Here is a 70,997-nt window from a genome sequence, read left to right as displayed (position 1 = left end):
ATAAAAATATTTTAAAACAAAATAGAGAAAATGCATGGAATGTCACAAAAATCCTTCTTTTCCTTCAGGGTTACAACTTGCCATGTCTACCTATCATAGTTTTTTATATTTTAGTGATTGAGTTTTAACGGAGTTAATTGAGTTCTTATTTTTTAAAACTTGAATTAATTAAAAATTTTAAATTATTAAATTTCAAATAAACCCACCAAACTAAGCTAGATTTTAAAATAATGCTATCTACAAAGGCACATCAACGAAATGAGCATAATGGTAACTCTAACGTCAAAAATATTATATCCCAATATAAAAAAATATTCATGATATTTAATAATTTTATTATTATCTTCTCTTACATTAACGTTAATGAACCTTTTTTTTTTATACCAGAATTGCACATATTATCATTCCTTAGTCATGAAGAGAGAGAGATTCCTTAGTCATTAATCCATATATATATATATATGTGTGTGTGTGTGTGAGTTACAATATTTTTTAAACATGTACATGGTATTAGAAAATAATATAAATTATATTTTAAAATCTTACATAATAATTTAAATTATTGGGTTGAGATGGTTTCTTAACATGGTATCAGAGCCTTGATAACCAAGTGGTCACGAGTTCGAATCTCACCATCCCTATTTATTTAATAAAAATTAAATACGAGGTAATATGTGTCTGTGCAAGTTTCAATCTCAAAGAAGCTTTCACTTGAGGGGGTGTGTTAGAGAATAATATAAATTATATCTTGGAAAACCTTACTTAACAGTTTAAGCTATTGGGTTGAGATAATTCCTTAAAACATGGAAATATTTTTTTAAAAAATAAGATATTTTTTTATTAAAATAATATTTTTCATTATGGTGATTATCATAATTAAATCAGGATTGCATATATTTATGTATCTTGACAAAAAATAATTATATCTTTATCTTTATCTTTATCTATAGTTTATTTTAATGTGAAATCCAATATAATTATAACTAGAATCACCTTCCATTTTTAAGTATTAAGCAATAAATCAAACACTTATTTGATACTTTTAATTACTCTAATTTAATAAAAAGGTAGAAAAGTAAGAGGTCGCCACCGTTATAAAGAGGATCTTCCCCTTTTATTTGTAGGTTTTCTAGTATGAAAAAATTATAACTTTTCCCATCCTTCTTTATTCTTCTTGTTTTTTTTTTTTTTTGCATACAAAAATATGGATATTAATATAAGAAGATCTCACATCCATATATATAAAATTTAGAATGCTCATGGAAGTGATAGGACTTGACCGTCGAACTATATACCATAGATAAGTTTCCTTTCCTCTACCCTAACTCCAACGATCATCTAACAACCATATTAGAAAGCAATTTTTAATAATAAATGAAAACACAGTATCAGAATTTAAAGAACTTTATCCATATAAATATAAAGCACTCCCAAACAAAAAATTATTTTAACAATATGTCTGGAATCCTCTAAATTAAATTCAATTTAGGTGTTTTAATGAAATCTCATGTTTGTAATCTTTTTAGTGTTAGGAATTAAATTTTAAATAAAATTTAATCTCTAAAAATACTATAAAAATAAATTAAAGATCAAGCTCTTAGATTTATAATTTCAAAGATGAGAAATTTAATGTTAAAATTAACTTTTCTAAAATACTTATTTATCTTTTTTTTTTTTGAAACATTTAAAGAAATAAGATGATGGTGAAGAGAGTAATATAGAAAAAAAAAAAATGAATTGAATTTCATCTCATTCAAATATGAGATTTTAATTTATTTATTAATTGAATTTAAATCAAACATTATAATTAAATTTAATTAATATTTCCAACATTACCTTAAAAGTTCATGTAGTCAATCCTAAACCCTAACTCTTAAAAAACGTAATTTAAAGCCTAAAACTAGGCACCACCAAAGAGCATCTGGTCCTAATACGGTCCTGATACCACCTAAAGGCCAAAAATGCAATACCACCTTCACCCAAAACTTCAGGCTTTCATCCATAGAAAAAAAAAAAAAAAAAAAAGAGTTGGTTCTAAAACGTCGTCAAAACTTAATATTAACGAGATCGAACTCAACAAATATAAATCCAAATATCACCAAATCTATTTTAAAAAAAAAATTAAACTGGTTTTTAATGTAATCATAGTCTATTATATATATATAAACCCATGCCACATGTTAGATGCTAGCAAAATGAAGTTAATAGAATTGGAAGAGGATGAACTGATTGAGAATCTTTTTTTTTTTTTTTTTTTCTCTATACTCACTCTGCCACATGTAAGCAAAATGAGTTGATGCAAGTCTTTGTCTGGAACTTACATGTGATATATGACAAGCAAAGCTCTCCTCTTCCTGAATCAAACAGCTTAGTCCTAAATCAATCAACTAATAAACGTATCGTAGTAGTTGGTATGATGTTTTTTAAAAAATCATATTTTAATTTAAAATATATTAAAATAATATATTTTTCTAATTTTATTTTTAATTTTAGCTTATAAAACCATAAAAATATTTTAAAAAATATTAATTTAATTTTTTTTTATATAAAATACAATTTAAAAAAACAGTTTGAAAAATAAAACCTACAAACGATATCAAATAAGCATTAACAATCTCAACTAATATTAATAAACTCGATTAAATTCAGCTGGTCAATTTAATGATTTGTTAATTTAAAACTAGTTTCAAATTAAAATACATGAAAGTTAATATAATTAAATCTAATTAGCTCAACAACTTAATTCATGATCTAATTAATATGTCAAAATATAATATATTTTTTTTAAAACAAGATCATTTTACTTTTTATAAATAATCTTGAAACAACATTAATTAATTTGAATGGACACGAGTTAATAGATTTGAAGTCTAAATAACCATTTTAATGTTGTTGTTGTTTTTTTTTTTTTTTTTTTATGATAGTTCTGGTGGGCATCACTACTTAGATAGATCAAAATTATTGAGAGGAGGATGTAATTTATCGAAAGATGTTCATGTCTGCTTGTGTCCAACTACAACCTAAATTAATTTTAAATCCACGCGGCATGCCAGCTTTCTCGCCCATGGATCTTCCGTGATTACGCATTATGCCGAGACCTTGCGGGTCCCATGCTCCTCCCTCTTGCTCATTGTTCTTGTTATTTTTCTTTTCGTATTATTGGATTATTTTTAAAGAAAATTGCAAAAATTACGACATGACACTTTATTGCTGCCATTTGTGACATGGAAAAATAAATACATTTCTTCCATTTATATTTTACTAAATATATGTATGCCTAGAATCTGTCAATTTTATTTTAAAAAAAACAATTGAAAAAATTATGCACCCAAACAAATAATTGTAATAAGACTCTATATAAACAAACAAACGTGGAAAGTAATAAATTATGAATTATGATCTTATAAAATATTAAATAATTTATTAAAAATTAAAAGAGTGAGTGCCCCCATTAATTTGTATGATTTATTTATATATATAGCATTGATTTCAAAACACAACCAACTCTTGTTAAAATAGATTCAAGATAAGTAATTAAATAATTAAATAACCTTAAACATCCAATTTTTATTTCTATAATAACCTGTAAAAGAAATTTAATGAGGTTAATAAATTATAACTTAATTATTCATCGATAATTGTTTTATTCATTCAAAATAACACAACTGAAAATTCTCAATTTAAATAATAATATTATTAAATAATCAAAACTACTTTAATATCTATTTAAAATTCATACAATCTTTTTTTCGTTCTATCCATTTTTTGAATTCAAAATCTTAGTGGATCATGATCTAAACTAAAGCTCTTGTAATTATAATTTATACTTAACCACTTCTAAAAATTATTTAATTAACACTTAACATTTTAATAACACTCACAACTCAATCATTTTTATTTATTTATTGTAGTTTGGAAAAATAAATGATACACACACACAGGATATTCCGAGAAAAAGGAAAAGGATGGACCGGTGGAGCGGAGAGAAGAAGCGGCTGGCTGTTCTCTCACTTAAAGCGTGTGAAAGTTTCTATAGATAGAAATTAGAGCAAGCCATCTCAGAGAAAAGACTGTGTCTTGGTGACAGAGAGAGAGGGAGAGGGAGCGAGAGAGAGAGCTTTCTTCTCAGACTCGGTAGAATTACTCTTATAGAAGGAAACAAGAACCCTCGAAGCCAAGAGATGAAATAAATGAAGGAAGAATGAAACAGAGCAGTCTGTTCGGTCACTCAAGGGAACTAACGTCGGCCCTCGTTTGATATTCTCCGTCCCATGGCGAAAACAGGGGTCTTTGAATCCGATCCGATGGTGATGACGAAGGCGATGGAGTTAAAGAAAGAACTGCAGAAGCTAGTGAGGAACATTGTGGATGATGAGGATTACCGGACGGAATTAATTGATCAAGCAAGAGAGACTCTTTTTGCTTTGAAGGAACTGAAGGTGAAGAGGAGATCGTCGTCGTTGAAGCTGCGTGAAACAGTTTTGTGCCCTGAAGAGTTTAAGTGCCCTTTATCCAAGGAATTGATGAGAGATCCTGTGGTTTTGGCTACAGGCCAGGTTAGTGTTTCTTTTAAAGGAATTTTGAGTTTCACTCTGTTTGGTTCCCAAGAAAACTAAAAAAATAAACAGATTTTTGTGTGCGTCTGTGTTGTTTTTTCAGCTCTTGGTGAGCTGGGAAACGTTGTAATTACCTGTATTTTTTCTACTTTAATTTGAGTAAATGGTGATGGGATTTTAGTCTTTTAAAATAAATAACATGGTTTCAAAATCTCGAATCACTTCTTTGTTTTTCTGTTTTAATTATGGATTAATTATAATGAGTACTTTTCTGGATTCCCATTTGTGAATTTGGGTAGAAAATTTTGATTCTTGTCACTTGACCCTAATAGTACACTATCTTCAATTCTTGATCAGTTTAGGCAGCTCTTTGACTGCACATAGCGGTCAGAAAGAAAGGAGGTAACGTAATTAGCAGGAGTTTCTCTCTCTCTCTCTTATTTTCTCAGAAACCAAACACTGGTATATTGTTCTGGTGTATGCGTGTGAGTTGTAAATATACAGTGTTTAGGTGGTTTATAGTTTTTGGTAAAATATTCATTACCGGAGTTCGAAATCTGTTGTGGGGTTGGTGGGATCAAAGTACTGTGGATGAGATGAGTTCATTTTCTGCTAGTCCTTCATATCAGCTTCTTATTGGATGTTAATTTGTTCTGCTTTCGATGCTTGTGCTTTTCAGACGTATGATAGACCCTTCATCCAGAAATGGCTGAAAGCAGGCAATCGGACGTGCCCTCTAACGCAACAAGTACTGTCACACACAATTCTTACTCCTAATCTGTTGATTAGGGAAATGATATCGCAGTGGTGTAAGAGTCGGGGGTTAAAATTGCCAGACCTTGCTCAACATGCTAACGAGGAAGGAACGACAGAAGCAGATCGCGACCATTTTCTGTCTTTGCTTGAAAAAATGTCTCTAACACTTCCTGAACAAAAAGATGCAGCAAGGGAGCTGAGGCTGTTGACAAAGAGGATGCCTTCATTCCGGGCGCTATTTAGCGAGTCACTTGAGGCCATTCCTCAATTGCTCAGACCACTCTCTGAGGGCAAGTCTGGAAGTTCGATGTACCCTGATCTCCAAGAAGATATCATCACCACCCTGTTGAACCTTTCGATCCACGACAATAACAAGAAGCTTGTTGCTGAAACCCCCATGGTAATTCCTCTTCTTATGGAAGCATTAAGGTCTGGAAGTATTGAGACGAGGACCAATGCAGCTGCTGCCCTTTTCACACTCTCTGCTCTAGATTCCAACAAGACACTGATCGGCAAATCAGGTGCCCTGAAACCACTTATTGACCTTTTAGAGGAGGGACATCCTTCAGCTATGAAAGATGTTGCTTCTGCAATTTTTAACCTGTGTATTATCCATGAGAACAAGGCGAGAGCTGTGAGAGATGGTGCATTAAAGGTGATTCTGACAAAGATTATGAATGGTATCCATGTTGATGAATTATTGGCTATCCTCGCCGTGCTTGCTAGTCATCAAAAGGTGGTCGAGGAACTGGGAGACTCCGGAGCTGTTCCTTGCCTGCTTCGCATTATCAGGGAGAGCACCTGCGACCGCAACAAGGAAAATTGCATTGCCATTCTCCATACCATCTGCTTGAACGACCGAACCAAGTGGAAAGTAATGAGGGACGAGGAGAGTACCTACGGAACAATTTCTAAACTGGCTCGACATGGCACTTCAAGGGCCAAGAGGAAAGCTAATGGCATCCTCGAGAGACTGAATAGGGCTGTCAACCTGACTCATACAGCATAATGAATCCCTCTCAGATTCAAACGTGTAAATTCTACATCTGTTTTCAGCACTTTGGTTGTCGAGGCAGCTCCCGCACGCGTCATTCTCAATCATCTTTCTGTAAATTCTCTTCATCGGTATTTCTATTTCAGGCTTTCTCAGTCATTGTGAATAAACACTAAACTTCCCATAATTTTTTTCAATTTTGTTTGGTGCTATAGTTTCTTCATATGTGCCTTGGCTCTAGGTATTCTGGATGGTACTGGTACCATTTAGACTTTTCATATGTGTGTTTAGTGTTGTGGTGGGGTGTGTACATAAAATAACCCACCAATCTTGCATTCCCTTGAATCTCTACTAGTTATTACTCCTTTCCCAGTTTCTGCACAAATACTACAGGATCTTTGTTTAGTGTTGTCTGGCCTGGAGAAGGACACAAAGGTTAGGGATGATATGTACACGCGCGTGAATGGACGGTCCGGGCTCCATAAAAAGGGCTGGAGGGCAACGGGAATAATGCGCCATATTGAATGGAGCTGTGATTTCTGGTAATGTGGTCCATCAAGGTGGTGCCTGCCCTTTTCTGGAAGTAGGTCAATGGAACCAACCCCTATCCTCTCTTCTGCAATATAAATAATACTTGCCAGAAGGCGACAACTAGTGATTAAGCAGGCAGATCCCACGGTGGTGCATCTCCATTCTCTACTCAATGCGTGACCCTTTTTTAACTAGATAATAACAACACACATTTGCCGGCACAGGTACAACATGTTCCATAAATGGGCAATTCACACGAGCAGTTGAAAGATCCTGTCATTAAATTCAAAAGGAGATGATGGCAGTACTGTTTGAGTCTTCATAGGTTCAGTTTCGGGGCCTGTTTGGTTATTCGCTTGTACGAAAGTGTTTTTCAAAGTATATTTAAGTTCAAAAAACCCATAAATGAATTGTTCTCAAGCAGTTTGGATGGTTTTAATATGATAATATCAAAATCATAAAAAAATCATCTGAAAATTTAATCTTAAGATGTTATTAGTCAAGGGGCTTCTATGTGGAGGGGTTCCACCTCTCTCTCTCCATGGTTTTCTACTGTTTTTTTGCCCAGCAGACGAACCCTTAAACAAAGAAATTTGCTTTAGACATTTTCAAGAGCGGAGATGGCAGTGCCATTGTAACCGGCGGGGATCTTAGCTTCCAATCTCATGTTGCCAATCGCCATGAGAAGAACTACCAGAAAAGAGGCAAAATAGAAGAAAAACCTGATGCTCAAGAAATCAGTGAAGGAGCGAAATCGTTCGTGCCAGCAGCCAGCAGGAGAGGAGCTGGCAGTAATTTCCCACATCAAACAAGTTCAATCATACTTCTGGGTTTGCCATGTGGCTCTGAAACTGGATTGCTTGACAAATCCACAACCATCCAAGGAGCAAGGTTGGGATGCAATTATTTATTTTGTTTCCCACTTCTTTCAACCAAGAAGAACATAAATATAACATTTGTCTACACGTAAAGATTAATAAAAAAAATTTATCATTAACTTGCTGAGAAAATATCTTGAATTATTGGGTTATTGAATTACCATGTAATGATTGTATTTATTAAAACTATATCATTTTATTCATCTTTTCAAATTTAAATTGGAATTCATTGGATTATAAATCAACCTAACAGTTAGCTGAGAAAATATCTTGAATTATTGGGTTATTAAATTAACACTGATGATTATATTTATTAAAACTATATTATTTCATTATTTTTTTTAAATTGGAATCGGAATTAATCAGGTTATAGATCAACCTAACATAATCTGGTTCGCTAAATTCTAAAAAGTTAATATCTTTTCGTGTTTAATTTGAAATTTTATTTCAATCATGCTATATAATTGTGATTTCTCGGACACCCAATGTGTAATATTATTAGAGTGTGTGAATCATTGCTTGATGTGAATTATTTATTGCTGAATGATTGGTCTATGTGCTGGCTATTTTGGAAGTGAGACGAGGACGAAGGTCTATTCTTTCATCCATACATGAAAGAGATTGGATCAGATCAACAATAATGAGTGGTGGGAAATTAGAACTTTTCTTTGGAATAAGAAAGGGGAAAATTCCCTGAAAGAAAAGCCAACGCCATTGTTCAATCCTATTGTACATTAGGAGGTAGCTGCCGTTGGAAAGTATTTTAAAAATAATTTGATTTTTTTTATTTTTTTATTTTAAATTAATATATTTGTAATATTTTCAGATTATTTTTATTTACTGGAGTCAAAAATAATTTTTTTAAAAATAAAAAAAAATATTATTTTAAAATGTTTTGGAATGAAAAACACTTTAAAAAAAACCAACTATTGCCCCACTCTCAAACACTTTGTCTGAAAATATATTTAAATGAAATTTTTTTAATTTTTTTTTAATATCATAGTATTAAGAGAGCGTTTGGAAACGCAGACTGTTTTTAAAAAGTTCAATTTTTTTTATTTAAAATTAATTTTTTATATATTTTGGATCATTTTGATGCGTTGATTTTAAAAATTATTTTTTAAAAAATAAAAAAAATATTATTTTGATGTATTTTAAAAATAAAAAATACTTTGAAAAGTAACTGCAAGAATACTCATACTCATAAATAAAGAGAGCATAAAATTATACAAATGAAACACTAAAATTTAATGTTTTCTTAATTTAAAAACATTATTAAAAAACATATAAAAAACAAAAACAAAAATCATAATAAACACCTCAAAAGGACAAAGGACACCATCACTAAAGACTCCTTGCTAAAATGATTCAGGCGATTGCTTCTTTCTCATTAAAAAACAAGTACAAATAAGTAAAATGTTTTTATTTATGCGATTCAAATACATAAAATAAATTATTTATATTATTTCCTAATGGATTCATGGATATGGTCATATCCAGGAATTGTTTTATGAATTCGAGGTTCTGTTTTCATGGAATGTCAAGAAACCTTCATTCGAGGATATTGTCTCGTTGAATCCTCCAAGCACACGATCCAATCCGATGGATTTTATAAAATAATTCAGATTTCATCTCTTTTCATATATATTAATTTTAACTGAATTAGTGAGCACTAAATTTACTTTTTAAAAATTATTAATTCAAATTTTATAAACCTTTTAAAATCATTAAAAACTTATATATTTATTAACTTTAAAATCTATAAAATTAGTTAGGATATATAAATTAACCTAAACATCTATATTATTAAAAAAAAAAAAAAAGAGAAAAAAGAATAGCTTAATAGTTGTCCCAAAGACTTTTCAACTCTGAAAAGATGGTACCCAAAATATCACTAGCTGCATGAAGGTGTTATTAATCAATAAAGTGATTTTCACCAGCGGAGTGAAAGGTCAAAAGAGGGAACTGCGAACAGTGTATTTTGAATGATTGTCCCTTTGAAATGGTTACCATTGGTGAAAACATGAATTAGTCAAACCAAAGTATTCCAAAAGCAACATCTAATTTTCGTTTTAAAAAAAATATTTTTTAATTAAAAGTATATTAAAATATTTTTTTTATTTTTAATATTACCCCATTAAAAAACTATTTAAAATATATAATTTGATATTTTTCATATAAAAAACACTGTAAAAAAAATAAACTGAAACGTATTATTAAACAAAATCAAATAATTCTTTTACTTAAATTTAGTGGTTTTTAGTTTAGATTATTAAATTTATATTCAAAAAATATTTTTTTTTAATATATAGTTGGTGCGAGAGGGGTATTTTTAAAAGTGTTTAAATAAAAAATTGTTATGATTGATATAGAAATTTTATTGAAAGCATTCTTTATTATGAAATTAAAAAAAAAAAAAAAGGTGTTCTTGGACACCAGTTTTTGTAACATTTAGCTATGATATTATTGTACTATCAGTTGCTTTCCATGGCGGGGTTGTAATATCAAAAAGAGGAGCTTTCGATGAGATGCTAAATTGCCATCAATGGCATTACCGACACGCTCAAATTATGGCTTTGATAAGCTCATCGGCTATTTCCATGCCAAAAAAAAATAATGATGAAAAGGAAATAACCAGATGGGTCTCACATGATTGACGTTTTTTCTATTTCTTTTTTTCTTTTCTTTTTATTGCTCATATATAAATGAAGCCTTTAATATTTTTTAAAACATGAGCACTTATGGTTGATGGGTTGTAGCTAAAAGACTTACATCTTGTTTGTTTTTTATTTTAAATATGTTTTTTTAAAAAATTAATTTTTATTTTAAATTAATATTTTTTTTGTGTTTTTAAATCATTTTAATGTGTTAATGTCAAAAATTATTTTTAAAATATATATATATATATATATATATATTATTTTGATATATTTTTGAAGTGAAAAACAATTTAAAAAACAATCATAACTATATTCTCAAACACATTCTAAACTTAAATCAAATTGGTTTAAAACTCATATAGTGAATTAAGCAAGTTAATCTTAATTAATCTAAGCTTTTTTTAATTTTTAAAAAGATTTAAATTCACATCATTTAAAAAAAATCCATGTTTTTTCACCGGATATATCCAACTGGACCATGGATCGACAAATTTCTAAGTAAATCTGCGAAGCTCATTCTTGTAACAATGGATGTAATCTATTAGTATAAAGCTCTGTTTAGTAATGAGATTATAATATAGTTAGTTCTTTCTATAGCTCCAGACAAGAAGACAGCGAGGTTCTAACAGTGCAAGAAACAAATTGTTTCTTTTTCAACAATAAACATCATGAAAAGGGAGGAATCGACTGAAAAACCTAGATTGATTTCAATTTATGTTGTCTGGAGAGAGCGAATTAATTCCAGATGAGAGAGAGTGTGATTTTTTGTTTTTGCAAGTTTCATATATTATATATAAAGGTATATATTTTCATCATCATTTCATTCGAGTTGAAATTTGTGATTTACAGATATATAAAATATAATTTCTAAAAAAATGAAAGCATAACAAAAATCAAGTGATTTCTAAAATACATTTTGAAAAATGAAAACATCAATAATTAATAATTTTTAAGTGTTTCTAAATGTTTTGATATGAAATATCAAAACTATTAAAAAAATATCATTTAAACTGATTTTTTTGTTCTTGTTGAAAACTAGTTTTAAAAAACACCAACGATATCATATTAGAAACACACACTAACTCAACCACAATTATTATCTAGTTTCAATTCAGTTTAGCTGGGATCAAAGCAATATAAACAAAGCTCAAAATGAGAAATAAAATACATAAAAGGGTTATAATCGATTGCAATCGATAATATTTTTTTTTTTTTTAATTCACATGCAACGTAGAAAATATATTTAACAATCACGAGCCTGTCAATAAAAGACACCAACTAGAAAATAAAATTTTGCTTGAAATGACCCCATGGATAGATCTATATGTGCCAAAACATAAAAATTCTTTCGGTTATGTTCTATTTCAAACAAGTGCATAACAACCATAATTATTATTTCATAAAAATGCATGATCTACAAACATCTCTAGTTGATAAAGTCCTGAAAAATTTCAAATTAAACTCACACTTTCTATGACTCCCTCCTAGGTCTTGAGTAACTTGCAAAACAAGTCTTTTATAAAAATAAAGGATACTCGAATGTTTAAGTTAGTAAATATAAAAAAAATAAAGTGTGTGTGAGGAGATAATGTGTCGAGTAGGAAGAGTAATATATGTTATAGGATTGAGAAAACATGTCTTTCTTAATTAGTGACTTGTATTATTTATAGATACTAAAAAGAATATACGTTCAAATAATGCGGAATATTTGCTTTGTTAGAAAGTTGAGTCACTAATTAGTGTCATGCTTGCTATTGACGGGTAGATTAATGCTTAAGAATAAGTCATTGGTGATAAGAGTAGCAAGCCAGAAAATTTAATACAAAGTCAAACTTATGAATAGCCGTTAATAAAAATAATGACATGTTCAAGCTTAGAAATAACTTTTGGTGAAAACATTGAATAATGATAGTTTAAAAGAGATTATTATTTACAAGAGAGGGTGTTCATTATAGATAATCAATAGGGGTCGATTGGGCTTTGCCAAGGATGGTGAGTGATCGATTGAGCCAAGGTTGGAGAGGGCTATGAAAAAAAGGTTAGGTTGAGCTTGAGAGGGTTTAATTGAGCCAATGAAAAGAGGTTTGGTTATATTAAAGGGGGAGAGGGTTTGGTTGGGCTAGGTTTTCTATCCTCTTTTCTTTTCCCTTTCCTCCCCATCTAGCCTCGAGCCTTGGTTCGGCTAGTTCTAGTCCATCTCTACTACTTTCTCCTTTCTTTTCTCTTTTCTCCCCCTTCTTTCTACCTTCTCTTCTCTCAATTGGAACTACTTCCAGCCACGCTCTTTTTTTTTTTCCTCACCTCATCACCTATTAAAATATACTAAAAAGGGCTTTGTTTTTTTATTTTGGTCCTCACATTTGTGAATATTTTTATTATTATTATTATTTTAAAAAAAATTCAATTTCATCCTCCAACTTTGGTTTTTGGATATTGGACTTCATAATTTATTTCAATTTATTTTATACGTAGTTTTCCAACTTTACTTGGATCATAAGTTTTACAAGTTAACTATGTTGACTCGAGTTGGGTTCCTAACCGAGTTAGTGTCAAGACATCAATAAAAAAGATTCCATTAATAAATAACACGTGACGATGACGATTAAAGATATACGATAAGAAATAGTTTAAGTCTTGCAACATTTTGCTGCTAGGTTATCCTATCAAGCATATGTGAGCTTATTTAATGATATTGATTATTTTAAAACTTAGTTAATAATAAGAAAATACATTATAGACAAGAATATGCTCGTCAGTTTAGGCAAATAAATTAATTAATTAACAACTTTTTAATCTTCCTTTGCGAGTCAACATGATGTTGATGGTCGTCGTTTCTTCATTAAAAAGGAAAGAAAACCCAAAGCAACAACTTTAGCACAAGTAGCAGTAAAATGCCACCACCCAAAAAAGCTCCATCCACTCACATGGGAATAATTTTACACGGTTTCTCGCTATCCCCAAATTTTACAACTTCCTGCAAAAACTTGTTCTAAAACTCCAATCATCATGATTTAAAAGAAAAAACAAAATCAAGATTTTTATTTTTCTTTTATTATATTATTGTTGCTGTGCAGCTTTATGCTCTTTTTCCACGGTTAAATCTAACGATCTACTAACCTAATATCTATTCATAAATTTGTTTTAATTTATTTCTATAGAGTTTTTTAATCTTAAGATATAAATTGTGAATTTTACAGATTAATTGTGTTATTTCAGGTTTTTTTAATTAGTTAAATTTTTTATTTTATCCTTTAATATTAAATTAATTAGTAATTGAGTTTCATAAAAAAAAAATTATCTATTTTTATAGATTTATCTACGGTCTCATAACTCATGTTTGACAAGTTAGCTAAAGTTAACTCGATTTTTTTTTTTAGTTGAATTTTGTCTTCATTTTATCCTTCAATATTAGATTAATTGAAAATTAAACTTGATAAATTTCTTTATTTGTTTTCTAATGGGTTATCAAGGTCTCATAATTTAGATAACAGAATTAACATGTTAACCCGAATTGATCAAAATCAATTTAATATGTTGTCGTTTTAATATTTTTAAAAAATATCTTGATTTTTTTTAAAATCAAATTACATTTTTATCAATTATTCAAGTTATTTTTAAATATATCAAATTAATCAAGTTACATCAAATCAATCTTTTTATATATATATATATATATATATATCGAAAACCACATTAACAACATTTATATATTCTTTTAATTTTTTAAAAAAAATTATACAACCCACAGCATAACACCAACAATGATCTACTTAATTACTAGTTTTGTTTGGATGATCCCTGCTGATTCCAAATACAACAAAATGTAGTCATGTTATTTCACAAAATTCAGAATATATTAGTTGAAAGAAAAACAGTCACCAAACTGGACCCGTACTCGTGTTTGTGATTCGAGTATGAGTGGTAAGAAACTTGATAATCTGTGGGGAAAGAGTCTAAATGGTCCCTGACATTTGTGCCAAATAAGAACAGAAACGAGGGAGGCAAAGTCAATCTGCAACCATTTTATAGCAGTTCTCCATTTCTATTGGGAAGAAACATCAAATTCCTCAGGTAGATTCAGTTGATTTTGTACAGGCAGTCACCATGACATAAAATGTACAATTTAAAAGGTTAAAGGGAGCTCATGTAATTTAAGACATGGCTTCACACTTTGAGGAACTTGCAAAAACTACATAGCTAGCATGATTGACGATGCACACAAAAGATATCATCTATAGTTTAAGATAGTAAACCCCACCATTAATCCACCAGGCATTGAGCGCAGGCATCAGCGTCTACTAGTTTTCCCCAAACAATCAATTTGATTCAGTCTTGTATGCCCAACCATGTTTGTCCAAGTATGCATGGACCGCCTCCTTTATAGCTAAGTTTGGAACCAGCTGAGATGGTTCAAGAGGTTCTCGTGTGATTGGATCAAAATTTCCCACCTGTGTATAATTAAGTCACCAATCAATGCAAATGAAAAGCATCTCAATTTGAACAAGCAATATCAAAAACACAAATCACCTTCTCAAGATGGTCAAGGAGCACTGCTCTTTCATATGAAACCCCACTTGGAGTAATGACAGGATCACGGAGAATATCAAGGGTGATTTTACAACATAAATAATCTGGCACCTAGAATTTTCAAATTAATCCAACAACATTATAAATCAGCAGTTGGTAATTTTAAGAGAGAAGGAAAAAAAAAAGATGTAAATTAAACAAATCCAAAGACACCTCAGATGGCGTGTCATCTTCTGCAGCTTTCTGGAATACTTGTCCTAGAAGCTCCAATTGTTGCAGATGGGAAACAATTGAAACAATTGGGTCATCCAGGAATCCTTCTGTCTCAGAATTATCAAGGAAATGTTTTTCTTTAAGAGCCTCCTCACAAGCTTCTCTGAGACAAACCAGGGAAATTAGCATGAGAAGGTAGGAAATAGGACAATTTATACTTCTCTTAGCACATATGAGCAAAAGATCTGCAATAATGGTACAGCCTAAACTCACAGGAATTACATACTTCAAGCTTTGTAGTTCCCATGAACGCTGCGTAGATTCTTCCTCCCACTCCAAGTATTTTGCCTTTGCTAGCTCCTCCCAGATCTCCTCCACCATGTAACCATTCGGGTTGGCACCCCTACCAAGATCCAATGCCTGATAAAAATAAAATGCTAATTTAAGATTTACTGCTAAGATTAATAGCCTGCACATTTTCTTTGTATCCAACAGCAACTAAAATTCAACATGTATTAGGATCCTATTTGCAACAGAGGCTATAGAAACTAATATGCTCAAAGTCACTCATAAAATTTGTACCATGAATGATTCATCTTATTTTGTGTTGTCCCTACTTTGAACATTTAGGTTTAACCTACTTAGAGTGAAAGATACTCCTAATGCAAAGCTCACCAGACACCCAAAGACAATATATATATATATATATATATATATATATATATATATGGAAAAGCATGAGCCAGGGTGGATTTTCTTTGTAAAATTAAAAGCTAGAACTTATCCAACAAGTCTTCATTAGACTATGTTTTGCCCACTATAACCATGATTATGAGGCCCTTAACATTGATTAATAACACCATCAACCACACATACACAATTTTAGCTCCGGCGGCTAACATGTGTAGACAAGACTAAATCCCCAGCCAATCAAAGCATAACAACACCAGGTAGGCCATATCAATCCAGATTACCAAGATCAGGACAATAATTTGACACTATTGGAATCATGATATAAAAGCAATGTTCAGCTGCAGCTGTACACATTTCTAGCCATGCTTAAAAGGTAGATGGTTTTCTTATGTGCTACAAAGAAATGCATCCAGTTGACCTGCACAAAATAATCTTGCCTTCGATGTTAGAAATATACATGTAAACCATCTTGATATATGGACATGCATTGTCGTACAAGAACATCCCAGTTGCAATACTAATCTTGAATATATGAAATGCTAACATATACAGCTGATGTGTGCAGAGGAGAAGACATGCACTTCATACTTTACAAACCCCTACCTTCCTATTCTCTTTATAGGTAGCAATCTCATAACATCTGTTGGACATACCCATACTTAATTGATGTTTTTATGCCAGATTATTATGTGTAATCAATAGGCTGAAGCTAAAACAAATAAAAATGACAAGTAAAAAATCTATAAAGAGCAATAACAAGAGGCTCAAAGCTAAAAAATATGAGGTGTAAATGCTCATTTATCAGCCTTATGCTAGCAGGTAAAACCAAATGGCCAAATGCAATCATGCAAAAGCAGAGAAAATGACAAGTTTAAGAGGAACAGCAACATGAAAAACTGTGACTCCAACACATTTCTTTCCCTTGGCTTATTTAGAGGGGTTTTCTTTTCTCTTGATCCTCCGCAAAGAAACAGGCTATTAACAAGATTGCAGCACTAGCTATGGTAGTCCAATCACATGATGTTCCGGAGGAGGGAATTTGGAGATATCTACAACTTTTAGAGCTTTTCTGCATGAAGTGGTTGCTCCCAGCACTCAAACCTGCAACTGTGGGGTTACAAGCCCAAGACTTTGAATGGCCCTTACCAAGACCAACACAACTACTTGATAGACAGTTTGTGACCCTACAGCTTTTATTCAAAATTCCAACTTGATAAATTTCACAGGAATAACTAGAAGAAATAGGCTCTTATGATCGACAATCTATCATGGTAAACCACAAAAAACTAGAACCATGCATTCCCTACATTTCAACCTTTTGTCACTGAAGCTTGATTATCTACAGTTGTTATATTTACAACCTCGTAATAGTTTATGTTATGGACATTTGATCAGTGGATTCTACCAGAAACGAAGTTTTGATGGATTAAGAAGCCTAAATGGCTACACAAGGAACTAAGAAAAGGCACAAAGAGCTATGCCACTTTATAGACTATTATTCAACAATAATAAAGTCAAAAAAAGGCCATGCTGAAGACACAATCAGATAGAGACATTCTCAAATATGTACTGAAAGTTCAAAGGAAACGATTGAATAGCAGATCTAAATAAGAAGCCTCAAGGCCCATTCAAAAAGCTTAATTTCAGAAAACAGCCAACAGAAAGAAGATTAAACGAGTAGCTTACAAGCAACTAATGCAGGTCTTATTCAATGGATTCACAACAAAAGACTCAAGTAAAAAAGTGAAAAATAACCTATCATGTAACTCAAAAACTTCTTCAACCTACGAGTCCAAATGCTAAAAGCAGAAAAAACATCTACCAGTAACTTGTGTTGATATGAAAAACATTTCAAGAAAGAACTCGAGATAAGAAAACCAATTCTTACTTTCTCCAACTCCTTGACTCCTTCAGAGTACTCTTGCTTCTGAAGTAAAGCAAGTCCCAACATATAGTGAGCCTGTAAAGCAGCAAGCAAGGGTGAATTTTGCACGACCACCCACACTACATGGAAGTAAAAAAAAAAAAAAAGCAACCGCTTTCTTCTAAATTCAAAAGACAAACAAACATTCACCTCAGAACCATTATCTACTTTCTTAAAACAAAAATCAAGATTCCAAAAAAAATAAAATCACAACCCACATTTCCTTTCAAGATTTTAACACCATTCATCAGAATTTCAATCACTTTCCCATTTTCCGACTCATAAGATACTTCTCTATCCATCATCAACAAAAACAAGTACAACATCCACAAACTCGTGACGCGTCCAACACATAACCCACTCACTTCCATCAAACCATTCTTATTCTATCTTTTTCTATACAAGTCAATTGCGATTATGACATTAATAAAATCAAATAAAACACCATTACCTTGACAGAGTAATGATCAAGCTGAATGGCCTTGCGAGAATCCTCTTCTACTCTAGTCCAATCACTTAACCACAAAACTTAGTCAAATTAATAATTTATACCAATAATATTACAGAAATTCGACCAAAAAAGGAAAAAAAATGATTTACATACTTGCGTCTTCGATGGCATAAAGCACGATTAGTCCAATAAACAGGAACTTTAGGGCACAGCGTAATCGCCTTTTCAACAAAAAAAAGAAAAGAAAATTAAATCAGCAAACAAAAAAAAGAAAAGAAAATCACATAATTATATATTGAAAATACCGCAGTGTAAGCATCGATGGCGGCTTGAAATCGGTCTTTACTAAAGCATTTATTCCCTTCTAGCCTCAACTTCTCTGCTTGTTTCTCTTCGTCACTCAATGCGGATACTCCCGGTCCCATCCTCCCTCCCTCTATCTATCTCTTGATTTATTCTCTAATTTTTCTCTTTAATTACTGTATTAATAAAAACTAGTATCTATCTTTTTTCCTTTTTCTGAATTTATTGTATGGGAGCTGTAAAAATCTTGCGAAATGGAGGAGGCGACGACGCAAGCTAAACGGTACGCCTGGAGGTTGGAGGAGGAGCAGAGGGAAAGTGATCGTGGAGAGAGGCGTCGCGGGTGGGGGTTTTAGTTTTGGGGAGGATTACGGGTGGGTTTGATGTATTATTGTTTTGTTATCAATTGAGCTCTAAAGTTTCTTATTTAAACATTTTTACCTCCATTTTATCATTTTTTGCTCGTAAAAAACGCTCCTGAAGGTGGACTCCAAACAAGAATTTAATCATGGGTAAAGTGTATTCCAAAATAAATATTAAAAAAAGTAACACAATTATATTATTTTAAATAAAAAAAATTTAAAAACAAAATCAATAAGTGAAAAATAGGTTTTAATTGAGTTAACTAGGTTAGTGAATTAATTTAAATTTTTAATCAAATTAACTAAACTTTTTTTAAAACCAAGATTGATTCAAGTTTTAGAGTAGTCGGTTCCAATCAAATTAGCGTCGGACATAAAAAAAGATTTTTTAATAATAAAAATATTTGACAATAAAAAATATAGGATAAGAAATACTTTAAATCTTGCAACTTTTTTTTGTTAGGTTATCCTATCTCTGAGCTTTCGATTATATTTTAAGTGAATTAATGAATTTAAGAGATTTAAAACCTAGTTAATAATAAGATAATACATTAGAGACAAGAATATGCTCGTCAGTTTAGGCGAATAAATTAATAAATTAACGACCTTTTGATTTTCCTTTGCGAGTCAACGTGATGTTGATGGTCGTCGTTTCTTCATTAAAAAGGAAAGAAAACCCAAAGCGACAACCTTAGCACAAGTAGTAGTAAAATGCCACCACCCAAAAAAGCTTCATCCACTCACATGGAAATAATTTTACACGGTATGTCGCCATCCCCAAAATTAACTACTCCCTGCAAAACTTGTTCTAAGACTCCAATCATCATGATTTAAAAGAAAAAATAAAATCAAGATTTTTATTTTTTCTTTTATTATTATTATAGTTGTGTAGCTTTATGCTCTTTTTTTCTACGTTAAATTTCATATTATTTTTAATCTAAATTAACCCATCCAATTGATAAAGTTATTTGACCCATATTTTTTAAAAAATTAATTTTCTGTTAAAAATTAAAAATTTTTTTATATATATTTGAATTTTTTTAATACGCAAATGCTAAAAATAATTTTTTAAAAAATAAAAAAAAATATTATTTTAATATATTTTATTATAAAAAATATTTAAAAAATAATCATAATTATTATATTTTCTAACAATCTAGATAAACAGTCTAGATAGAAAAATATAATATGGAATTCATGCATGTAGAAAGTTTGATATTTCAAAAGAAACCATTAAAAAGCAGACTGACCAAAGGGCAAAAGTTTTCTTTTGTTCTAAAGGGCCAAATACGTGGGTTGATGGTTTTCAATGAAAAGACTTGATTTCAAATTTAATACAGTTAAAAGAGGACGTTTGGGATTACAATTAACTGTACTTTTCTAAATTTTTTATTTTTTAAAATAAAAACTTTAAATTAATATTTTTATTATTATTTTAATATATTTTCAAATAAAAAAAAAACTTTAAAAAACATTCTCTCAGCAGGCAACTAATTTCAAAGACGGGAAGAGGTGCCAGCATATGACAAGCCATTGCTAAATGGTAAAAGTGACAAAACAACTGCTTAAGTTCCACAAAACTGTGTTGAGAAATGACAGCAGCCATCAGTTATTCCAACCTGTGCTCTATCTATTCTTGAAAAACTGTACCCTTTCTGGTCACTTTCCAAGCGCAAACATGAAATTAGCCTCATTGTTCTTGGCTATGGAATCAGATTGTTCCAGTGAACAAAGCAACCCGTTGCATCTCATTCAAGGTGCCTAACCAGACGAATGTATTGGTACCGTATACTCTTACGATACAGACTCGCGATGTTTGCAGACAATGTATCAGAAGATCTTTAACCGTTGCTGATCAGGAGAGACTAGATTCTTGAATCTTTTCCGTCTTCAGGAGAGATGCTTGATAGCTGCTCTCGAACACGATTGACAAGTTTAGATGCTTCCTGGTCAAAATTCAGGGGACGCCTTCGCAAACTCTGTGAAAAGTCATTGGTCCAATGTTTCTCTCAGGATGCTGCTGTGTTGTTCCACAATACAATCAAGCAAAAAAACACACGATGCATACCTCAGTGGTCCATAAGCAATCACGTGCCTTGCGGGGGATTATGTGGATGTGCGTCTGAAAATTCAATGTTGATAAAGAGGAATCAGGAGTGAATACTTACGGCTTATAAGATGATGAGAGCATCTATTCTCTATACAAATAAATAGCAACGAAAGTGTTGTTTTTGGTTCAGCAAGAAACACTAACACTGGTCACATCAGCAATCCATCGTTATTACATCAAGCTTTTATTTTTCCATACTTACATGAAAAATGACTTGGCCTGCAGCAGCACCGTTATTTACCAACAAGTTGAAAGAATCTGTATGATATCAACATTCCAAGAACAGAAGTTCAGATGGAGCACAAATTCGATAGAAAACTAGGTTTAAAAATGGTCCAAAAACTTGTAAATACAGTGAGAAAGCAGATGAACTCATGCTTCCCTAGTCATGCCAGATGCGGCATTCATTTCTTAAGAAATTCACCCCGGCCCCCCCTAAAAAAAGGTGCAAACAAGTGCCTTCAATCCTATAAAATAAATATCAACATGCGAAATCAAAAACATTTAAGAAAAGAAAAGATATGCTATCACTTGAATTTCAACTCATTTATGTTCGTGGCTAGATGTCAATCAGCAATCCCACTTCTCAGGGGAAGGACCAGGATTTGCTTTGGGGGGGAGATGGCACCCCAAAGTTTTGAAAATTTTCAATTTGACACTCGAAATTTTTTTGAAATCCCAGTTCCATCTGAGCCACTACTCAGGCTACTCAGAAAACAGTAGTTCTTTGTTGGGTCAAGGTTAGTTGGGAGTTTGGTATGCAGACGTAAACCTAGCTCTAAATGAGAAATCATCAGCCTAACTCCACTGTAATTTTATACATGCTCCCCAACATCGTTGACAATTAAGGCATGTTATGAAGGAAGGAAAGAATATGGATAAACAGAGATGCTGGGGGAAAAGGATGTTTGTTAATCACTACAACAGTAAAGAAATGTTGGATACATACCAGAACCGTTTGCTTTCATGATTGCATTACCAATTGAAGGCACCTTTGAACACATTGCTGCTACCACCTGCAGACCCAATGTATTAGAAAATACATCCATGATTTTTCTTTCACGGAGAAAAAAAGGAACACTCTGAACTTTGATGTTACATGACTAGCTTTAACACTTCACGAAAACATGAAGTATCATGCAAGGGTATGTATGCCAGGCCAGACTGGTGGAAAAATCAAATTTTGATCCGGGTCAGATGGATCCAACTTGAACATTGATACAGGGCTTCCTTTGTCCCCAATATGAAATCACATGACTTCCACATACACCAGGCAAAAAAAAAAGGCATAGGGCACCAGCTCAACTGCAAGAAAATTGATTGATTGGGATTCAGAACTGGACTTGCCGGCTAGCTTACATTGCAACCCCAGCAATGCTCACTTCTTAATTCATAGGAAGACAGTTGTATATCTTTTCAGAAACACCGTCCATTAAAAAAGTAAAAGTAAAGCACTACCAGCATGACACTGCAGCTTCAAGGTCAGAACTACTCTCCATTACTCTCTTTTTCTATAATCAAATTTTCAGTCAGCCTTCTAAGACCAGGTAACCACCCCTCCCTGGCTCCCTCTATCCCCCTCTCTCACTGCTCAAACAAGAAACTTTCAGTGCAGTCATTGACCTTGTCATCTTCTGAGCACCAAACATGTCTGCATCTTTGATGCAGAGTCCAACCCAGGTTTCATAACACTATGCAATTCATGCTAACATGGTAACTATTGGGTGGGGGGGGACACGTGATATGGTTGTAATCTCAACAAAAATAAAGAAAAGTTTGCTCATGTGACTTGGGTGGAATCATGTAGGTACAGAAATAACACAAGGAGCTGAAAAAAGGTTTCAACCCTCAGAGATCAAACTCCACATATCTACAAAAGATAGGCCTCCTTGTCTGAGCTTGGTGTTGATAGCTAAAGGCGGTAAAAGCACAATAACTATTGAAGGACTCAGGCAGTCAAGTCAGCCCTGGCATGGCTCCAGTTGAATACAAGCCAATTTTAGCAAATTACATTTCTAACACCTCAATTTTAGCCTCGCAGACCAATAAAACAGCTCACTTGCACCTTTATTGGCAGCTGATCAAGCATAGATTCAGCTTTGTTGGGAGTTTCTCTTACGTTTAACCCAGTAATAACATCCCTTGCATATACTATGTGTACTTAGTTGGGGAGCAATTTTGAATAACTTAGGAGGGATTAGCATCAAGTGAGAGTTACTTACAGAAGGAGGAGTGGCTTCCAGGCAAGAAAAATGAGATTTTGGGATAATAAGAGAGTGCCTGGAAAAAAAAAATTGCAGCTTCATATCATTTCATCATTCAACCACAGACAAAATTACACCAAAAAAAATCAAAATTTTGGAATCCTGAAAGTATTTGGAGACCATGAAATCATTACAATGATAACATATGAGACAATCTTTGGTTAAGGAGGAAGAGTTAAACTTTGTTGATTTCTATACATAGAACACACACTGGTAGTTTTATCAGACTACTCTTTCCAGGACAACCTTGGTGCCTACTTGATCAAACTCTCTCACTTTCACTTACACGAAAATTACCCCCCTTTTTTTCCCTTTTTCATCCTAAGAAATTCCAGTAATTTAATAAAGCTTACACAGTGATGAGAATTCAATCCATTCCAAGAGGTTTTCTACTATTGTGAATGTGAAAAGTTAAGGACATGGCAGTGCTTTAGGAACATGATAACTCACCCGGGACTCAATGGACTAGAATCCAAAATACACAGGCATGTCTCATCTTCATAAAGCTGTAAAATTCAGATGGGCAGCAGGAAGGAGCAAAATTTCAGAGCTAAAATATAAGAAAGTCATTGATTTGCACAAATAACCACGCTAATAGCAAAGTTTGCAGGCATCTGGAGCTTAAACACTAGGAAGCACAAAGATTTACCTTAAACGCAGGGGATTCACCGCGAACAATCCTGCAGAAAACGCAGTCTAGTTGGTGATTCCTCGTGTCGCCAGCAGCATCATTAATGGAGGCAGAAGAAGTGATGGAAGAAGATAAACGTGAAGTCGGAGAGGGAGAGTCAGGGAGGAGATGGGAGCGGATAATGGAGAGCCTACTTCGTGACTCCATTCACGCGAAATTAGTTGCTTTAACGAGAATCGCCTGTGTCGCCATAAAATACTTGTGTCGTGAAAATTGAAGGGGTTTGAAAGGATTGGAAGTGCAGAGGCAGAAGGATTTTGACAGGACAAGACAGGTCAGTTGGGAGTGTTTCGATCGTAGGAGGTTACAGAGATGGCGTTGGCTTTGCTTATCCACGTTCTTTGATTTTGTACGGGACTTGTGGACTGTCTGGTTCTGGGGCTATTATTTTGTTCCCCTCGACCCTCCCTGCCTTATCGCTTTGGTTGTTCATCGTTGTCTTCAACAGTGAGTGTTCGTTTCGTTTTGTTTTACTTTTGATTAGTTTTGTTTTAATTTATTATTGTTTTAATGGTTATTTTTAAAATATTAAAATAATATTTTTAACATCAATATATCAAAAAATATTTTAAAAAATTAAATTTTAATATAAAATAAGTTTAAATTCACTCTTAAATATTCCTTTTGAGGTTACATTTTAAAAAAATATATAAAAATTAAATTTTATATTATAATAAGGATTTTAATAGAGAATTTTAAATGAGATTTATCTAAAATTATAATGTATATTAATTAACTAAATAATTTTAAATTTATAATTAAAGCAGAACATAGACTACACCATACCACGCCCATAAAAATAGAGCTTGAATAAATTAATCAAATTAATTGAATAGAATATTTTTTTGAATTTTTTTAATGATTTTACTTAGAAAGTGTAGAAAACAATTTGGTTGGATATTAATTTTAAAAACCAAAACTGAAAAAATTAAATTATACCAAATCAAACCAAAACAAAAAAAAAATTTATAAATTAAGGGTTCCTTATAACAAACCCTATGAATAATAACCCAACTAAAAAACCCATAAATTAAATTTAGCTTATTCAATCTTTAAAAAATATAAAATCAAATGAATAATGAGTTTGGTTTGGTTATTTGATTTAGAAACTGTTTTCCAAACGTGTTCCCAGCGTTTAACAAAAATTTATATGTTTGGATTATTTTAATATGGCAATGTTAAAAATAACTTAAAAAATTTTTATTTTAATATAATTTTAAATAAAAAATATTTTAAAAATAAATCGTTATTGATAATATCAACTGTAGTTTTGAAACCTAACCCAACTCGACGAGCTAACCCGGGACTCAACCGACCAGGGGCTGGAACCGGTTTGGATTGAAGAAAAAATAAGGGAAGAAAAAACCTGGTGTGACACGACGGGTTGACCCGATTTACAATCCGTTATCTTTTTTACTAAAACGATGTCGTTTTGATATTTTTTTTAAATGATTTTGGCGACCTGGTGACTCAGTCAAAACCCAGAACCCTGGCCTTGGATCACGCAGGGTCTAAAAACTATGGTATCAACTATTATTTTAATTTACTTTCAATTTTTTTTAAAAAAAATGTTTTGATTATATTATTTGTTTTGTCTAAATCATAGTTTTTTAGACCCGGTCTAGTGGCTGACCCGATTCAAGGCTCGACTTTCCGGTTTTGACCCAGTCATCGGGTTTTGACCGGGTTATTGGGTCGCCCGAGTTAATTTTTTTAAAAAAATCAATACGACGTCGTTTTAATAAAAAAAAACAAAAATCAACAAGTTACAACTGGATTTTTGACCGAATCTACGACATCGTTTTAATAAAAAAAAACAAAAATCAACAAGTTACAACTGAATTTTTGACCGAATCTTGCCGGTCACTAAATCACACCAAATTTTTTTTTATTTTATTTTTTTCTCAACCTAACCCAATTTCAGATTCAAATCAATCCACAGCCCAGTTTCAAAACAATGAATAAAATGCAGCTGTCTCGGTTTCACCAACCAAAAAAAATTCTTTTGTGCTTTCTATCAATTAACCTCCTAACATTTCTAGCAATCTAAATTTTCTCTCTTTTGTTTATATTTGTCCATAAGGCTAAGAGAAACAGGGGCCTCGTGAATATTTGTCCATTATCAACTCATTCCTAGGCAACCACATCTTTGTTCACATAAATATCTTCAATAAGGACACGCCAAGGTAAGCAACTGGTCATACACAGTAAAAATTTCTCCTCCTCTGGTTTTTTTTTTTTTTTTAATAATAACCGGTGGATGTGTGGATGTCGAGTGGCATGTTCCTCTTGCGAGGCCATTCCTTCTCTCTTATCCTACAAGGGAGGCTCGCTGCCCTAATACTGCCCCTCCAAAGTCTTCCTTGTTATCGTGTGTTTAGTAATATGTTGCATGGTAATACATTAAAGTAATATGTTGCATGGTATTTTTATTAATGTATTTTTAAAATAAAATAATTCAAAAAATGTTTTTAAGAAAAAATTAAATTGCATTACTAAATAGAGCATTTGTATTATTGTACGAGAATTTATAGATATAATTGGGTTAGGTTTGGACCTGTAATTATATCAAACTCAACTTTTTATATTTTACAAATTATAAACTCAATTTATTAAAAAAAAAAAATTACTCGAGCTGGTTGGATATATCAAACTAGACTATTTTTTTAAGATTATTTTAGATATTTATATGTTAAGCTTGTATTGTTAATTTTCATATAGAGCTTTATTAAAATTGAAATTTAAACTCAATAAATTAACCTAAAACCTATTATAAAACATAACAAACAATATAGACTTAATAAATCAACTCAATTAATTAACTAAAATAAAAAAATCAATGCAAGAATAAAGACAGAATCCTAGCTTGATCCAGCATCTATCAAACCTAATAAATGTCTACTATCTATTTATTGCATGCTTTGATATCCAAGTGATTTCATATTTAGACAACAAAGTATCCATGGAAAATAATAATATTTTATATACGCAACTAAGAGGGATTGATAGTTTCAGGATTGTAAATTGGCAACATTGAATATTAAGAATATAATCCCCCCCCTACTGTATGAATATTTATTCATTTAGAGAGCACTTTTTTTCCTCTATTAAATTACTTCTTTATATAAAAAAAATTATATAATGTATATGATAAATTAAGTTATATTTGTAATTTAATATGTAGAAATTTACTAAGAAATGAAGCTTTTAATAATCAAAGAAAATTGATGATTGTAATTAAACTAGTATATACTATCGTATAATATTTTGTATGAAACACATACCAGTCACTTCAACGTCTTGTTTTCTGTTTTTTCTTTTTTTTAGAAAAATTATTTATATTTATCCATCCGTCTCCTCGGGTATGCAGCTGTTCCACCATTCCTTGCACAGGTTGATGTATTGAGGGTAGGGGGGAGTAAAAAAATTGATTAAGTTGAAAAAACTAATAAAAAAAATTGAATTATAGAAAAAAATAATTCAATGATTAAATTTTTTTAAAAATTAACCGGTTTGGTTTGTTTTTTGATTTTATAAGTCTAAAACCTAAAAAACCAAATCAAACTTAAAATCGGAAAAAAACAAAGCTATGCTTGAAAAAATTGAGCCAAACAGTTGAACTATTTTTTATTTTAAAAAATTATACTGAAATTGATTGATTTGATTTGATTTTTTTTTATAAAAAAAATTAATTTAGTTGTTTTTGTTTTATAAAAATTAAATCGAAGAGAAAATAATGATACTTAATTGATGCCCCCACGGACCTCTATGACCATTAATGAGAGAACAGAGAAGCTTCGCCTATGTTGCTTACTTTTTGACCTTTTGACTTGTATATATATATATATATATATATATATATATATATATATATATATTAAAGAACTCTAAAACGCGTGGGGAAAGTACTGTAGCTTTCCCCACGGTTTTCCCTGCCATCGTCTCTGCATTATTGTTGGATGTTTTCGCTTTCCCACGAAATATATTATCACTGTATCAGTTTTAAAAAAACGACATCATGATGGTTGAAAAATTAGGCTGCCCGTTTTTTTTTTTCCCTGTAATCGGGTCTTCTTTTCCTTGAATACTGAATTGTCTGCCATCTTATCACCTTTAAAATAATTAAAAGGCTTGGAGAATGTCAAGTCGCTTTCAGGTTTTTCAATCTTCTTAGTGGTGTATTAAATAAATGTGGCGTTGGCATCATTATACATACATGCTTGCCTTTCCGTTTTCATTGTTTCCTGTTCCATTTTAGTTCGCATTTTTGTTATTTGAGTATATTGTTACGTCTCCTTCTCCCCAGCCAAAAGCCACACTAGCAATCAACATCCACCGTTGTTTTTCTGCCTTCTCCAGTGGCTGAAGTGGATCACCAGCAGCTCCATCGTGGATCACCATCCTTACGACAGACCAGCAACAACAGCAAGCACCTCCCGCAGGCTAGGTAGCTTCTTCTCTTCTTGCTTTTCCACGTAAATCATGCATCTCTCAGCTCCCACCTCTCTTATAATATTTGAACACATTGTCACCTCTACTCTTCCCCAGCCAAAAGCCACACTAGCAATCAACATCCACCGTTGTTTTTCTGCCTTCTCCAGTAGCTGCAGTGGATCACCAGCAGCTCCACCGACGACCACCAACAGCTCCACCGTGGACCACCATCCTCACGACAGACCAACAACAACAGCAAGCACCTCCCCCAGGCCAGGTTGCTTCTTCTCTTCTTGCTTTTTCACGCAAATCATGCATGAATACTGTAAAAAAAAAACCCTGCAGAATACATGAGTAATTAATTACCTGTTGCTTGCAATCTGCTTTGCCAAAGGAAATAGCCATTTGGTTAATTATTAATTTATAATTATTATTAGGAATTGGTTACATATATTTGGTGCTCCATTTCTCCCTTTTGCAATCCGGCTCAATCTAAGATCATTTAATTCCACTGATTAGTCTCCAAGGGGATTTTCATAAGCTCTGCCGATGTAAAAAGTCTGCTTGGAGTTGTGTTTTTATATTTCGTTAGGCATAAAGTGTCTTTCCGTTTGTGTCTGATTCTGCAGTTTGGTTGTGCATCGTTTGTGGCTCTTTTCATCGTTTGTGTCTTCTTTCTGGTTTTGGCACATAACTGTTATGCTCATAAACTATCACATATTAGAATTAATCCTAAAAAAAAAAATGTCAACTCCAGAGGGAACAAACTTCAAATTCTTCTTCAGTAATAAACTTTTAAAAATCTGTTCTCAAACTCGGTTCCTTCTCCTCCTTCGCAAATCGTCGCCTTCGTCTACCAATCAAAATTATTAATAAATAATTAAAAAAAAACTCTTTGAAAGAAGATGAACTTACCTTGACAGTGATGTTGTCTTTGCGAGTTTTCAAAGCGGTCCTTCAAGAAAGAACCATCTCTAGCTTGCACGAATGGAAGCTTGAAAGGTTACTCCTCTCATGGAAATGAGTAGGATACTGTCTAAATGGCCTTTCTTGAAGGAAAGAATTAAACATGGGTTTGATAACCACAAAGTTGAATGCTACCACCATGGTGTGAGAACAGAAACGAAGAGTACCGCTGCAGTTGATTGCCACTTAATTTGGTTGAGACTTGAGAGGAAGAAGAAGAAGAAGAGAAGTGACTCAAATACATAAAGGAGGGGGGAGCTTTATGTTAAGGCAGCTGTGTAATATCGGGGCGCACGCATACTATACGAACTCTACCTAATCTTATATTCCCGCATGCACGATTCTCTCTTTAATGTACAGTAGTGACACGGCACGTTTCCACAGGAAAAGGAGAGAGAGAGAGATGGACAGTGGAGGGTTTTTTTGGAGGCAAAGCATGGTGCCCTAAAGCTGAGGCTGTTTTCTAGGCCTTAACCACCACGAGGAATCTTTATATGGAGAAGCGTTCGAAAATTTTGGCTCTCCACCCCCCAGTTTTTGTTTCCATCTATTGTGTCAAAAAGGACTCTAAATTCTTGGCACTGCCTTTCCAATTGTTGTGTTCTGGCAAGTAGCTAGGGCTTCTTTTAAGAATTTGTGATGATGCTTGCCTTTATTAATAATTAAGTACGTACTAATTGCTTGCCTTTATTAATAATAAGAGAAATTCAACATATTAAAACGAAATTAAATTTTAGTGGAAATTTTACTTCTTTTGATGCAGGATTGGGACGAGATAGTGGGCTGTCTCCCATCATGTATTATTTATATTTCCCATCGAGCAATAAGCCAAAACAGTATTATCTTGATAACAGCCCCACAAATAGTCCCAACATTAGCATTGGCCAGGACACACAAAGCAATAAATTTAGATTGCCCCATCCCTGGTCTCCTTGCCAAGTTGCTATAAATTACACCAAGCACTTATTTTTTTATCACAAGAAACTTTCCGCTTTCTACCAAACAACAACTCATAAAGTTTAATCTTCCAAAGGCAAGCTACAAAAAACATAAAGCAGGGCGTTCATAATTTAGAAAAATAGAGCTCGGTAAGAAACAAAATTTAAGATTATAGAAATTTAGATTTTAACACCCGCAAAAAATTTGAAAGAAAAAATAGACTAACAAAAATTACAAAGATTATAGCCCTTATTCTTTGCAGCTTAAAAATTAATTTTTTTAATATTTAAATTGTTTTGATGCATGAATATTAAAAATAATTTTAAAAAAAAAAAATTATTTTATTTAAATGTATTTTCAAGAAAAAAATATATTTTCAAAAAACAATATTTACTTACACTTTCAAACACTCACTTTAATTATGTGAAATATAAATATATTTATTTATTGACATAAAAAAAAATTACAAAGATTATAGCCCTTATTCTTTGCAGCTTAAAAATTAATTTCTTTAATATTTTAAAATTGTTTTGATGCGTTAATATTAAAAATAATTTTAAAAAAATAAAAAATCTATATTATTTTAATGTATTTTCAAGATAAAATATATTTGAAAAAAAAATATTTACTACACTTTCAAACACTCACTTTAATTATGTGAAATGTAAATATATTTATTTATTGAGATAAATATAAAAAAAAAATTATATAAAAATAATTCTAAAGTAGATTTTTAAATTTTCAAAAGCAAAAGATACATGGAGTTCATTCTATCTACATTTCTACATTGTTTTCATTTTGCTTTTCTCAAGTACATCCAAACTCCATATACTGAGAGATAAAAAAGCTAGAAAATTATTATTATTTTGAATATATTAAATCGATGTAAAAAATTAAACTCTTAAAATTATTTTTAAAAATATATTTAATTTAATATACTATTTCAGAAGAATTGAATTTTGATATAGTCAAGCAATGTAAATGCAATTGAAATGTATAAAACTTATATACCTAAGAATAATATGCATAAATTAAATAAATGTAATGATATATTAAGATTGGTATTTACATAAATTAATTAATGGTTAACTATAACATAAACCAAGAAAATGAAAATAATTTGTTTTTTTAAAAAACATTTAATTCCTTAGAGTGTTACAACATTCATTGAAAATATCAAAAATTAATGTATGTGACATAAAAAAATATGGTTAACTATTATGTACTAAAACATACATGGTATTCTTTTAAATAAAGCTTTTCAAGATTTTAATTATATAGTTCTTGGATTTATTTTCCATATTTTTATTTTTATTTTTTATCATTAAAGAAAATATTTAGTTTGTTTTAGCATTTCAAAAGTGTTTCTAAAAAAATTTAAAAAATTGTATTTTTTTCATTTAAAATTGATATTTTTTAATTATTTTTGATATACTAATTTCAAAAAAACAATTTTGAAAAAAATAATATATTTAATATATTTTAAAAAATAATCATAAATATTATCTCGGGACATAAATCGTAAAAATTTTTCTGCCATGTATGATTTTTGTTTTTGGGTATTAAACAGAAGAATAAAACGTGAGATTTTTTGGGTTATTTTTTCATTTTTTATTTAATTTCCTGCTTCATCTCTCTCACTCTCTCTAAGTGTATGGTAAATGCATTTGTGGTTTATTTTGTGTTCCCAGGCTCTGATTTTTTGGGGTTTATATTTTCTCTGACAGAAGCAGAGAGGCGAGGTAAAGGCAAAACTTTGGAATTTATCAGGTATTTGGGCCATTATTTTTAACTTTTCTAATTTTTATTTATTATTGCACGACTCTCGCATTGTTTGGTTTCCGAGAAAGCTGAGGAAATGACAAAGAGAGGACCGAAATTAATTTGTTTTATTGCTCTTTGGTTTTGAGTTAGTCGTAACTCAGAAAGAACAAAGAAATTATCATTTTGTTCTATTTTAGCTCTTTTTTATTTTATGATCCTTACTTCTCTGTGCTATGTTTTTCCATATAAGTTTGTTTCAATTGACAAAAATGCAACACCTTTTCTTTGTACGTAGTTTTTTTAATGCTTTTCACTCCTAATCCTTTAATTTAACAATAGAAGTGAAATGAGCCCGTCCAGTGCTGGGATTTTTATAAACTATCCCTGTGTTTTGTATACTTGCATGTGTTTTTGGGCCAATGAGTTGAGTCCTCCTTAACGAGTCCCTTTTGCTTGCAACATTTACAAAATAATTTTCTTTCCAAGTTGCTCATTTTAATAGGAAAAGCTGCAGTCTTCTTTATCTGTAGTGCATGAAATATTATTTTAAATGCTTTAACTATTTACAAAAGTTTGCATCGGGGAAAGTGTTGTGCTTTCCCCCACGAAATAATTTTTCTTTCCAAGTGGCTCATTTGAATAGGAAAAGTTGCAGTCTTTTTTATCTGTAGTACATGAAATATTATTGCAGTCTTCTTTATTTGTAGTGCATGAAATATTATTTTAAATATTTTAAATGCTTTAACTATTTACAAAAGTGTGCATCATATAAATGCTTTGCAAATGTGCAGTGTTTGGTTTTTGTTTTCTTTCCGTTCAGTCTTTTTTTCTTATTGTAGTGCATGAAATATTATTTTAAATATTTTAAATGCTTTAACTATTTATTCAAAGCAGATTTAAGAATATTTAACTTACAAAAGCGGCATCATCATGTTTCGACATCATCATGTTTCTGTATTAAATGCTTTGAAAATTTACACTGTTTTTCTTTACTTTTTTTGCAACTGAGTCTTTTCTTCGTGGGGAAGAATTTTACTTGCAGAGGTGAGACCATGATAGTGCCTTAAATCCTTTGACAATTTTATGCTATCTTTCCTTTTTCTTGCGCTCTTCGTTGCCTTCAATTGTGGTTTTGTTTTCCAGCAATTTCTCTAATTAGTGTGTGTTCATTATTTCTCTTTTAATTATTATGGTTTTTATGGCTTCTTAATCTTATTTTATTGTAGCTCACAGGATGATGGTCTCTTTCCAGTTGCTTTGAAGGGTTTGCTTCTTCCATTTCATTCAAGAGAACACTCGGTTTCAACAGCTTTTTGTTTGACTCCTGTCAGAATTTGCAGGTTATTTCATTGCTCTGTTTTTTTTTTTTTTTTTTAAGCTGCTCTTTTTAATGTTGTGTTTTTTTTTTTTTTATGTGCATGGGTTGTTCATTCAGTTATTTGTTGATCGAAATTGCCTGCTTATTTCATTGCTCTTTGATTTTCTTTTCATTCGGTGTTTTTAAAGTTAGTATTTTTTCTTCTTCTTCCTGGTTTTATTGGATTCTTCAGATATTTTGTAAGGTTGTCTTTTTTTCATTGCATCTTAAATTATTTTAATATATTAATATTAAAAATATTTATTTTTAATACATTTTATAAAAAATCTCAACCATACTATACATTTTCCATCAATTATTTTATTAACGAACTAATTTTTGATCAAATTAATAAGATTTAATTTCATAAGAAGTCAAAAGAATTTGGAAAGGGAAGCGAGCCGTCTTCCAACTTTTTCCTTTTTGATTTTTGATTTTATTTTTTTAATTTTTAAACTAATAGAGGGTAGGGTGGTAGCCTAACTACAAGCCGTAATGAAAAGTCAATCAGCTGCCTACAGGCAATGTTTATATATTTTAGAATTGTTTTGATGTTATAATATTTTCATGTAAAAATAAAAAAATTATTAGTTTAATATATTTTCATGTAAAAAAACATGAAAAAAATATCTTTTATAATCTTAGACATTGTAACAATACCATAATCGTAATAAATAATAGAGATCGAAATATTAAATAAAATCATCTCATAAAAAAGTATTATTTTGGTTTAATATCTTAAAAGGGTATTATTTTTTTCATAATTTTTTATCAAGTAAATAACACATGAGGGGTTGATCTCAAACCATACTATACACTTAGTGCAAGCAACTATATGAAATTAATAAGAAGTCAAAAGAATTTGGAAAGGGAAGCGAGCTGTCTTCCATCTTTTTTCTTTTTTGATTTTTGATTTTTGATTTTATTTCTTTTAGTTTTAAACTAATAGAGGGTAGGGTGGTAGCCTAATTACAGCCGTAATGAAAAAGGCAATCAGCTGCCTACACGCAATGTTTATATATTTTAGAATTGTTTTGATGTTATAATATTTTCATGTAAAAATAAAAAATTATTAGTTTAATATATTTTCATGTAAAAAAACATTATGCAGACTCATCAAAGGAACAATTTTGTGAAGATGATGATGCTCCTAAACAAGAACTTTCAAAGAAGCAACGCCTCTCCATTTCATCAATTGAAAAGGTTTATATCTATTTTTGAATTGCCTTCCCTTCTTTATGAACTCATATACTCAACAACAATTAAATCTTTATTTCTCATTTCTAATTTATCGTCAAGAATATTTGATATTTATTGCTTTATAAAAAAAATTTAACTTACGGTTGCACTTATCTTTTGCTGTAGGAAAAAAACTAGCATTCAGTTAATCAATGCTTTCTTATCAAACATCGCAAGCTAATTCGACGTCTTAATCATCTGCTTTGTTAATACAACCTCCCGCTCATTGACGTCCACTTCTCTATCTATATGTATGAAGCATAAAATATGTAACTGTAGATACTTTTGTTATACTTGGATTTAACTATCTTTACTTAACTTTTGCAACTTGCTTTATGAATGTCATGTCTTTTGATATGTATGAATGTCATATGTTTTGCTATATAAACATTTCTAATTAATTTATAAATAATTATAATAATAATTAAAATTAAAATTCACTTTAAACACCCGCAACATCGCGCGGGTACGGGAAAGCACTGCAGTTTCTCCACGTCTTTTGATTATGCTTATATATATAATAATAATAATAATTATTATTATATATAATTATTATTATTATTATTATATTATAATATATATTATTTTTCATTTTCATTTTTTCTGTATTTGTTTAGGTTTTTTATGCCTTTATAGGTCTTTTTTGACTTCTTTCTTAGTTTTTTTTCTTTTTAATTTTTTTTTTTAATTTAGTTTGTTTAATTGATCCCGATTTTGACGGGTTAACCTGGTTTGACGAGTTTAACTAGATATTCTTTTAATGAATTTTTTTTGTTTAATTTAGTTTGTTAATGTGAAAAAAAAATTAGTTATCATACTTTCATTACACGGATCTCAATTTTTTTATATATTAAGCTGGTTGAGAACTTAGCTTTGTAGCTTTTTTTTTTAAAAAAAAAACATTATGGATTACGGGATAACCTGGTTTAAAGGGTTAACCTAATTAATTCAATTTCTTTTTCTTTTTCTTTTTTCCTTTCTGTTGATTTTTTTATTTGTTTTTTAATTAATCTATTTAATTATCACACTTTTATGACACGACCTTATAGCCAGATCCACATCCAATATTCTTGGGTCCGGTGTTACAGTCAGGCTCACTTAAACTTGAGTCATGCAAGTTTAATTTTATTATTAATATTATAAATATTACTCTTAGATCAGGCGTTGCAGCCAAACCCTAAATTCTTGAGTATAACTTTGCAGAAAAACCCAAGTTTTTTTTTAATTAGTTTATTTAATTATTACATTTTATAACACGACCTTATAGCCAAGCCCACATCCAAAATTCTTGAGTCTGGTGTTGCAATTAGGCTCACTTAAACTTGGGTCATGCAAGTTTAATTTTATTATTAATATTATAAATATTACTTTTAGATCAGGCGTTGCAGCCAAACCCAAGATTTTTAAATTTTTTTATTATATATTTTTATACAAAAAAAAAAGACCCGCGGCATAGCGCGGGTACCAAGGCTAGTATATATATATAAAACATCAAAGGCTAAGCTCGAATTTAAGTTTTGATCTTGATAATTATTTAGGTCAAGTCGAGCCAAGGCTAGTCTAAGTTCAACCTAACCTTGTCTATGGACCAGTCTATTTAGGCATTTCCATGTATAAATAAAAATAAAAGGAAAATTTTAAATTCTATATGTTTTTTTAGGATCTTACAATCTAATAATTTTTTCAGTGATAACCTAAATCTCAACTTAAGTGATTATTGTAATTAAAACTATATCAACTATATATTAATGAAATTTGGTTATCCTGATTAAACCCTCTCAATTTGATTTATTTCCTGCCAAGTCAATAAAAAATTGGCTTCTTTTATTTTTTTTACTTTATTAAAATGAGAAAAAATAATCCATGAGTTAAGCTAATGTTTTGTAGTTGGATTCAAAATTACTGATTCTTAGTTCAGTCATGGTTTAGGTCTGAGTCGCTAGTGTATTTGATACTATAGTGTGCTTTATATTTTTTTTTTATATTTATTTTACATTAATACGTCAAAATCATAAAAAAATACTAAAAAATATATATTAATTTTATATTTTTTAAGTGAAATACACTTTTTTAAACACATTGTACTTATTTTAATAGTTATGATTGGGGCTGAGTTTTGATTGAATTCAATTATACACACAACTCAACCACAAAAACTAGTTTTTTTCTTGATTTTTTGATAAGCCCCATATATAAAACTCAACATCAACAACTAAAATAAACACACTCTAAAAGAACAGAAATATCGCACTCCTAAACACTCATGACATGTAATTATATTCGTAATTGAACAATAATGCCTCGATTTTACTATCTCCTTGTCTATGATAATTTAATTAATATATGATATATTTTTAATATATATGTATATGTATGTATGTATATATATAAATATTTGTCATGTATTTCATAACAAGCATTACATGTTTCACATTCATAGACAGCAGAGTGTCCAGCACTGCATTCACTGGCAAGGCCATGACCAATGTAGAGGTGTCATTTGACACTAATGGAACAGAATTTTTTTTTTTTTTATTAATAAGCTATTTTATTTCATATTTTATTTTTATTTATTGACAAGCTATTTAATATTTAGTTCTTTGTTTAATTTATTTTCTAAAACAGCCTGTCTTTTAAAGTTAAAAAATATCAAATGTTTCTTGACCATGTAAGCTCTTTTAATTGATCCACTGGAAAAAGTGAAAAAACAGCTATGGTTACGTCATTGGTGACTGTCCAGGGGCGGCAAACTAACTGCTATTAATATAGAGAATATTTTTTTAATGTTTTTTTGTTTGAAACTTTATTAAAATATTATTTATTTTTAAAAAATAATATTTTATGCTAGAATTAAAAAAAAACAAAACAAATTTAATTTAAAGCTTGACAAAATTATTTTTTTAAAAAACATGGTTGTACCATAATAAAAAAACAAACTAAGCATAATAAAACAATTTAGTGCACGAATCGGTGTGTTTAACAATACAGTGTAAAATATTTTTATAAAATTAGATTTAATTTGAATTTTTTAATTTTTGACATCAAAAAATCAATTTAATACTTTTCAGACCAAAATAATTTTAAACACGGACTGAAACACAATAAGCAACAAACACACCCTGAATCTAGATTCATGTACAAAATCTCGAGAAAAAAATAAATTGTCAAGCCTTCTCTATTTTATTATTTTATTTTGTAAAAATAAAGAAAAGTAGAGACATACCTTGGCTGCCGCACATTTTACCAACGCCGCGTTTGAAGATTCGACCACTTCTCTCCACCCCTTCTAGAAGTCCTCCATGACAAGTAATAATTTCTTACGTCATCGAGCGCTCTTTTATTCCCCCTCTCACGCGGACACACCCATCTTTACTTATGACGGTTCAGATACAGCCACGTCATGTAAAACTACCCTTTGTCTTACGTGTACAAATTTCATTACATCACCTACCTAATCACCATCTTTAAAGTCATGGGCTTCTCGTACCCAATCTTGCCTTATTGGAATGCCAGTCCTTGTTTGCCAAGAAATGTCCTAGTGAGGACACCAACTCATTTTCCTTTATAAATAAGCTCTCTGTTTTCTTCCAGAATTACCGGATCATCCTGCAGCCAACAAAAGCAAATCTCCGACGATTTCTCCGGCAGGTCAGTTCTAATCTCCATGAACATCGTCCACCACGAATACCTTGAAGAATCCGAAGAAGAAGAAAGATTGCCGATTTTAAACATGGAAAGCATGAAAGTGATATCCCCACTGGGGCGGGGAGCCAAAGGCGTGGTCTTTCTCGTTAAAGAGGAGCCCCTCGGTGAATTTTACGCTCTGAAGGTGGTATCGAGGGATTTTGTGAAGAAAAAGAAGCGTGGCAGTAATGATAAGGACATAGAAGGGGAAGAATACAGGAGGATTTATTTTGAACAGCAAGTTTTGAGTCGTTTTAACCACCCACTTTTGCCAAAACTGCGAGGTGTTTTGGCCACTGACAAGATTCTTGCCTACGCCATAGATTATTGCCCTGGTCGTGATCTTCATTTCTTGCGAAAACAACAGAGCGAGAAAATGTTCGCCATAGATACTATCAGGTGCGTGGTTGTGTTATATATATAATCGTTTCCAAACTCGTATATTGATATCGATATGCGTGTATAATCTAATCTTGGGTTTGAATTTACAGGTTTTACGCGGCAGAGTTGGTTTTGGCATTGGATTATCTGCACCGTTTAGGGATAGCGTACAGAGATTTAAAGCCGGATAATATAATGGTTCAAGAAAACGGTCACATAATGCTAGTAGATTTCGATCTATCCACAAAACTTCCTCCAAAATCTGCAAGCCCAGTTTCGGTAGTGGCAGATCGGAGAAAACGACGGTCTCCTCTCCACCGATTTTTCAAAAGGGGGGTTTCACTGGACGACTCAGGGGAGGAACTGGACCACAGATTGTCGGAGCCAGACTCGACCTCCAAGTCTAACTCGTTCGTTGGAACGGAGGAGTACGTGGCACCGGAAGTGATTCAAGGGGACGGTCACGATTTTGGTGTTGATTGGTGGTCTTTGGGTGTCGTTTTGTACGAGATGCTGTATGGAGTGACGCCGTTTAAGGGGGAAAACAGGAAGGAGTCTTTTTACAGGATTTTAACTAAAAAACCTGATTTAGTTGGTGAAGCGACGCCGTTGAGGGACTTGATTGGGAAGTTGTTGATCAAGGACCCTAAGGAGAGGATTAGGGTTGAGGGAATCAAGGGTCATGATTTTTTTAAAGGAATTGATTGGGATTTATTGCTGCAAATCTCGAGGCCACCGTATATTCCTTTCATGGATAATTGGAGTGGGGGGGAGGGCAGGAATGGAATTAAGGAAATTGATGTGGAGATATTTGTCCAAGAAATTTTTGGTGCCGGTGATGATGATAAAAAGAAGAATCTTGAGGATAGTCATCATGGGAATGAGAATAAAAAGGTTTGGGTTAATGGACTCAATACCAACCATCCGTGTGAGGCTGAGAATTTTCTTGTTTTTTAACTTTAATTTTAACTAATTAGTTGTAATATTTATTCATTTTTTTAACCCAACATATATACACACATGAATATTGAGATATTTTTAACTGCTATTTGATTTTACTACAGATGATTTATTTTAGATATAAGTGATTTTCATTTTTTAATATATTTGTGCTTGATTAATATTTTGGAATTAAATGGCTAAATAAATACAAAAAATCAGTAAATTAGTGTACAATTATATTAATTATTATGTAAACACGATGATGATAAAAATCTAGCAAGTTCATATTAAATTTATTATATCAACTTTACTTGATATAAATTAGTATATATATTTTAAATTGATTTTTAACACATCTATATAATATAATATTTATTAATAATTTATTCTTTTTATTTAAAAAATTATGTATCCGCCACCATCTAAAAAGACATATTCTCTTATATTTTTAATCAAACTCTCCTACCGAATCAAATTAATATATATATGCGCGCGCAATTATATAAGGATATTCTCACTGGCCATTTTCCTTTCTTTGATGCTTTTTTTTTCTCTGTTTTTTATTTTTATTTTATTTTAACATGAAAGATCCCATTTTGATACCATGTCATATAAAGAAAAGCTTGCGTTGTCCTGATGGAGTGAAAGGCTTACAAGGCTATATATATATATATATATATATATATATATATATATATATATATATATATATATATATATATATATATATATATTATTTTTTTTCAACACCTAGTAGTTGTGTTTTACTAGGGAAACTTGAGAGTTAAGGATCTTTGAATATGGCAGCTTGCGCGTTACGCTGTACAAAAAAATCTAAATCCCAGTTTATTTTCAACATCCTTAATTTTTTAAAGGAAAAATTACTTTATCTTTCTATAATTTAGTTATTTTTATATTTATCCTCTATTTTTTTAAAATTATATTTTATATTTTAAATTTTGCACATGTAACAATTTATATTCTGAATTATCTTATCGTTTAGTTTTCTTACACTCGTAAAAAAAAATATAAACTAGAACTTTTCAGCAACACGCAAATTGATCGCCATCTTTCACTTTAATTTATTCCCAGAGTTGTTTTTTTTTTTTAATTATTTATTTAGATATCTTTACACTTTTTTAAAGGATAAAACTAGTTTTGTTTGGAATTCATAGTTATTTCTCTTAATAAATACATTTTTTAAAAATTAAACTTATATTTTTATTTTTATAAAAATATAATAATACTTTAACTAGCAGACCAATACAGACCGATATTTTATTGGTCCAAGAGTTCCCACTTAACAACCGTGAGAGCTTTCTAAGAAATTAAAATAGCTTAGTGTTAAAGTAATGGAAGAGCTTTTTCTTTTTTACGGCAATTAAAGTTTTTTTAAAATCACGTTTTATAACATTTTTGGGTCCATTTTGGATCCCCTCTGTGTGCTTTCTTTTGCTGCTGTTATTTTCCTAGCAGCGTCCTTGCTCTGTTTTCCTCCAATTTGTTTTTTCAATTTTTTTATTCTAATATGGTATATTGGGTTATTGCAATGTATATAGTAATTAAAAGATGCCAAGTCAAAGAGAGGGAGTTGGTCTAGGAATATATTCCAAGTACATGGATCAGACTTTGAAAGGCCCCACATTGAATTTAAGGAGAAAGAAGGAAAAAGAGAAAATAAATTTTTTAACCCGGGGTTTAACCTGTCCTAATTTTCATATCAAACTATGCGAGAAGTGTACTTTATCAAGTCCAGTTAATTGAACAGATTAACTCATAACCTAACTGATCTGGTTAAAAATTAAAAAGAGATTCGATCTTATTTTTTTAATTTATTTTTTTTCAAAATCACGTGGCTTCAACTTTTCTACCACCACAAAACATCCATCATGCTTTGTTATTAATGCATTATTGAGAGATGCTATATAAAAGCAGGCACATGGGAACGTACGGAGGGAAAAGGATAGTCCACTAAATACGAACCCCTGTTACAGAACTCAACCAACCATGCTATCTGTCTGTTTAAGTTTGGTTTTGATTGGTTTTTAAAATAATTTTTATTTTAAAATATATTAAAATAATATATATTTTATTTTTTAAAAAATTATTTTTGATATTAGTACATTAAAATAATTAAAAAAAATATTAATTTAAAAAAAATTCTAATTTTTTTAAAAGCTTATACTTTTAAAACTTTTGCATGAAATATATATATAATAATGTAATCTTTTGAATGGATGCATGTATTTATTTATATAACCACATAACTCAAATCATAAACCATAAAAAAACAAATCAAATTGGGTTTTAAAACACAATTTACTTCTCAAATTTATTGGCTAATTTTTATCATAGTTTACACGCACTAATAATTAACGACTTGATGGTTGATTTTGAATTTATATAGTTTAGGTAAATTTTAAAAACTGTTCAAGTCAACACAGTCAATTCATGAATTGAGATGGTCAGCTGGGCAGCCCAATTTTTTTTTTCTAAAACTCAAATCATCATTTTAACTATTTCGTTTTTTTAATAACAAATTGGTGGCAAGTTCAAGCTCTAGCTGGGTTTTTTTTTTTTACTTTTCTATTCCCCAATAACCCACAAAAAGAAGAAAGGACTAGAAAATTCCTTTATTTGTTATTAAACATGATTTTCATCGCTCTCTCTCTACTTTTCTTCTTTAATTACAAGTGTGCTCTCACTTAGGATAATAAATGTCCATATATTATAAATGTCATCATAAGGTATAAGACAATTAAATTGAAAAAAAACGAGATGTTTTTTTTCAAAATAACGATGGTATAGAAACTCAAATAAAAGAATTAAAAAATATACACTTGATCATAAATTCATAAAGTAACACATAACCTTTCATTTCCTCAGACTCGAAACCTACTGTTAACAGCAGGAGAAACCTCATTCTAGCCCCTTACGCAAAAACCAGCTAGTAATCAAGTCAAAAACCTTTTCATGTTATCAATTTTGCTTCAAATTTATTCAAAATTAAACAATATCACATACCTGCAACCCTCCCATCTATCCAGCATTAGTAATTAAAAGATTTCATATAATTTCCTGGTGTTATAAGATACCTTCAAATCATTGTAAAGAAACCAAGCCCAGGATCTGATCCTGACCTAGCCGAGGTTCAAGATTGAGGTTTATAGAGTTAACTCCAAAAGGATGTAATTTTGAATAATAATAAAAACAAATCCTTGAAATTAACCCAACTGGGTCTTAGCCAAGTTTTGCCGGGGCTCCCAAATCAACCATGCATGATCCACAAGTGACATTTAGAATGCGTCTCCTCTTAATCAAGTCTTGGATAGTTGAGTTGTAGACAAGAATTTATAGAAAACTGAACTGTTTTGATTCAAAATTAAAGGCCTCCAATTAAAAGACAAAATTATCATAAAAACAGTCAACTCGAGGTACTGAAACTGCCTAGTGCAAGGGGAGTATCTTAGCAAAAGCAAAACAAGACATAACATAGAGCCAAATTTTACTCGTCCTCCTGGCTGCGCAGCCTAGCAAGTTTGTTGGTGACAACAACATCCAACTGTGCTGCACGCTCAACTATCTCCTTTCTCTTCCGGGTTGATACGTTGTGGGCAATCTCAGCACAGTAAGTTCTAGAATTATCACAAGTTATTAGCAATTCAGGTCTCCATATAAGGAGGAAAGTGGACTAGACAGAAGCAAAAGTATCAAGGAATGAGAGTCATGTACCTGTTATGCATCATCAGGACTTCAAGCTCCCCCACGTTGTGCACAACAAACTTTTTAAACCCATTGGGGAGATAGTGACGAGTTCTCTTGTCGGAGCCATAACCAATGTTTGGCATCAAAGTGCATCCTTTGAACTTTCTCCTGACCCTTGAATCAATACCCTTGGGCCTCCTCCAGTTTGTCTGCCACAAACATTAATAAGCATTTAACATATCGTGTAAGAGACATCAAGAAGCCATATAAGGCTTTTTGAAGAGCTAGATTGAAAAGAAAAAACAAAGAACATAAAAAAACAACATCGAAAAGACAAAACATGAACATACAAATACCATTCAACATGTAAATCTAAATTTCAATAGCAGTAGATATATCGAAGTTCATTTTTTTGTGCAGTTCAAATTTAATCACCAATATCAACCCCAGCCCCTTACGTCTCCCTAGTCATGGATGAGAACATATAGAAAGCTGTTGCAGACTAGGAGACAACATACTTAAAAAATACAGCTCTTGAGCTCCCAATTTTTAGAATATCACCTATCCGTTGGTAAACAAGTAGAATCAGAAAAAATGTGGGTCTAAACCAGGCCTCCAAATCAAATCCTCCAAAGAGAGGCATCAGAGGGAGCAGACATGCCGACCCAAAACTTCAATTTCCGTGTACCTTACCATGCTTCCTTCATCAAGTCAATCCAGAGCATCGGCTTATTGTACACGGATCATTAGCTTTAAATTCTAGCCAAATCATACATGTACAATACAAATAAAATACAACATACATTTTCTGAAATTCAAAGACAAACAGAACAAGACATACAATAAATCGAAAAACGACTTGACAAGCACAACAAAATACTGGGCAACCCCCAAATCCATCTGGGAACAGAACACTACAAGAAAAATACTCGAACAGTAACCTAGTCATTCATAAGACAACCCTGAGCATCGATCCGGCTTCATTAACCAAACAAAGAACATAAATTCAATGTCATTACATATTAATATGTATACCTTGACAGAAATCTTGCGGTCACTTTGGGGCCTCTTGAACTTCTTGACCCGCTTCTTCACGATCTTCTTCGTCAGCAAAGGAATAGCCATTGTTTCTGCAAATACATAAAGAACGCAAGAAATAAATAAGAGATCTAAGACCTACAAGATTCAAAGAATAGTTTTTTATGCATGAAAAGCAAAACGGTCGATCGAGAGAGAGAGTGAGAGTAGGGTTTGGAACCTGCTTGGATAGCTGCGCTGCCTCTCCTGTTCGAAAACCCTAAAGGAGTGAGGAGGATAAAGAGATGAGCTAGGGTTTTATATATATATATTTAGTGAGTTTAGATTTGGTGTTCCTCAGTACTACCGTAATAAACTGTGCCGTGGATTTATCTTAACGAGCCCACAAAATTTGGGTTTTCTGATTGGACGGCTTTCTTAATCAGAATGTTTTTCTGGGCAGTGGGCGGCCTTTTCCTTTTTCCAATAGTGCACCACAGCACATCAAGGCCATGATACTGTGGTTAGCAGCGTTTTTTAGTTTTTAATTTATTTTTTGATGTTTTTAACCGTTTTAATATGTTAATAATAAAAAATAAATTTTAAAAAATAAAAAAATATATTATTTTAATGTATTTCCAAACAAAAAACATTTTAAAAACAATCTCTATTACACTCTTAAATTACCTCAAATAATATTATTTATATAGTTGTGAGAAATTCTAATCCGAGTTTGTTCATATTTAAAATATGAATTATTGGATTGTTAGGTAATTGTGTTTGATATGGTTAATCAAGTTGTGTTTAACTTGTTAAATTATTCAAGTTTGGCCTAGTTAAAGTCTAAACAATTCAGAATAGAACTTGTTCTAATTCAAGTTTTATATTGACGAGTCATTTAGTTTTGATAAAATTAACTAAATAATAATTAAACTGCTAAATTATTCGAGTTTCATCAAGTTAATATCTAAAACAATTTGAAATAAACTTTTTTATTTATTTTAATTATATATATATATATATATATATGATAGTTATTATAATCTTGAAAAAATGTCACACAACTTTATATATTGATGCTTATTTTTATGTTATTTTTATTCTTTATCATATTTATAAAATAAAAAATGGTTATGAAAAGAAAAAACATAATTATTATGAATTAGACTTTTAAATTTATTTTTTATGGGGTTATCGCGATCTTAGAAAAAGATATTAGCATTGAGTTGATACTTGTATTTTTGAGCATACATATATTTTTTATTATATTATTAAATAAAAGATAATTCTAGAAAACCTTTATTTATTTTGTTTTACTTTTTCCAGCAAACAACTTTAAATTTAAAAAAATACTCTATATCATAATATCAAATGGTAAAATTAGTGATGATATTAATTGTGATTTTTAAAAACTATCTTGAAAAGTAATTTGAAAAAATCATTTTCTCCTAATAAACTTTTTATTTTCTTTTGTCAGGATGATGTTATATCAAGTTTGCTGCAAATCACTTCCTTTTATCGGCATATTGTAATGCTCATTAACCTTAAAGTTACGCGTTGAGTGTTAAGTATTATTCCCTTAGTGATGATATTAATTGCGAATTTTGTTTGATGTTAAATGTCGACAGAAACTAAAATTCAATGAACGCAATCAGCATGTGCATGAATTGATGTTCGTAATATTTTGATTTAAAAAACTGAAATTGAAGAAGTCAAAACCCTAACACCAAATTTAATGAAGACAATCATTATGTATATATATGAACCGATGTTCATAGCATTTTAATAATGAAGTTTATTATATGTTAATATTTTTAAAAAACCAACGACGAAGACATTTTTAAAATATTTTATTTTATTTATTTATATATCCACTTTTCAAAAAATTACTATAACAAATTTTATAAAATAAACTAAAAAAACCTAATAATAAACAAATAAATTAAAAAAAATATATAATTTTTAAATTGAAAAGCATCAGAACAAAAAATACAAAATAAAATTAAGAAAATATCTATTTTTGTAAAAAAGTATTGCATTAGTTTCATCAGGTTGAAAGAAACTCGTTCTCGAGTTTAATCTTAAATTGAAAATTATCTTCCATTAAGAACATTATTTTATGCATGAGTCACCTTATAACGAGTCCTCAACATAACATCTTTGTGTCGGTCGCCCTGTTGTGGATCTCAAACACAACACCTTAATATGAGCTATCTCATCATGAGTTTTACCATTAGAATTTTGAATAATATGAAGACGTTAGTTCCCAAGCAACTTTTTTTCAATAAGAAACCTTTTCATTCCATTATCTACATAAGCATGTTTTGTTTTACAACATCTTCTAGCCATGATTATTTTGCAACACAAAACCAAGCAAAATAACAACCAAGAACCATTGAGCTCTTTTCCAACCATGATTGCTCTACAATATACATCAAAATAAAATAACTACTAAAATTTGTTGGGCTCTGATACTAATTGATTCAGGTGAAAACATAACAAGGACAATAATAAACACAAAAAAAATAAAAATAAGGTTAAAACATAAAAAACCTCAAATCTTATTTTTATTTTTGAAATATTAATTTGATCAAATTTACCTCTTTAGAATGTTGACAAGTCTTTATATAGACCTGAAATCGACCTTAACAAGGTAGAAAAAAACAAAATTCTAAAACAAAAAGAAAAGATAGTTAAAAATAATAAAACAAGTAATAATAATGAAAAATAACAAAATTAACTCAAACATAATCTCCAATTCTTGAGAAAATTCATGTAATGAATGGACCAACCAAGTGAGTTTTTAATAAAACTAGGCCTGGGGTATATTATGAAAACATTTAAGTCTAATTCAACAATTATATTATTTTTAAGCTACTTTGTTAATTTGACGTGACTAAACATTCTATTGAGTCCAACTTTGTTTCATTGATTTATAAAAATATTTGCTATCTACATAACCAATTGATGACATATCTCTATTTAATTATGAAAAATCTTTATATAACTGCTCCAAACTCCTAATTTTCACTGGCCTAGATATATTTTTAACTTTCTATCACACACTTAATCTATTAATACAACTATAAACATTTAATTAGGTTTAAGATAACTAAATTAAAAATTGATTAAAGCATAGTTATGATAACTAAGTCAGCTTTGATTTGAAAACACAAATTTTCATCTTATACAATAATTATTTTTGTTACTCTAGAATTAAAAATTGTTAACACACAATAAATTTATTAATTTTAAAAGCTATATTCAATTCCTTGCTAACTTACGTTCATAGACAAATAAAGCACCAATCACATCTTTAATATCTATAAACAAATGTTACTCATTACAAATTCTATATAGAATTCAAATAAACTATCGTAATTTTCTTTCCTTCATTTTTCGTTACATAAAAATGTTTCTACAACAAGACCATGGATATTAAGAGACGTCGGTCCACTCGAATAGAACTAATTTCATACCATGGAAAAAGATTTCCTAACTTTTCGAAGTTCAACGAATCCGAATGCTAGCAACCAACTGAGGAATAAAAGAAGGGAGTTGCACAGCCTACATAGGATTTAGTTCAGGTTTGTTTTTATATTTTAAATTTTTTTAAATTTTTTTAAATTAATTTTTTTTTGATATTTTTAAATTCTTTTGATATGCTGATATCAAAAATAATTTTTAAAAATAAAAAATATATTATTTTGATATATTTACTAATAAAAAATATTTTAAAAAATAATTATAAGCATATTCTTGCGAGAAAAAATAAAATTTTTTTTTTCTTGAGAAATGATTAATACAGGAATAGAATTTAAGAAATTCTTGGGAAATGATAACGACGGGAAAAGAATATAAGAAATTATCCTTATCTCAATAGAAACAAAATCTTTAAAAGTGGAAAACAAAGCAAGTCCAAGCACAAGATTAAAACAAGAGAGGGGGACTCATCCTCCCTGTAAGTTATTAATTTTAATTTCCACCCAAATTTAAATACCTAAGATCAAATTAAAAAATATAAAAAAAGCTTAGTGGTGTTGCTTTTATTACGCTCTATCTTATAAAATATTATTTATTAAAATAATATATTTTTTTTATCTTTTATCTTTTGAATTTATGTTTATTTTACTAATTTTATTTTTTAACATTTGCCTTATTAAAGATTAGACTTTATGATTTGTTATAGTTTGTTTTTCGTGTGATTATCTTAATCTTATAACCTATGTCATGGATTTAATAGGTTAACCTAGTTAAATAAAGTGTTTTTTTATTATCTTTTTTAATTGATAATTTTTTTTCAAGTTCCATCTTTAAACATCTTCAACATTGATTTGGTTAAGAAATAAATTTTTCATTTGTTTCGGTTTGCTTTTTATAAGATTAATCTGGTCTTATGTTTCAAGTCATGAGTTTTGTGAGTTAACCTAGGTAGAATAAAGTCATTTTAATGTGTCATTTTTTTAGATTGATATATTTTTTTTTAAAAAATTTTATCATTCAACAATGAGTTTATTAAGTTTCATAATTTGTTCTATTTGTTTTCTATAGGTTTATCCTAGTCTCATAACCCATATAACAGACTTGACAGTTTAACTCGGGTTGACTTGGGTTATTTTTTATGTTTACTTTCTATGAGGTTATCCTGATTTCATAACTCGAATCATGAGTTTTGTGGGTTAACCCATGTTGACTCGGCTCATTTTTTTATTTTTATTTTTTAAAAATTGATTTTATTTTCAATTTCTACTTGCAACATTGAGTTGGTTGATAATTAAGTTTCATAATTTATTTTAATTATATTATGTGAGGTTATCATAATCTCTTGAGCCGGTCGTGGATGTAGCAGGTTAACTTATATTGACTTGGATCATTTATTTTATTTTATTTTTTAATTTTATCTTTCAACATTAGGTTGTTTAAGAATTGAACTTCATAAATTGTTTCAATTTACTTTATATGGGTTATCATGGTCTCATTATTCTAGTTGCATATTTTAAAAAGGTTAACCCGAGTTGACCCGATTCCATTTAATATGTTGTCGTCTCAATATTTTTATTTTTTAAAATATTGCTTTAAATTTTTTAGTCAAACAATGTTTTTTTACTAATTGTATATGTTGTTTTTGGACTCATTAAATTAATCACGTCATATTAAATCAATTCTTATATAATTTAATTTTTTTATTAAAAAAATATTAGCCAGTTTTTGATCCAAGTAACAACGCAGCACAGAAAATGATTTAGTGACTATCCAATCCTGAAATGCAAAAAAATAAAATGAAAATCATCCAAATACATTGTCAAGTACAGATACATTGAACTTTTGTAAGAGTAATGGGTTTAATACAGTAAATAAGAACGGGAAGAAGAGGATTAGAATGGCATATTTCAAATCCTTAACCTCCATGCAAGCTGTTAAATGAGAGAATCCGGTGAATCCCTGCCCATGCATTAATTACTATTTAATTTGCTCTCGACAGCATGCAGAATCCTTGTCCATATGTCAACTTTGTTCAGTGATAGAAGCAACCGCAACTTCCCTCCTTGGGAATTTTTTCTGTAGAAACCTCAACACAGGAATCTATTCTCTTCTTATCTACTAGATAAAATTGTTTTCCAGATGCGATCAACACCAAGCCACCAATCCACATATTGGAAAGCGAAAGCAACACCAACCCCTTATTCATAATTAACTTCTTTTCTCTATTTCTTTGAGCTAGTTTAGTTTGATTTGGCGATCGAGAGAGATCTCAAATTCCGTCCCTCATGGTGAGTGACTGCTACCATACTTTTTGCTATATTGACACTCCAAGCCTCCCCCCAGTTGGGTGATCATGGTGGTAGCTAGTCACATATAGAGGAGGCTAGATATGTCCGTACATGCTTTGTGGTTTCAGAATGGACTATTATCTTAATCAGAGAAAATTAAACAATAGTAAAATTTGCTCAATATTCTTCTCTTTTCTTGCTTCTATGTATAAATATAATAGGAAACGAAAGAGGGGAATAGTGGAATCGAGGAGTACTTCGACTGGAGAGGGAAGAAGGCAGATCCTAAAAAGCATGGTGGAATGAGAGCTGCTAGTTTGGCTTGTGGTAACTGTTAAAACTAGTACCATTTTTCTTTTCTGTCAAAATGCATGCTTTTTTTTTTTTTTTGTGTGCGTGCCCTTGTAAGGATCCAGGTCTTTTTAACTATGATTTCTGAGCCATAAAGCATTTTCTGAGGTCAAATCTAGCTGTTATGTCAATCATGCATTCAATAGAACTGATTTTATTGCATCATCTAGGAAGGCTTTTACAACTGGTAGATCCTGTTAGTGGTATTTCATATATAAAGGTGGTACTGTGGTTTTCATCTTTTTAAACAGTGTAGAAGAGGAAAATATTCGGTCACCACCAGAAAATTTCAAATAGAAACGGATATTTCGTCGGGACTTTCTGATAATAATATCAGCGGCATATGTCTATCAGAAATTTTGAATTTAATTACAGACAGAATGATGGAATCATTGACAAAATAAAATTAATTAAAAAATCAAGAAATATTCGGCATCTATTTTTATCATTAAAGGGTTTAAGGTCAATGATCGATAGTCTCCCAGCAAAACAAGGGAAGGGATATAGCTAGGGCCTGAGGTCGAGTTCTGAAAATAATTGTTATCAAATAAAAGTAGCTATGATATCTAGTTTATTGTCAACTAAAACAAAGAAATTTAGAAACATTTAACACAACTGAAGTTGTCTACACAAGAAAGACTGTTAATCATCTATGTAATTTTCTTTTTCTCAGTTGTGGAGGTGTTAGAGAACTTGGTATTCTTGTCTAACGCCACCAACTTTGTGGCATACTTCACTAAGACAATGCATTACAGTATCTCTGAATCTGCAAACATGGTGACTAATTTTATTGGAACCTCTTTTCTTCTCACAATATTTGGTGGGTTCATCGGCGACTCTTTCTTCACCAGATTCAGGACTTTCGTTGTCTTCTGTATAATAGAGTTACTGGTATATATGCAGTACTTCAACGCTCATTTTTGTCTTGATTTAGTTACATGCGACTAGGTTGTGTTTATGTAATTCATGGACTTTTTGAAGGGGATGATCCTTTTGACCGTTCAAGCTCATGACGCTCGATTGCAACCAGCATTGCAAGAAAAGCCTTCTAGTTCTCAAGCTGCTGTTCTTTTTAGTGGACTCTATGCTATTGCGACAGGAGTTGGTGGAATCAAGGCTACCTTGCCTGCACACGGTGCTGATCAGTCCGACCACAGCAAGCGGCGGTCCATTTCCTCATTTTTCAACTGGTTCTTCTTCTCTTTATGCATAGGAGGCTTGCTGTCCTCGACTATTATGGTATGGATTGAAGAGAACCGAGGCTGGAATTGGAGTTTTAAGATATCAGTTGTTGTCTTGGGTGTGGCGCTTTGCATTTTCATTGCAGGTTTTCCAATTTACAGGTTCAAAAGACCTGGTGGGAGTCCAATCACTAGAATCTTAAAGGTAGAGAAGTTGTAACGAACATTAATTAATCAAGAATATTAAAAACTCAGCCAGTCTACTAGGTGCTAATCATTGAGGCACCCTTTTCCTTTGGCATGTGTGGCACTGCATAGGTATTTGCTTCTGCTTCTCGGAACCGAAAAGTCTCGTCAGGATCACTAGAGCTAATAAATGATGAAATTGGAGAAAGATCCCGTAAGAAGTTCAGGTAGATTTTACTTTATACTTCACAGTTTGATTTTCAATCTTTGGTTGTGTTTAAAGTTATGCTTCCTGAGATTACTGTTTCAAATTAACTATTCTTTTATTTTTATCCAACAGTTACATAGTATCATTAAGTAAAAGATAGTATGTTAGAGTAACAGAAAACTATTCTTGAGCTCCAAATCTTTGAATATAATTCTGTTCCTGACTATGTGACATGCAGATTCCTAGACAAGGCATTATTTGATGACACCATTAGTGCAGTTCAGGTCAAGGAAACAAGGACCTTCCTTGGCCTGCTTCCCATCTTTGCTAGCACAATAATGATGAACTGCTGCCTGGCCCAGCTACAGACATTTTCAGTGGAGCAAGGGAGCATCATGAGTAGAAAACTAAACAATTTCCAAATCCCTACCCAGTCATTGACAGTGTTCCCCCTCGTAGTCGTGCTTGCCAGCATACCTATATTCGAACATCTAGCAAACTCTTACAAGAACAAGATGTCGGAAAACCATTACAGTCTCGACCCACTCAAGAGGATTGGACTCGGGTTAGCACTAGCATCAGCATCCATGGCCGTGGCTGCTATTATTGAGTTTAAGAGACGTGAAGCAGCAGGGAACGGGCACACATTGTCTGTGTTTTGGCTAGGGTGGCAGTACCTTTTGTTGGGTGTTTCAGACATGCTGACTCTTGAGGGGATGCTTGAATTTTTCTACTCGGAAGCACCTGATAACATGAGAAGTTTTTGCACTGCTTTGTCATGGTGCTCTACCTCCATGGGCTACTTCCTTAGCTCCGTACTAGTTTCCATAATCAACTCTATTACTGGCAAATTGGATCATGAATGGCTTGGGGGACATAATTTGAATCACAACCGTTTGGATCTATTTTACACAATTCTTTGTATTCTGAACTTCCTCAACTTGCTGAATTATATTTACTGGGCTAAGAAGTATTAGGGTGGGTCTCTAAGGCTTTGTTTGATAGCAATTCCAACCCCACCAAACAGCCACTAAGAGTTGTAGACTAGTTGATTAGATCCAGCAGGAGGCTCCGAGAAATTGCTGATATGTCTAGCTCATTATCTGTGAATAATAAGACTGGTGTAAATCATTAGAAAGAGAAACCAGAAGAGTCTTCTGTCGTGTACATTGTTCTGTAGGATAAAAGATTGAAGGTAAGTAGAATTAACTGTTAATGAGTTTGCAGAAAAGATTCTTAGAATCCATAATCGAACAACTTGTTAAAACAAGTCAAGAGCGCGCGTGATTACAACGAAAAACACATTTAGATTTCACAGCCTTGAACTAACTAACTTCTCTAAACTAGACTTTTCTTAAACATTTTACACGGCTAATTTACCCTTCCAAATCTATCATCTCGGATGACAAATTTACCAGAATTTGAACCCTCGGGAGGTGTTCTGAGAGAACCGAAGCATCTCTTTGATACACAGTAAGAGGCCTCAACTTTTCCTGGCTACACTAGCTAGACCATGAATTAATGCTGTTCCCTTCCTGAATCTGTGATGTATTTATGAGAAGCAAAACAGAGAACCAAAAATACCTTCAACAACAACTTATTTGAAAACTAAATTCGGGGGACCTCCTCTGTAAGCTAGATAAACATTGTAGACGATGTACAGAAGTTGGAGTTGGCCATTAAGTATCTAGATCCTCTCATATTCATAAGAGAATATAACACAAGATCATGATTTTCTAAAGAACATGGCTAATGGCAATTATCCCAAGTTGCCATTGACTGATCCAGGCAAGCTAAAAAGCAAGCATCAATGAAGCTTTCAGCTCGTTTGTCCAGGGTATTTTTTTTTTTCCATGGCTGAAACGGTGAAGCGCGCGTGATTGATGTGTTCCTTGAGGAGAAATGATGCTAATGTAGAAAAGGATCATAATTCCATGCCCCACAAGCTGATCCTTCTTGCCTTGAGCACAAGACAGGAGGGGTCATTTGAAAGATGTCACCTACTTACAGCTGTGTAATAATTAGTATGTAGCTGACAATCTAGAGATTTCCACCATGTTTCACCAATCTACTAAAAAGTTCTACTATCTACTAATTACCGATTAATGTCAGATAATCATACCAAATTAACATGATAAGAGCTTTGCGAGGGTTGGCCCACCCTGGTCCGTTTGAGAAAGAAGTTTTCATCATCCTGAGTGATTTTCGAATGTTAAATATATAGTTTTGAAAACAGCAGGTCAATCAAGATCCGACTGATCTGGGTTAGAACCGTGTCTGGTTGAAGAAAAAAAAAAAATAAAAAAAATCTAGCATAACTTCGGCTGATCAGGCGACTCGGTTCACTCGACAAGAACCCGATTATAAACCATTGACTTTTTATTTTTTTAATAAAAAAAGTCGTTTTAATTTAAAAAAAAATGATCCAGTCAACCTGGTAACCCGATCAAAACTCGAAATTCAGGATCTTAAATCAGAATGAGTCTTAAAATTATAGGTTAAATGAGCTTATGCTTGTTGCTAAAAAGACAACCATAATTAGAGACCACCGTCTTGAATGTGCCTTTTTTCTTAATCATAATTTTAAAAATATTTAATTAATTAACACGCACTGTAATTTTATATGAATTTTAAGATTTTAGTTACGAAAAACTTGCCTTAACTGCAAAAACTACTGCAGTACGAACACAAACACTTTGATATGCTTTTTTACCGGATCCTGACAGCTTACTGTGTATTTTAGGAGTCATCAGTTAACATGTTGATAGAAAGTTAGTAGACATGATTGTTTATTGGAACATTTGGACAAAGCTTATTAGAGCATGCTGTTTATAATAATTTTTGCAAAGTAATGTGGGATTGAGCTGTCCGAAAATTAAGAATAATATGATGGATTATATCAATGTTATTTTTAATCTAAATCTAATAAGGTTTTGGTTGCTTTCTTAGACATATAATAAAATAAATTGACATAAAACATATAGTTGATAATTATATATATCAGATTGATAAACTATATTTTATTAATTCGGAAACCTAATTCACATATCTATATTCGATGGTGAGATTAAAATAGCCAAAAAAACCCATCTTCAGGATCAAAATCCACTCTAAAAACCCATTTTGGGCCCCCCCTTTTAATGATTCAATATGCTAAAAAGGCCTCAATTACTCTGTTTAGAAATCATAACTTTCTAATTTTTTATTTTATATTATAGAAGGATTTTGAGAATTAATAAACTATATTCTCGTTAAACGGTGCATCATAAATACAAGTGTCAGGATAAGCCATCCTTTTCCATCTTAACCCACAACATTCTACAATAAAATCAAACTATTATTTATTACCAACAGATGCTAAACAGATTTCGAAATCCCAATTACTTGTGACATGCTCTGAAGCAAACCTTTCATACCCGTTTCACACCTTGGTTAAAAACTCACGGTAGCATTCCTTTTATTATAGTTGTAAATTTAAAGGCTAAACTGTTCATATTTTAGATTTATAATATAATAATTACAAGTTCGAGTTCCTTTAAACTAAAAGTTTATATAATTATTAACTTTAAGGCTTGCGAGATTAGTTAAGATGTGTACAAGCTGACTCGGACACCCACATTATAAAAAAAAATATGAGTTAATTCAAACCAACCTTTATGTTAATTCTAAATTTTATTTTTTTAAAAAAAAAATCAAAATAATATTATTTTAATAAAAAATTTTAGCAAGTTGACGAGTTGATTTTTGACCAGATCAAGCTCAAACAACCAAGGTCATTGGTAAATCAAATTTTCCAATGTTGTCAATTAAAATTATTTTTTTATATTTTTTTAACCCGAACTAATTTTAGGTTCACTCGCCAATTATGCCTTTTATAATTAATAATTAAGTATCCTGTAGAAGCATTTCTAGCATATGGAGGACATTTTAAAATTTGTAACTTACTACTGAAGTGTGGAAAGATCAGAGAGCAAACCTCTTAGTAAGCAAATAAATAAATAAGAAAACAGTGGATATATATATAAAAAAATAAATAAAATAATAAGCTAAGATAAAGATAAACAATGAATCTGACCGTGTTCTATGTTCTGTTCACATGCATGGTCATATTAATTCGCTGCACCTGTATTCATACTGGAGTCAATCCCAATTGTATATATTTCTTTACTTAAAATTCGAGCCCTGCATTTACAACTGTGTCGTGTGACACAATCCACTGGATTACAAGCTTGAATTGTCTTGTTTACCCTTCTCCACACAAATCGAAGCCTGGCTGGCAGGGGCAGAATCACCTTTTTCAAAGGGACCCGAGAAATTGGTCGGTAAAGTTTTTTTTTTTTTTTTTTCCTAATAGCAAAACAAATATTTAATATTTTTTTATATTATTATAAATATTATTCAAATCAGTTTAAATATATTTTAACTAATTTTATAAGTTTTAAAGTTAAAAATCATATAAATATTTTAATAATTTTAAAATTTATAAAATTCAAATTAATAATTTGTAAAAACCTAACCAGTTAAATTATATTTTTAATATTAGAATAAATATATATTTTAATTCAGGAGCTTTTATATTTTTTATTATTAACACTAAAACAACGGCTATTGTATATCAAATAACTATTAAACTAGTACGTGAGTTTTTTTTTCTTTTTTTGTATTTTTAATTGCGAGCCTTCTGTTGTCTCATAATTTTATTTTACTGTCTCACAGTTTTATTTTATTTTTGTGTAAATTTCAGTTTATAAAGCTCATTAAACTTCGAATAATCTGATAAAGTAGGGTCAGCTTAAAAAAATAAAACTCTTTTACAAATAATATATTTTATACATAAGATTGGAACTCAAAATATTAATTACAAAAAATAAACATCGAAACACAACCATCATCATTGGTTGACTTACAACTAAATTGCAAAGTAATATTTCTATAAATAGATAATTTTTTTTAGATGAAGTTTTAAAATAATTAATAAAACATAAATTGGGAAATTCTCTCTCTCTCTCTCTCTCTCTCTCTCTCTCTCTCTCTCTCTGTGCTTTGAAGATTTGGTATTAGTCTATTTAAGTCTAGCAGCTCATTTTGACCAACGCAATCTCAGCCTGGAGTCAAAATCTCTGGATAATCGGTGAAGTTCACATTGGTCAATAAGGATTCGATGTCTTGTGGATTGCTCAATGATCAATTACCAAACAAGTTATTCAGTGCACGGAGTCATCTTTCCGACTTCTTTTTTGAGGGAGGGAGAGCTTTATTGGCTTTATTGGCTGCCCTTTTCAAGCCTGAAACAAAGAACCGAAGGATCCTTTGCTGATTTTTTTTCCCTTTTTTATGATGGGATTTCAGCCGCCGGTTCACACAAATGCGATGATACCAACATTTTCTCCACCCAACCTCAAATTTCCTAAGTGCGATAAATCCAATTTCAAAACTGTAGATGTTAAATTTGATCCAAGTCTGTGATCTAGAATCTGATTCGAGTTAAGTTTAATTGGCTCTAATTGAGTTAATAACAAGAATTATTTTATAAAAAAAACAATATTATTTTAATGAATATGATGATAAGAACTCACAGCCATGTTTGCTCAAACCAATTTCTCAGTCAAACGTTTTTTGGGCCGTCAATTCACATGTTTGCATTGAAATCTTGTACTTTCACGTAGACAGGAGATGTGGACACTTTCTGAGAGGTGTTCTAGCTATAGTACCGTTGCATTGATGTTCAAATAAAAATATTTAAAAGTTTCGTGAATTGAATTATAAAGAAATATGAACATTGAAGTGTGAACATGAACTCCCCTACATTTCAACGCCACCACTCCTCACTGCTCCTTTAACGGTACATTTTTGCAAGTAGCTAGGCATCACCCACATGCCCTTTCCACATTCCTTTAATGCTTCCTTTAAGATCTTCCCGCTTCCTTTAAGATCTTCCCTCCTCCCCTTTCTTCGAGCCCCCCACCGACTCCCACCTCCGCAAATCCAAGTCAACTACCACAATTCGTCTGACCAATCACATAAATCCACGTCCAAGACCTCACCCCCATGTTTACGTGTCACCAACTAATTGGTGCACACACACTGTAAATAGCATACACCTTACACCTCACTTGCACTCTTTGGTGGACGCCACACCCCCACTTTGGTCTATATATGATCTTACAAATCTAGAGGACTATCCTCACACAAGCTCCTCCCTTTGTCTTGACAATGGCTTCCCTTCCCTTTTCTGCCCTCTCTCTGTTTTTTTCCCTCTGTCTTCTGCTAGTCTTGCCCACACATTCACTAACCTGCACCTCACAAAAATTCACCAACAACAATTACACTACCTGCACTGACCTACCTGTCCTCAAGTCATACCTGCACTACACCTACAACTCCTCCAACTCCTCACTCTCAGTCGCGTTCATCGCTTCTCCGGCCAAACCCGATGGCTGGACCGGTTGGGGCATCAACCTTAACGGCACCGGCATGGCCGGGGCCCAAGTCATTTTAGCTTTGAAATCCAGCAAAGGCGCACCAAAGGTAAAAACATTCAACATCATATCATACGGTGACATCAGGGAGGAGAGACTGTCTTTCGATGTTTGGGACTTGAGTGCTGAGACCAATGCAACAAGTGGTGAGTTTACCATCTATGCATCGGTTAAGTTGCCGGAAAAGGTTGAGTCTTTTAATCATATTTGGCAAGTGGGTGCTGCTGTGAATAATGGGAAGCCTGTCAAGCATGAATTTGCAGCAGAAAACAAGGATGCCAAAGCAACTTTGGAGTTGACTACTGCTTCGAAAACTGGTAAGTCTGCTAACACCACCACCCCAGCTGGTGGCAATTCAACAGGCAATGGTACTACTGGTTCTTCAAATACCACCACTACTGGTGGCAAGAGTGGGAGTTACAGGATTAAGGAGATGAATGTGGGCTTCTGTTTTGCTGTGTTTGTTCTTCTTGCTAGTTTCATTGTTTTCTAGTTCTGATGATATAATTTTTTTTTTTTTTTTTTGGTATGAGTTTTATGTGGTGCTAGGAATTCACGAGTGTTAAAAAAAAGTATATTTAGTACAGAATAATTACTTTTTGTGTCGGTGGAATTTGATTCTTCCCTTTTGTTTGCCACTATGGTTACATGTCCTGCGAGCACATCCAATATTACAGTGAACTGTTTTTTTTTTTTTTTAATAAAAATAAAAATACATTAAAATATTTTTTAATTTTTAATATTAACAAATTATAATTATTGAAAATACTAAAAAGATATTGAATTGATATTTTTTTCAAGATAAAAAAACACTTAAAATTAAAGCAAAAATCACACACTCATAAACTATTTGTAATTGTATAACATATAGTTTGAATTTGCATAAAAAGATTTATATATCAGAATCATGATGGGAAAAAAGTGGTTCGTCTCATAGCAAGGGGGGATCCACCCAACCAAGCTTTCATATAGCATAGGAGACACGATTAACCCACAGCCAACAAGCCAACAAGCCTCTCCAAAATCTACCTCATATTCGTGACAAAAATCACAGTGCAACAAGCTCTCTTCTATTCCACTTGAGCTTAGCAATAATTTCAATGGGTAAAAAGCTAATTAAAGTTGGATTTAAATTTTTTTATTTTTTTCGAATTTTAATGGAGTCTTGTAACCCTATTTCTTAAGCTTGTATTCGTGCATACATGCTTCATATAAACGATTAGACACCAGATTATTGTATATTTGACGTGTGTTTTTCTTATTTACTAAAATAGAAGAGAGTGTTGAACACTATTTATACATCCACAATGTACTTGGTGTTGAATAGTGCTATTCTATTCACACACTTGTAATTTTATGTGGATTGAACAATATTTTTTATGTTTTTCATTTTAGTGCCTTAATCTTTGTTTTCATCAATTGAGTTAGTTAATTGCAAAGTTTGCTAATTATTTTATATTTGTTGGGTAGAGATAAAATTGAAAGGAGGACCAACATAGAAAAGGCACAAAAATAGGTTGTGTGTTTAAAGTTGATGTGAAAAGGACAACTTAGTCCTTCAATTTTAAAAAATTGAACTCTTCAGCCCTTTATAGTTTCTAAATTTAATTTTGTTGCAAATTTTTATTTTTATTATTTTCAAGTCCATGGTTTGTGAACAAGAAAGAAAGTCTCATCGGATTCATTTGTAAAGAAAAAATAAGTCGTTTTTGCGTATTTTGACCACCATGGTGATTTATCTTGGTATTCATGGATTACATTTGAAGAGAGTAGCTCAATAATGGTTGTTTAAAATCTCGATATTACCTGGGGAAAAAAAAAAAAAGATAGAAGTTGATGAAAGAAAAATCTAATCCTGATTTAATTTCGTGTTTTAAGATCATTTTTTGGGTTTCTTAGGTTTGTAAATTGATTTATAGATGTTTTGAGAGTGTTTGTGAGGTACTTTTTGTTTTTTTTTTTTTAAAAAAAGGGTTACAAAATGAATTTTTTAGAGGAAAATGACAATTGCCTAATTTATCAGTTATCACTACAGTAGCTAGAATTTGAACAGATAAACAACACGTTTGATTATCAATTTCATTACAAATGAATAGGGATAGATGATAAGTCATCTTAAAAAAACAAAAAAATATACAAGATTTAGGCATGCAGGTTGGGTTATTTTTTTAGTGGCCTAGTGGGCTCTTTTTTCAGCTTTTTTTTCACAATTTTTTATGTTCTTTGTTTTTGCAAGTAATAAATTTAAGAGAAAAACATTATTAGATCCATTTGGCTCTTGGCACGAATCAAAATTTTGACAAGTTAAGACATAAGATTCATGCCTTTTTTATTGTTTAATGCATTTTCCCTTTATTTTTTATTAAAAATGCAATTTAACCTTTGTTGCCATTAATTTTTTAATTTAATTTAAAATAAAATAAAAATACAATTTCATACTTTTTATCATTTATCTTAAAAAAAACATGCTTAATTGAGATCATGTTCATAACCCATATTATAAATTTTATTTGTTAATTCAACTTAACCAGAATCAATACAATATGATATATTTTTTAAATATCATCTTCAATTCTCTTATAACTCTTAGTTTATTTTTCAAATTTAATCTAATCCATTTTCAATTAAGATCCAATCAAGGCCCGACCAAAAAAAAATAAGGAAAGAAAAAAGAGAGACAAATAATCCAATTAGGCTAACTCGTTATGATTGTATCTATTACTCGGATTATAAATTTCACATGTTAACTCAAGTCAATATAATGTCTTTTTTTTTTTTAACTTCTTTATTATTTTTTTTATCCAACCATTTGGCATTTTGTTGTTTCACGCTTTAGCTAGGGTTAAGCAAAGTTAAAACAATGGCTATGTGAATATTTTTTTTAACCATATCACTATTTAAATGTGTCGAGTGTCGACCAATTCACCCTTGACTCACTAGGTTGAAGAAGCCACGTCAACTTTTTTTTATTTATTAACACTTATGGTGATTGATTGATTTTGTTTGATATATTAATTGAGTTTTTAATCCTCTTTACATGTATTTCATAATATATAAGAAAAAATAATAGCATCCATATTTTATTATTTTTTATGCAATTATTAGTTTTTTAGCTGACCCGTGGCGAAGCGTGGGCTCAAGGCTAGTTTTTTCTATTTGAGCATGATAACTTTTTTTTTTTTGTGGTGTTTGGAAATAAAAATAAATATATAAGGGATTGAAACAAATTTTTTAACAATTGCGGTGTCTAAAATAAAATTTTATCAAAAGCTTTTGTTATGTTACTTAAAATTAGACAACGAAACAAAATAATACAGGGAATCATTATTATATATTACTTTTTCATTATATCACATATTTGATTACATCATGTTAAATCGTACCAAACATGTCGTTAGTTGTCATGACATCTCAATTTTACATTGTAAGACTAAAATGTAATTTCAAAAAATAAAATAAGGATGAAATAATCTTAAAATAAGGACCACTTCATCAATAAAAATAAAAATACAAGGGGCTAAAACAAATTTCTTAAATACTGCAGTGTCTAAAATAAAAAGTTTATCAAACCCTCCATGCACCTATTTAAGATCGATTTAGGAGTATGTGATAAATATTATTTTTCAAAATACTTTTTATTTTAAAAATATATTAAAATATTATTTTTAACGTTATTATATCAAAATAACCAAAAGCATAAAAAAATTTTGATTTAAAGCTAAAACAAATATAAGAATTTTGGACTCTTGATGTTCAATAGAATCATTATGCCTATCTATAATGTAACAGCTTTTACTTTTCAAATTGTTTTTTACCTAAAAAATTATCAAATTATTATTTTTTTATCAAATTATCATGATGTTAATTGTAATTGGATTAAAGAAAACCAACTGGTCTCGGAAAAACATTATACCTCTAAATTTAAGATTTAAGTATATTGTTTACTTGAACAATGTAATAATAGTTTTACATTTTCATTCAAAAACATTATTGTTATCTTCCAATGGCATTTAAGTATTTTTCATAAAGCCCATTTATCATCATTAAATTAACCACGTACAAATAAACCTTTTTCAATCTCAGTTGCATAATGAAATGACAAAAATACTTTTAAAATAAACAAAATTAAAATATGCATCAAGGTGTAGTTTTGTATTTTTTGGTATTTAACTATATATATATAAACAAAAAGATTGGGCATATGCATGACACCAAGAGACACGTTGGAGGCGCCCGCACCTTGTATGCGACGGGTGCAGCGTCTCATAATATCTAAAAATGCCTTCTAAAGCGTTGTTGTGCCCTCTTCTATGTGCAGTAGCTCGTGTCTATTCTGGTGGTCCAAATTTGTTATCAATGGGCCTTTCTTTCCTTTTTTTTCTTGCCTCGTCTTGAAAATTACAGCTTGATCCTTTTTGTTGTTGATTTTTCAACTTCAATTCTTCTTCTTTTTCCTTAACTGTTTTATAAAAAAATTTATTTGTTTTTAATTTTATCATTCCATCCCAATCTGCTATATATTATTTTTGTCAATTTGATCCTTATTTTTTTTATTTCTCATGTATTTTTTCTTTTTGTTTTGTAAAATTTTTATTAATTTTTAATTTCATCCTTCAATGCAAATTGATGGTATTATATTTTTTAATTTGGTTCTTATTTTTTAATTTTTAATTTTTTTTCTTGGTCCTTTTGTAAAAGTTATTATTATTTTCAATTTTAGTCTTCAATTAAAAATTTATTTTTATATTTTTATGTTAAGTGAGATCCTCACTCTTTTGATTTTTTTAGGTCCTCTTGCTCAATTGATTTTTTTTAAAAATTTCATCATTTAATTACATATAAAATTTATTTTGTATTTCAATTTTGATCCTTATATTTTAATTGCTATTTTTTGAATTATTTTGTATAATTGAATTTTTTTTTCAATTTCATTCTTCAATATTTTCTAACTAAGAATTAGACTTCACAGTTTTTTTTAGATAGGGTGTTTCGGGTCTGATGACTTCAAATCACAAGTTTAAAAAATTAACATGTTTTTTTTTTAAAAAAAAAACTTTATAATTTTTTTTATTTTCTATTAAGTTATTCTATTTTTCATTATTTGAACCGTGAGTTATACCAGGTTATTAATTATTTTTTATATTTCTTTTTGTCTAATTGAAAATAATATCATATTATTCGAATGTAGTTAGATTTATAGCCCGAGTTATATATTATTTTAAAAAGAAAATATTTGTGATACCTAAACATTATTTATTAAGCAAAAATAATAATATAATTTCCCAACGAAGCGGGAACTCCTCGGACAATACTAGATGCATGGTATATTGTATTTGTCACGTTCTCGAAAAAACTTGAACAACAATTTACTAACAACCTGGAAATATAAATTGATTTTAAAAAAACAAAACTAATTATAAACGATATTCCGATTATAGTAAGAGGCATTCAACGTCTACTTGACTTCTTCATGTTAAAACACTAAAAATAAAAATCAAAATAAAAATAAAAATGCTAATTTTACCACCGGAAAAATCGTGTATTGTGTATAAATAAATGGATTTGATTCCGAAAAATAAAAATCCACCCGTTGAAAATATTTTAGAAAGCATGTTTAGGTAAAAGCTAGCGTAACTCGAGCATTTAGGCATGAAATTAGTTGGGAATCAGGTAAAAATAAATTAACATATTTAGCATATTTAGGTCAAATTCCACGTGTCATCTCTGCCACCTTTTGTAATTCCCAAATTCAAACATTTTTCAATTCTTTTTTTCTTTTTTTAACAATCATTACCACACATGCTGTTTAATAATAAGAAAAAAACAATAATTACATTTCCTTTTCTCCTCCTCACATCCTCTGCGTGTCCTGCTCGGCCACGTATCAGTCAAACAATGTGTAAAAGTTGCATATGACCAATTTAATATATATATATATATATATATATATATATATAGTGAATTTCACTTGTCAAGCAACTCAATATTTGAACATGGACTGATAGACAAAGTGAGTTATTAAAGTAACGAGAGATGAAAAGGTAGACATATTAAGAAAAAGTAATCGATGAAAGTAAAGGTACTTGTGATCTTATTAACCCCATGTAATAACACTTATTAACTGGGCTTAATCCAACTTCTCTGACACAAACTGAAAAACACGAGTACTTTACAGTCCTGTCGAATAGAGTTATAGCATAAAAACTTTAGCTTTAAATTTTATTATTAAATATTTTTTTAAAATAATTTACTCAAATATAAGTTAAGCAACTCTGTTTATACTAGTTTTAGATCTATACTAAATAAATAAATAAAAATTCTAGACTGGATAAATCTTAAACTAAACGGGAAAAAAAGTTGTCAAACATAGTATTTGATTTTCTAAACATAATTACCTAAGCTAAATAAAACTAAAAATAAATAATAAGTAATTCCTCCTAAAACTCTTCCTGTATCAATCTCTCTATGCTAGAGAGAACTCGTTATCAAGTTAAATTTTTTCTTACCTTAATCTCGCAAATGTAAAATCCAGACCTTCCAACTCTTTTTTCTTTCTTCACTCCGTGCGTATAATAATTTTAAATATCAACTTCAATCATTTCATGTTGAAGTTTTCATGAGAATTAAAATTTGACAAGCTATTTCTTTTTTTCTTATTAGCTTTTAGAGTAACAAATTCCAAACCTCGAGCTTACTTCATCAACACGTGTTATATCCAAGTAATTCTTGAATAAATCTATCTTTATAATAATAATAAACTTGAAATCAAAAAGATCAACATAGCTTTAATAAATAATTTTCTTTTGTTTAAAGATTAACATAGCTTTAATAAATAATTTTCTTTTGTTTAACATCTTCTATATACTTTTTACACTTAACTTATAACTTGTTAATAAAAACATCATTTATGACATCATTGTTGTCATTATCGTTGTTTATACCATGATTAACATTACAATCATTACCAAAATAAATATGATAAATTGATTTTAAAAAATATCAATTCATATCCATTTCATCTTAGATGAGATTGCTAAAATCTATATGATATTTATCTTAATCAAAAGATTGCTTCATTTGCTCTCATCTCTCAAACTATTTTTCAAAGCTAGATATGGATCTATAATGACTCTCCATGTAATTCACTAAGTGCTTTATCTTTACCAACTGAAAGGTTAATTTTGCAATATGTCTCTATATATTTTGTATTACTAGTTTGTGAACATCTTTTTTTTAAAAAAATTTTTTTTTTTCTCTCTCCTACAAAAACACATCATGTTTTATAAACTCTTCCTACACACAATATTAATTATCAGGAATTGTTGAGCCTTGATAAATGAAAATACACTAGAAAAACAAGTATTGACAATATAAAAAATTGTTGAATAGAATCACCACACAAATGCTCTAATTTAAGATTTTATTATTGGGTATTGTTTTCTAAAATACAAGTCAAGCAATCCTATTTATACTAGTCTTAAGTCTAAATTAAATAATAAAAATAAAAATTTTAAATTGAATCATTTCTAAAATGAACATAAAAAAAATAAAAATATCAAACAATTTCCTAAACTAAATAAAAAAAAGTAAAAACATGAAAAAATATTTTCCCAGATTAAATATAAATAAAGATAATTAAAAATCCTCCTACGCCATCAACCTCCGGCAGTCTATTTCTTTCCTTCTTTTCTATATATATAGTTATATACTGCGCCAAACCTTCAAGAGCAAATCCTTCTCTCAACTTTTCCTTTGCTCTAAAAAATGGCATCTCCGTTTAAAATTTCTGCTTTGCTTCTAACCTTTTGCGTCTCAATTTCTCTAACCTTACCCGTACGTTCACAAACATGCGCCTCACAGACGTTCAAAAACAACAATCTGTACACCCACTGTTTAGACCTCCCTACACTCTCCTCCTACCTTCATTTCACCTACGATGCCGCAAATTCAACGCTGTCCGTCGCCTTCTTTGCTTCTCCTGCAAAATCCAACGGCTGGATTTCATGGGCCATAAATCCCACGGTTCCAGCCATGGGCGGGGCCCAGGCACTGGTAGCGTTCAAGGACTCCAAGGGTGTTATGAGCGCAAAGACTTATAATATCAGCACCTCCACGCCTTATTCGGTTGTGCAGTCGGAGCTGGCCTTTGACGTCTGGGACACGCGCGCAGAAGAGGAAAGTGGGGTGATGAGAATATTTGCCAAAATCAAGGTCCCGCCGGAGCTGGCGGCGAAGGGGACGCTGAATCAGGTGTGGCAAGTTGGGTCATCTGTCGATGCTGCTAAGGGTGGGCCGACAATCCATGAGATGGGTGCTCCTAATTTGAACTCTAAAGGGACTTTGGATTTGAACGGAGGAAAAAGCGTTAGCTCTGGTGGACTGGATTCCAGGACGAAAAGAAAAAATGTAAGCTTGTTTTTTTTCTTTTCATTTTTGTTGAAAAATTAACATCTTTTCCGAACCCCTTTCTGGATTTTGAAGATTTATTTTTGAGTTGGGTTTTTTCTTTTTCTTTTTGGAAAAATTAGTAGCATTGGAAATGAAATATTTACTGTGTTATTGTTTTTTTTTCTCTCCAGATTCATGGAGTACTGAATGCTGTGAGCTGGGGAATTCTGTTTCCTCTTGGAATTGTAATAGCAAGATATCTGAGAACTTTTCCATCAGCAGATCCTGCATGGTTTTACCTTCATGTTTTCTGTCAGGTCTCTGCCTATGCTATCGGGGTTGCAGGGTGGGCAACTGGTATAAAGCTTGGGAATGAATCCAAGGGAGTCCGGTTTTCTCTTCATCGCAATATTGGGATCGCACTCTTCGCTCTTGCAACAGTGCAGGTAATTGATTTCCTTCCAGTTGTGTTCTTCTCCCATTACAAGTTGCTCTTTTCGTCAATTTGAAAGCAGAGAAAAGATTTGAATTTGGCCTTTGTTTTCCTGTTGAGCTTGTTGATGTCCTTTTCTCTCCTGTCAAAATCATGGTCACGGTTTCTTGCAATTTTCTGAATTATTAAGGCGTGAAATTGAATCAACTTGACAACAATGGTACTTGTGGAGTAGCTTTCTCCTATGGTATTTCGAATTATAACCCGGAAGACATGTGAAAAGAAAAGGGTGATGAATTCGGAATTTTTAGCATGTCTCAGTCAGTTTTATTTTCTCTTAGCGTTTTCTCATAATGAATGCTAAGGGGATATATTTCTTATTTCTTAAAAAAACAAAATCTCATTACAAAACTGACTTGGAGATAAATTCAACCCTTTTTCTATAGTTGTCCATCTTCTTGGCCGATGGTACTACTTGCAATGTATATGGAAACTGGCTTTGTCTGAACTGTTACTATTAATTTTGGATTTATTTATTCTGATAGCAACTCGATGCTTGGAATTTTCAGATATTTGCATTGTTCTTGAGGCCGAAGAAGGACCACAAATACCGACTTTACTGGAATATCTACCATCATGGTGTCGGATATGCCATCCTCATCCTTGGCATCTTGAATGTGTTTAAAGGTCTAGATATCTTGCAGCCTGGAGATAAATGGAGAACAATTTACATAATTGTCATTGCAGTCTTGGGTGGAATTGCTGCGTTGCTGGAATTAATCACTTGGATTGTAGTTTTGAGGAGGAAGTCTAGTAAATCCACTAAGCCCTATGAAGGATGAGGTGGACAAAGCAGACCATGGTCAACGGATTGTTGCTGTTGTCCTAGCAGACCATGATTTTGTAATACCTTCATCGAACCTCACTTGCCGGAGAGGTTCTAGTGTGATACACATCTCTTCTTAGCTCCTTAATCTTTGTATAATGGTCTGGCTTCATCACTCATCATTGTCTAGCATATAATTACAGGTCGCCTTGGGTTCCATTTTTCTCCCTCTATCTTGATCTGGGGTGTAATTTTATGATATTTATTGTGTATTGAAAGGAAAAAGAATTCATGGTTTATGATATTTCTTGACCTTTCGATCTTCTTTGATTCCCAGTACTCTGTTCTTCATTTTCTTTTGGTTAGATGAGCTTCCTGCATGAATCTAGGTCTCCCTTCCTGATGATCTCACTAATGCTTCTGAGACACCATCTTTTGGACAATCAAGTCAAAAGGTGCTACGAATTTTGATGTAATGCTCAACACCGAAGCCTCGCGTTTCTCTGATGTGAGCTCTGCTGGCAAGCAGAGTTGTAAGAGTCACATCAAGCATGACCACAACAATCGGTATATTCTCTCTTCCTCGACATTTTAGGTTCAAGCATTTGATGTCAGTGTACAAAAAAAATTATAGACTTCTTTGGAATATAAACAAATACAGTCAAATCATTTCGAAAACAACCAGTTAAAAGGTGTTAAAATTAACAAAGTATATATATGAGAATATAATTGAATAATTATGAAAATAAATTATAATTTTTAATCATTCAAAATCCTTGATTTCATCCTACCTTTTGTTGTACTTATTTTTTCTCCGTAATCGGTGTTTGTATTCATTAAATTTCAATTTGAAATATTGTTTTCTCAACACATGCTGATTCAAGCATTATAGAAATAAAATATAACCTCCAATCATTCAAGATTATTGATTTCATCTTTGATGTGATACCTGATTTCTTCCATAATTGATGATTGAATCTATTGGATTTCAATTCAAAATATACCTACTCCAATTCTTTGTTTTCTCTTGATTTTCTCCATAATTAATAATTATATTAATTGAATTTCAATAAAAAATACACTACCTTAAATTGATTTCTCAACGCACAGTGAATTCGAAAATAGTCAAAACACCTGTTAATGTTGAAAAAGGACCATCTGATACGCCCTGATCTGGTTACTAGAAGATGTCTATTTATAGTGAATTAATTAAAGAAAGGTGTCTAGCGAATGTTGGACAGAGAATTCTAGCAGAGGAAGATCCTATGGAGGAAAGGAGGAGGAAGAGGTGGAGAGGGTTATCCAAAACAAAAGTAAAATAAAGAAGGGACCGATCTTGCAAACGTCTCAATGACAAAGACACTTCCATCATGCATCCTTTCGTTTAATTTATTTTAAACACGGATTTATTTTTATTTTTTATAAACGCTTTTAAAATATTTATATATTTTTTTATTTTTTATTTTGAAATTAATATTTTTTTATATTTTTACATCAATTTTTGATTTAAAAATATATTTTTTTTAAAATTAATGTATTTTCAAGTAAAATTATTTTTAACATCAGTACATCAAATGATTTAAAAACACTAAAAATATATTAATTTAAAGTAAATAAAAAATAAAAATATTTTTTTTATTTAAAAATATTTTTAAAACATAAAAAATATATATGCTAACATTCACACGTTAAATATTTTGATGCAAATTTGTCAAAGTTAATGAGGAAATATCTTGAATTTGCGGTCGTCTTGATTTGATTTCTTAACTAAAACTCTAAAAGCCTTCACATGGTGGGAATCCCATAGGCGTCCCTATCACTTAAAACACGCTTTGCTTAACAACTATCAATCACCAAACATTATTCTAATGAATTTCCCCCATCTTCACGACTTTTGATGTTACCCATCAAAAAAAAAAAAAAAAAAAAAAAAAGCCACTTTTTGTAGGGCCCATCGAGTCATGGTGCTCCTAGTCCCTCACACCTTTCACTTTAGCCATTCTAGCTTTTGTTGCCTTCTCTAAAGCACAAGCTTTGTTAATGGATTCCCATGGAAGATTTATGATGTGGAAATTTCTCCCTCATTACTTGGAAGAAGATGCCAAGCCCTTTGCCGGGCAGAAGTTGGCTTGTCTACTCATATGAGATTAATATTATTAATCCGCTTAAAGGTGAAGAAAATTGAGGTTCAAATAATGTCTTTAACAAACCTTGTGGCGAGGGCAAGCTCAACGTACCGTTTCAAGGGTTTCAGCATAGAGTTTTATATATAGTGAATAAATGAAGAATTGCAAGTGTTTGTATGTTTGTTTGTTTTGCGTGAAATATTTTCTTGAAAAATAAAAAATTACAATGGTAAGGTTATGATGATAGTGATGATATAAGAATGATAATTAAAAAGATGATTGAAATAATTAAATAATATTATAAATTGATTAATATTCATAAAATTTTTTACATAACTTCATGAATTGAAAATATCTTCCAACAAATGAATTAAGTTTGAAGGTTAACTAAAAAATATTTTACGGTAAACAAATACAGAAATGTATTTTTTAAAAAAAATTATTTTTTATACAAACACAAAAAAATCTAAAAAAATTATTTTTTGTAAAATATTTTACACAAAACAAACAAATACTAAGTAGATGTTAAAGGCCAATAATAAAATTATTCCTGCAATTCTTCAAAAATATCCTCATGCATAGTTAAGTAGATATTTTTTTTATTTTTAAAATATCCCCATGATTATAAGAAGTTAAAAAAAACCTAAGCCATCAAGATTTTAAGATATGATTTTTTTTTAAGATTAAAATTATATTTTGGCGAGCAA

The 70,997-nt window shown here is 31.1% G+C and overlaps 8 protein-coding genes and 1 non-coding gene across 10 annotated transcripts; 5 read left to right on the top strand and 4 right to left on the bottom strand.

Moving 5' to 3' along the window:
* The first annotated feature begins 3,945 nt into the window (after positions 1 to 3,945).
* Positions 3,946 to 6,529, top strand: LOC118049946 (U-box domain-containing protein 9). Its single transcript, XM_035060137.2, has 2 exons — positions 3,946 to 4,556; positions 5,236 to 6,529. Exons 1-2 carry the CDS (start codon positions 4,272 to 4,274, stop codon positions 6,319 to 6,321), a joined length of 1,371 nt encoding a protein of 456 aa, XP_034916028.1. The 5' UTR covers positions 3,946 to 4,271; the 3' UTR covers positions 6,322 to 6,529.
* A 7,853-nt stretch (positions 6,530 to 14,382) lies between these two features.
* LOC118049947 (E3 ubiquitin-protein ligase CHIP) lies at positions 14,383 to 18,904 on the bottom strand. The gene is made up of 8 exons (XM_035060138.2): positions 18,489 to 18,904; positions 18,337 to 18,404; positions 18,184 to 18,247; positions 17,697 to 17,768; positions 15,402 to 15,535; positions 15,116 to 15,278; positions 14,903 to 15,013; positions 14,383 to 14,823 (listed from the first exon to the last, which is right to left on the bottom strand). Exons 1-8 carry the CDS (start codon positions 18,606 to 18,608, stop codon positions 14,692 to 14,694), a joined length of 864 nt encoding a protein of 287 aa, XP_034916029.1. The 5' UTR covers positions 18,609 to 18,904; the 3' UTR covers positions 14,383 to 14,691.
* A 1,445-nt stretch (positions 18,905 to 20,349) lies between these two features.
* Positions 20,350 to 24,369, bottom strand: LOC118049948 (adenylylsulfatase HINT3). 2 transcript variants are annotated; one of them, XM_035060139.2, is made up of 7 exons: positions 23,872 to 24,367; positions 23,673 to 23,728; positions 23,181 to 23,238; positions 21,908 to 21,974; positions 21,161 to 21,216; positions 20,917 to 20,970; positions 20,350 to 20,827 (listed from the first exon to the last, which is right to left on the bottom strand). In XM_035060139.2, exons 1-7 carry the CDS (start codon positions 24,058 to 24,060, stop codon positions 20,714 to 20,716), a joined length of 594 nt encoding a protein of 197 aa, XP_034916030.2. In that variant the 5' UTR covers positions 24,061 to 24,367; the 3' UTR covers positions 20,350 to 20,713. The 2 variants fall into 2 exon arrangements, 1 of the variants encoding a protein (XP_034916030.2); XR_012169012.1 differs by having other exon boundaries at positions 20,756 to 20,827; positions 21,103 to 21,216; positions 23,872 to 24,369.
* A 13,739-nt stretch (positions 24,370 to 38,108) lies between these two features.
* On the top strand, positions 38,109 to 39,725 carry LOC118049949 (serine/threonine-protein kinase OXI1). Its single transcript, XM_035060140.2, has 2 exons — positions 38,109 to 38,695; positions 38,788 to 39,725. The coding sequence occupies exons 1-2, from the start codon at positions 38,277 to 38,279 to the stop codon at positions 39,632 to 39,634; spliced, it is 1,266 nt and encodes a 421-aa protein (XP_034916031.1). The 5' UTR covers positions 38,109 to 38,276; the 3' UTR covers positions 39,635 to 39,725.
* Positions 39,726 to 42,969: 3,244 nt separating this feature from the next.
* On the bottom strand, positions 42,970 to 44,696 carry LOC118049950 (large ribosomal subunit protein eL32z). The gene is made up of 4 exons (XM_035060141.2): positions 44,583 to 44,696; positions 44,360 to 44,454; positions 43,352 to 43,533; positions 42,970 to 43,254 (listed from the first exon to the last, which is right to left on the bottom strand). Exons 2-4 carry the CDS (start codon positions 44,447 to 44,449, stop codon positions 43,125 to 43,127), a joined length of 402 nt encoding a protein of 133 aa, XP_034916032.1. The 5' UTR covers positions 44,450 to 44,454; positions 44,583 to 44,696; the 3' UTR covers positions 42,970 to 43,124.
* Positions 43,917 to 44,033, bottom strand: LOC118050075 (small nucleolar RNA snoR100). The gene has a single exon (XR_004687801.1). It is a non-coding gene; the product is annotated as a small nucleolar RNA snoR100 (small nucleolar RNA).
* Positions 44,697 to 49,880: 5,184 nt separating the features above from the next.
* LOC118049951 (protein NRT1/ PTR FAMILY 4.2) lies at positions 49,881 to 53,269 on the top strand. Its single transcript, XM_035060142.2, has 6 exons — positions 49,881 to 50,112; positions 50,334 to 50,439; positions 51,137 to 51,354; positions 51,445 to 51,849; positions 51,963 to 52,057; positions 52,277 to 53,269. Exons 1-6 carry the CDS (start codon positions 50,110 to 50,112, stop codon positions 53,013 to 53,015), a joined length of 1,566 nt encoding a protein of 521 aa, XP_034916033.1. The 5' UTR covers positions 49,881 to 50,109; the 3' UTR covers positions 53,016 to 53,269.
* A 4,888-nt stretch (positions 53,270 to 58,157) lies between these two features.
* On the top strand, positions 58,158 to 59,138 carry LOC118049953 (auxin-induced in root cultures protein 12). Its single transcript, XM_035060143.2, has one exon. The coding sequence runs from the start codon at positions 58,252 to 58,254 to the stop codon at positions 59,008 to 59,010; it is 759 nt and encodes a 252-aa protein (XP_034916034.1). The 5' UTR covers positions 58,158 to 58,251; the 3' UTR covers positions 59,011 to 59,138.
* A 7,078-nt stretch (positions 59,139 to 66,216) lies between these two features.
* Positions 66,217 to 68,487, top strand: LOC118049954 (cytochrome b561 and DOMON domain-containing protein At3g25290). Its single transcript, XM_035060144.2, has 3 exons — positions 66,217 to 66,923; positions 67,097 to 67,351; positions 67,908 to 68,487. Exons 1-3 carry the CDS (start codon positions 66,282 to 66,284, stop codon positions 68,178 to 68,180), a joined length of 1,170 nt encoding a protein of 389 aa, XP_034916035.1. The 5' UTR covers positions 66,217 to 66,281; the 3' UTR covers positions 68,181 to 68,487.
* The last annotated feature ends 2,510 nt before the right edge of the window (positions 68,488 to 70,997 follow it).

Source organism: Populus alba, chromosome 2, assembly GCF_005239225.2.
Source record: "Populus alba chromosome 2, ASM523922v2, whole genome shotgun sequence".
Taxonomy (NCBI): domain Eukaryota; kingdom Viridiplantae; phylum Streptophyta; class Magnoliopsida; order Malpighiales; family Salicaceae; genus Populus; species Populus alba.
Note: the sequence above shows the minus strand (reverse complement) of the source record. Positions and strands in the feature narration are given on the sequence as shown.

Excerpts from the sequence above, each read along its gene's own strand:
- LOC118049949 (XM_035060140.2), top strand. The coding sequence starts at position 38,277 with ATGAACATCGTCCACCACGAATACCTTGAAGAATCCGAAGAAGAAGAA. Across the intron at positions 38,696-38,787 it reads TTCGCCATAGATACTATCAG|GTTTTACGCGGCAGAGTTGG; the intron begins GTGCGTGGTTGT and ends TTGAATTTACAG.
- LOC118049953 (XM_035060143.2), top strand. The coding sequence starts at position 58,252 with ATGGCTTCCCTTCCCTTTTCTGCCCTCTCTCTGTTTTTTTCCCTCTGT.
- LOC118049948 (XM_035060139.2), bottom strand. The coding sequence starts at position 24,060 with ATGGAGTCACGAAGTAGGCTCTCCATTATCCGCTCCCATCTCCTCCCT. Across the intron at positions 23,729-23,871 it reads GTGAATCCCCTGCGTTTAAG|CTTTATGAAGATGAGACATG; the intron begins GTAAATCTTTGT and ends TGAATTTTACAG. Across the intron at positions 21,217-21,907 it reads CATGAAAGCAAACGGTTCTG|ATTCTTTCAACTTGTTGGTA; the intron begins GTATGTATCCAA and ends GATATCATACAG.
- LOC118049947 (XM_035060138.2), bottom strand. The coding sequence starts at position 18,608 with ATGGGACCGGGAGTATCCGCATTGAGTGACGAAGAGAAACAAGCAGAG. Across the intron at positions 18,405-18,488 it reads CCATCGATGCTTACACTGCG|GCGATTACGCTGTGCCCTAA; the intron begins GTATTTTCAATA and ends TTTGTTGAAAAG. Across the intron at positions 15,536-17,696 it reads GAGTCAAGGAGTTGGAGAAA|GCATTGGATCTTGGTAGGGG; the intron begins GTAAGAATTGGT and ends TATTTTTATCAG.
- LOC118049950 (XM_035060141.2), bottom strand. The coding sequence starts at position 44,449 with ATGGCTATTCCTTTGCTGACGAAGAAGATCGTGAAGAAGCGGGTCAAG. Across the intron at positions 43,534-44,359 it reads ACCGCAAGATTTCTGTCAAG|ACAAACTGGAGGAGGCCCAA; the intron begins GTATACATATTA and ends TGTTTGTGGCAG. Across the intron at positions 43,255-43,351 it reads GTCCTGATGATGCATAACAG|AACTTACTGTGCTGAGATTG; the intron begins GTACATGACTCT and ends TGATAATTCTAG.
- LOC118049951 (XM_035060142.2), top strand. Across the intron at positions 51,355-51,444 it reads TCTGTATAATAGAGTTACTG|GGGATGATCCTTTTGACCGT; the intron begins GTATATATGCAG and ends GACTTTTTGAAG. Across the intron at positions 52,058-52,276 it reads AGATCCCGTAAGAAGTTCAG|ATTCCTAGACAAGGCATTAT; the intron begins GTAGATTTTACT and ends TGTGACATGCAG.
- LOC118049946 (XM_035060137.2), top strand. The coding sequence starts at position 4,272 with ATGGCGAAAACAGGGGTCTTTGAATCCGATCCGATGGTGATGACGAAG. Across the intron at positions 4,557-5,235 it reads TGGTTTTGGCTACAGGCCAG|ACGTATGATAGACCCTTCAT; the intron begins GTTAGTGTTTCT and ends TGTGCTTTTCAG.
- LOC118049954 (XM_035060144.2), top strand. The coding sequence starts at position 66,282 with ATGGCATCTCCGTTTAAAATTTCTGCTTTGCTTCTAACCTTTTGCGTC. Across the intron at positions 66,924-67,096 it reads CCAGGACGAAAAGAAAAAAT|ATTCATGGAGTACTGAATGC; the intron begins GTAAGCTTGTTT and ends TTTTCTCTCCAG. Across the intron at positions 67,352-67,907 it reads TCGCTCTTGCAACAGTGCAG|ATATTTGCATTGTTCTTGAG; the intron begins GTAATTGATTTC and ends TGGAATTTTCAG.